Raw genomic sequence first — 70,345 nt, forward strand, 5'->3', positions numbered from 1 at the left:
TGGAAGGAGGCAGGGACAGGGCCTGTGGGCACTCACAGCAGGAGAGAGTCCTGGGCAGCAAAAGGGGAAGGAAAGCAGAGGGGCAAAAGGGGGGGCGCGGGATGTCAGCTTTTTAATCTGTATTAATTTGGTCACAATTTGTTTAAAAAAATATGGAAAATCAGTAAAAAGAATTAGGGGAAGAAAAATGCCAAAAGGCTGCAAAAATTGAACTTGAACGCCTGCTAAAGGAGGTAGGACAGGGATCTGAGGGGTTAAATAACCTCCCTGATCCCTGCAGAAATCTCTCGGGAGTTTTTCCTCCTCCCTCCCCCGCAGATCTCTTGGCGGTTCTTAAGACGCCCTTTTAATATCAATTAAACAGCTCTGAAGAAATTTGGCAGTGAAAACGATGGCGGCTGGCGGCTTGGGCAGGGGGGGGGGGAGAGAATAAAAGTAGCTGGGGTGAGCGCTCCTCCGGGACACTTTGCTCTCATTAACGTTATGGATCCGCTGGCGCCTTCGTCCTCACGATTCTGGGATGCGGACCCAGGTATCCTGGAGAGACCCCCAGGAATCCTGTGGGTGATCTCATAAGGGTGTCCATCTGGTGTTGGGCAGCGCCACCTAGTGGCAGGCAGCTGTCAATACAGTACAAGCCAGTGTTTGCATAAATGGTTTTTTTTGTTTTGTTTTGTGGGGCGTATTTCTCTTTTTGGGGTGGTATTTTATTACATCTCCAGCTTTTCCTCCAAGAGAGCTGGAGGGATTTATAATGGTTTCAAAATAGTTGAATAATTGTTGATCTGTTGTATATAGATACATTGCGTTTTGTTTGATTGTTCTCAGTGATGAAATAAAGTGTTTTCTTATGCAGCAGCATCAATATACAACGAGTCGTAGAGCTGAAAGGGGTCCCCCAAAGGTCCTCTAGTCCAATGCAGAAATAACAAACAAAAAAACCACAAGTCTTTAGTATCATCAGCCGGTGGAACTCCCTGTCACTAGAAATTCAGGAGCAAACGTCAGGGCCAACTTTTAAATGCCTGCTGAAAACTTTTCTATTCTGCCAGGCCTATGCAAGCGGTTAAGAATAAATACAGTAGTCCCTTGGTTCTCAAACTTCATCTGTTCCGGAAGTCCGTTCCACTGCCAAACAGCTCTTACTGTCAGGAAGTTCTTCCTAATGTTTAGGTGGAATCTTATTTCTTGAAGTTTGAATCCATTGCTCCGTGTCCGCTTCTCTGGAGCAGCAGAAAACAATCTTTCTCCCTCCTCCATATAACATCCTTTCATATATTTTAACATGGCTATCATATCACCCCTTAACCTTCTCTTCTCCAGACTAAACATACCCAGCTCCCTAAGCCGTTCCTCATGAGGCATCATTTCCAGGCCTTTGACCAATTTTTTTGCCCTCTTCTGGACACATTCCAGCTTGGTCAGTATCCTTCTTGAACTGTGGTGCCCAGAACAGAATGGTTTTTTGTACAATTGTTGTAAGCAACTGCGATTTCCTTTATTTATTCATAGCATTTGTATGCCACCTTTTTCTCCAAGGAGTTCAAGTGGGCATAAATAGTTCCCTCCTCCAATAATAATAAGAATAATTTTATTATATGTACCCTGCCCTTCCGACTGGTATGCCCCAGCCACAACAACCCTGTGATGTAGCTCAGGCTGGCCCAGGGTCACCCGGCGAGCTTCGTAGCGAGCTTCGAACCCTGGCCTCTCTCTTAACCCCTGCTCCCCTACTGCTACGTATTTATAGAGGGCAGTACATAAATGTCTTTTTTAAAAAAATCAATGAATATAATGAACCTCTCTCCCCTCCAGACTCACTTCACCGCCGAGTGCCGTTTCAAGGAGTGCGTCTTTGAGAACTATTACGTCATGTATTCCTCCACCCTCTACCGGCAGAGGGAGTCGGGGCGGTCGTGGTACCTGGGCATAAACAAGGATGGGCAAGTGATGAAGGGAAACCGAGTCAAGAAGACCAAAGCTGCGGCCCACTTCCTCCCAAAACTGCTGGAAGGTGAGCAGAGGCGGGGGGGGGGGCGTTTGGGAGAGAAAGCCTCGGGTCAGCGATCCTTGGGAATCGTTGCCGTGCGAGTGATCTCTGCTGCTTCCGGCGCGCATGATCTCTTGCACAGCTGTGAAGAAAAGCCCCGGTCTCAGGATCGAAACTAGAGGGGGCAAGGGGGGGCCAAGGCACGGGAGGGGAGGGGCCACAAAGTGGGAATGTGGGCGGGGCTACGGAGCCCAGGTGGAGCGCGCAGCCGTGGGCGAGAGCGGCGCTGCCGGCGGGGCTGGTGGGCAGAGGCAGAGGTGGAGTACAGCCCAGCGGAGCGCGAGTTCGGCGTTCCTGCCCACTGCGCCGCACCCTCCAGCTTCCCATCGCTCTCTGGTTCCCCGCCGCGCTTGGCCTTGCCGGAGCGTGCGGCGCGGTGGGCGGGAACACCGAACCCGCGCTCCGCCGGGCTGTGCTCCGCATCTGCCTCTGCCCACCAGCCCCACCGGCAACGCCGCTCTCGCCCACGGCTGCGCCAGCCCTGCTTCTGGGGGGGGGGCAGCTGTCCCCATAGCTGCCAAGTACCCCGTTTCCCCCGGGAAAACCCCCTTTTTACTTACCTTTTCCCGGTGGTCCCCCGTATCACTTCGTCTCCCGTTTTTCTCCGTTATTTTCTCCTGCCGGCGGCCATTTTTTCCCTTTCCGATTTGCCCTTCTATGGGCACCAAAAATGGCCGCCACCAGCTTCAAAAGTCGCATCTACGCATGTCTGGAAGTGCATAGACGCGACTTCCGGTGTTGCCAGCAGCCATTTTTGGTGCCCATAGATGGGCGGAGCGACACCGGAAGTTGCGTCGACGCACTTCCTGACATGCGTACAAGCGACTTTCGAAGCCGGTGGCGGCCATTTTTAGTGCCCATAGAAGGGCAAAGTGAAGGGCATAGAAGGGCATAGAAGGGCATAGAAGGGCACTTCCGGTGTCAAATGGCTGCCGGTCCCGGATTCTATGCCCATAGAAGGGCATAGAAGGGCACTTCCGGTGTCAAATGGCTGCCGGTCCCGGATTCTGCAGTCCGGAACTTGGAAGGTAAGCTGTCCCCCCCTGCCCTGCGCTGGGTACGCCCATGCCCGGTCTGCTCCCAACCTTCCTCTGAGCCAGCCTGTCCTTGCATCTTCCTCCTAGTTGCTTCAGATGCAAAGATAAAAGAGTATTTCAGGTGCCTAGCTGAGAGAGTCCTGAGCAACGGACTCTGAATCTTATTGGTCAGGAAGAGAAAATCGTCACTCAGGACACGGGCAGAGGGCCAGTGCCGGATTTACATATAAGCTAAACAAGCCATAGCTTAGGGCCCCACTCTCTTGGGGGCCCACAAGCAATTTAAACGGGGGGGGGGACTGGATGTACATTTCCAAAATATAAGATAAAAAATAACTAAAATAAAACCTACATGCAACAACAGGGTTTTGTGTTGTGTAGGCTCCTAGGATGTAAGTCATGGGCCCCGCCTGCCAGCCTGCTCCCTAAAATATCACGGGTTTGCTCCTTTCTATATATAGGGTGCCTACATTCTGCATGGACGGGTTGCAGGGCGACAGGTGCAAATGGCTTGAGATACCTTTGAGGTCCATAAATGACCATATATAGCATATATTCAACAGAAAAAAACAGCGACAATTTGTTGTTGACAAAGGGCGGCTGGACATATAAAGGGCCCCATGACCTCCAGTAGCTCAAGGCCTCATCCAACCTAAATCTGGCCCATTTCCTCCTTCCATCAGGGATCCAGACTTTCTCCAAAGCTGGCCAACCTCACTGCTTACTCGCGAGTAAACCAGAATTACTGTAGCGTGGCAAATTGGCCAGGATTAGTCATAGCTGCCAAGTCTCCCGTATTCCCTGGGAAACCCCCATTTTTCCACCCGTTTCCAGCTGGAAAAACGGAATTTATTCCCCCCCCCCCAGTTTACTTACCGGCCGGGGGAGGCTCCTTCTGCACATGTCTGGAGTCTCTGGACATGCGCAGAAGCGATTTCTGTCGCGGCGGCCATTTTGGAACTGGGCAGAGCAGCGTCGAAAGTCGCTTCTGAGCATGCTCTGCCCAGTTCCAAAATGGCGGCAGCGCTACTTCCGGTCTGCCGATCCCTTATTTTTCCAGCAGGAACTTGGTAGGTATGGGATTAAGTCCGGTTTTCGAGCCACAGGACTCTGTTTTATTGTGTGAAGGAGGGAACAGGCAAGTTGGAAGGATGATCAGGGTGACAAAAGAGGAACAGTTGGAAGTAGTTGGGGGTGTTTAGCCTGGAAAAGGCGAGATTAGAGACCCATCTTCAAATATTTAAAGGGTTCTCCTGTGGAACACGGAGCAAGCTCGGTTTCTGCACAAGAGCCCTCTCCCCTCCTGCGATTTCCGGCAAGTGGCACCCAGAAGCATCGCTGCCTTTGACCACGGAGGCAGAGCACAGCCGTTATGGCTGGCAGCCATCAATAGCCCTCTGCTCTCCCACCAATTTGCCAATTTTGGTGCCCGTCGCCCGCCTCCTGTGGCAGGGAGTTCCGCAGTTTAATTGCGCGCCGCACGGCTCTGCCCCCTTTGGCCAAAGAGGCATGCGACAGGCCGGTTAAGAGAACTGACGGGAGCCCGGACGAGGTCTCCCTTCACGTGGGGGCCGTTCTGGTTCCCCGCGGCTGGGGGCTGATGGGAATTGTAGTCCGACGCAGTTTTAATCCCTGCCCCCTTTCTTCCTCCGCAGTGGCCTTGTATCGCGAGCCTTCCTTACACAACGTGGTCGAGCCGGCCCTGGCGAAGAAGGCAGAGGAGGCCGGTGCCCCCTCCGTGCCCGTCAAAGAGATCTCCAAGGCGGAAGCCACGTAGCCCCAAGGAATGGGGGGGTGCCCCTTCTCCTCCGCCCCCCACTTCTCCCGTGCAAGCCACCTGCACACACGACCCCCCCCCACAGACACCTCTGAGACAGCCGCCCGCTGAGAAACACCTTCCCAAACACACCTTCACGGACCTTCCATTTTCTCTCAGGATGTGTCTCCCCTTCTCTCTCGCTGTCTTCTGCCTCTGTGGGACTTTGGACCCCAACAGGATCTGGCCGGGAAAGGAGGAGGTCCGTCATCATCGTCCGGCAACTTGGACGAGGGGAAAAAAATAACACAACGGAAGTCTTCCGTTTCGCGCTTACAGGTGCAATACGGCCTCCGGCCGCATGGGGACGACATTGCAACGCCGGGATTTTTCTTCTTCTTCCTCTTCTTCCAAACTGTGACAAATCCACTGTGTGTGGGGGGGGGTGTGCGCTTTCAGCCTCCCTATTGCAGAAGTGGTTGCGTCTCGTCAGGGATAAAAACGACGTTTTTAGAAACCCAATCAATCTACAGCAGTCTTCCAAAATGGCGCAACGAGGGTGTTTTCTCTTCGCCGGGGCCAACGGTACAACTTCAGGGAGAAGGAGAGTGTTTTTAAAAGAAGTGTGTTGACGTTCTTCTAGCAGCCAATGGAAAACAACAGAGATTCCTACTCCGGGGCGGGGGGGTTGGAGGGGGGTGAGTTTTTCGATTTCGTGACAACTGTGCTATACCCTTTTCAGCCACTGGGGGGTGACATTCTCCTATCTGGAATCGTTGTATATGGATTTCACTGCTGGTCTTTTAGGATTTGTGAATAACAGCGGCAGTTGGCTATATGGGATTCCTCCGGGCGGCGGGGGGAGGCGGTGAGTTGACTGTCCCTGAGACTGCCTTCTGTCCCTGGAAGGGCCCAGGATGTAAAAACTGGGGAGAAGCCTTCAAAGCGAAACCATCTAAACACTCTTTTATTGGAGCAATTTAACAAAAATAAGTGGAATCTTTTTCTTCGTTTGTGGGCACTTTTTTTAAAATGAAAAATGCAATGACTGTCGGCGTCCCCCCCTCCAAAAAAAAACTAATTGCAATTCCAGTTCCGGACACTCGTGATACAAAGGACTACCTTTTTGTTCGCTGGGCTCCCGTGTTCTGCAGCAAGAAGACTGTATTGCCGACTTCAGCCACCGGGGGCCGACATTGCCCTATCAGGAACCAATAACATTTTGCAGCCTGCGAAACTACACGTGTCATACCCCCCTCTGGCCACCGGATGGCAACATTGCATTCACGGAGCATGCCAAGGGGCGTTTTCCCAGCTTCCGCTGCAAAAGAAGAAAATGCAATAACCATATTTGGCCACTGAGTGGCGACACCGTCATACTGGCCTGCCGGGGGGATGGCAGTTTGGACACCCCCAAAATAATTTGCATCATTGCGACGATCTTCCTGGCGCATTGACCTTATTGGGGAACAAATAGCCAATAACTCGGGGGAGGGTGCATGCCATAAAACTCTGCGCCCGCCCCCCCCAAAAAAAACCACCACCATTTTGACACCCCAACCCTGTCTCCTCCTGCACCCCAGAGCCCAGATTCGCCATACTCCAATCCGATTTCGGGATTTCAACAGGCCATAAATGAACAAGACTGAGTGGGGGTTGGGGGGATGAGCCAATCCGAACCCGTGTTCTGCGAGGGGGTGGAGGTAGCATTTATTAATACTTGTGGGGTTCGGGGAAGGGGTTCGGAGGGGTCTCTAGGGTGGGGGTGGATGGATACGGAATAGTTTTTTTAAAATGTATCTCACATTGCCATGCGTTTGTCTTCCAGAAACCAAACCCGGGGACCATTGCAGGGGATTGGGCTGGATGACCTTTGGGGTGTCCCTTCCAATTCCTATTCCTGCTAGAGATGGGGGGGTCCCCTGTTCCCCAGCCCCCCTCCCCTCCTGCCCATCCATGGACGCATGTTCTAATTCCACACAGCCACTGAGCTAAGCTGCCCCCCACACCACAAAAAAGCCCTGGGGTCTCGGGTTCACAGCCCTGAAACGACTAGACCTTCTCCAACCTGGGGCTCCCCAGGTGCTGTTTGGACTACGAATAGTCCAAAAACATCTGGGGCACCAGGCTGCACTAGACCCTCTTCCAGAAAGGTGGGCCTGGGTTCCGCAATGCCTTCCCCCACACCCCTTGGCCCCGGGTTCCAAATTCGCCTCGCCCTGCTCCATCCTTACCGAGCCATGTTTGAAAGAGAGATCCGATCTCTGTCCAGCCAACAGAAGGGACCAACAAACGGGATATCCAGGGGATTCTTTGCACGCGGGACCTGCCCCGCAGCGGGTTGGGCTAGATGCCCTTCAGGGTGTCCCGACCCTACGATTCCACGATCAGGCCCGACGCTTTAATGAGCCATAGGCGGCAGTGACTACCTATCTCGTCTTCCTCCCAGCGGTGGCCTCGTGCAGCCAGAGCCATAGGTGTCCCAGGCACCAGACCGACACCCTCTCCTTATCCCCTCCTGTCCAATGGCTACAGGGTTCAAGAGAACTCAGGAATTTCTCTGCTGAGGATCCAGCAGGGGTGCAACGGTGTCTTTGCAAGGTGCGGCCACAAGGGGGCGACAGCTGCCCAGAAAAAGGGAAATGAAAACACCCCCAGGGAGCAATTCCCCACCTGGCCACCAGTGGGCAGTGTGTAGGGCCAGTGGGAAGTGCATGGATCGATCGACTGGTGTGATGTCTTGAGTGAGGTGCTTGTTTTTCACTTTCGGGGGGTTGTGCGCAAATGATCTCTTCCATGCGCGCACACACACAAACACGCAAACAAACAACACATCACTGCGTCTTTTTTTCTCCTCCTGCCCAAATGTAGTTGTATCAATTCAGACGTGCGGCAGCCATCTTCAGATATCTGAAAGGCTTTCATGTCGCGGGAGAGGGGGGCAAGCTTGCTTTCTGATATTCCAGAGAGGAGGACCCAAACCGAGGGATTCAAACGACAAGAAAGGAAATTCCAACGATGGTTGTTATTAAGACTACGTTTCTTTAGTTGCGATTCCGGCATTGCAGGGGGTTGAGCTAGTGGACCTCCGGGGTCCCCTTCGAACTCTATGTCTATGATTCACTCGAGGTTTTTAAGCAGGGGTTGGCTGGGTGATGAATTCCTCTGGAGCCTTCTTGCCCTCACCTTCCTGCAACACATTTCTTAAACACCTGTCTCTCTCTCTCTCTCTGTGTGTGTGTGTGTGTGTGTGTGTGTGTGTGTGTTTGCATGTACAGACGTCGCGATTGCACCAGAACCAAGCAAGTGGTTCAGAGCGATTGGCTGGCGTGAAAGGTTGCAGGTTCGAAATCTAACCTCTTCCCCCACCTTCCCCCCACCTTTTTTTTGTGCGTGCAAACTTTATATCTGAAGGCTGTACTGTGTATATAATTCTGTATAATCCTCCCAGCCACCTTAATGCCTCAGCCGAAGGACAGGGCCGTGGGAGAGCGAGGGTTGGGAGTCCGACTCTGCCTGGTCTCCTTTGGCATTAAACACCCCTCTCCTGCCTACCCGTGTGTGGGGTTCCGTGGATCTCCCCCCTCCCTTCTTTCCGCTCAGCCTCCTTTCTCCCTCCCCCCTTCCCCTCTGTTCTCCAACTTCTCCAGAGGTTGCCAGACACAAACATGGTTCCGTCTTGCAAGGGGTTGGGCTAGATGACCCTCGGGGGTCCCTTCCATGTTTTGGACTGTGAAGGTATTCCCGAATTAAAAATCATTCCAAACCCCACTCCCAATTTCTGAGCCGGATTTGAAATCTGCACCATGTGACTGTTCGCTTTCTGGAACATCCTAATTCCTCGGCCCAGTTCTAAAATCAAATTTGGGGAAGGGGTTAGAAACCTAAAAACAACCCAAAGAACCCCTCTAATTTCTAATCGGGCTAAGGAATCAGGATGTTCTGAAAAGCAGTGCTTTTATTGTTTATGGGTACTCTCATTTTGACTCAAGAAAACCACCGTTTTATAATTCAAATCGGGGGAAATAAATACTGTACATGGACAAAAGTACAAAGATTCACAAAATGTTTTGCAGGCATCCCCAAACTGCGGCCCTCCAAATGTTTTGGCCTACAACTCCCATGATTCCTAGCTAAGAGGACCAGTGGTCAGGGATGATGGGAATTGTAGTCCAAAACATCTGAAGGGCCGAAGTCTGGGGATGTCTGGTTTAGGGGCATGCAAACACTCCAATTCCCAGATTTCAAAATCCTTCTCATTTTGCTTCCAGATCTGAAGTGGAAAAGAGGGGTTTCAAATCTCTCTGCAGAACCAATCTTTTGGAAATAACGCCCTCCCCCCCCAAAAATGTCAGATCTCCCTGTTTGGGAGTTCAATCGGAAGTCAGTAAAAATGCATTTTGGTGTGTGTTGCATTTTGGGGTCGGGAATGGCCCCCCTTTTCTCTCCCAGATGTGTGCCACTGTTCTGCTACAAACCATGGAGCCTTGACAACCGCTGGAGGAGGCGGGGCTTGGCCTCCTTGGCTCCGCCCCCACTCCCACCTTCTCCTCCCCCTCCCCTTTAACCAGCACAGAAAAGCAATAATTGCAGGAATCCTCTCTGCCTTTGGCCCTAACTCCCTGCATGAGAAACCGGCTCCCTCTCAGCAATAACTTGCCCCCCTCCCCTCCATAAACCTGGTGCGATGGGCCAAGAGTCTCCTTGCCCCCCCCTTTTGTCCTGCACTCTGGAAATAAATAAAAAAAGAAAGTTTCTATTATTCTACCTGGCTTGTCTCTGTGCCTATCTGGAAAAGGGACACATGTTGATTCCTGTGTGGGAGGTGGGGGTTGGGCTGGATGGCCTTGGGGGTTCCCCCTCCAACTCTGTGACGTCTCTCCTCCACCGGAGGTTTTGAAGCAGAGGTTGCGTGGCCGCCTGTCAGGGATTCGTCAGTTGTCATTGCAGGATTGCAGGGGGTTGGACTGGATGACCCTTAGGTGCCCCTTCGAACTCGACCATTCCTCAATCCAGACATGCTGGGCATTTCCTCCCCAGCCACCTTTATAAGGTTTCCTCCTTTGCTCGGACTCATGGGTGTCCCTTGCAGCTGAATGCTGGAGGATTTGAGACTACTTTGCACAGTGCATCGTTAAACTGTGGAACTCCCTGCCACTTGAGGCAGCAATGGCTACCAAACTGGACGCAGGACTGGTCAAATCCAGTGAGGATAAAAGCTACAGGTGGCTACTAGCCATGATGGCTCTGCATCTGAAGGTCTGTTGTTAAGGAGCCACAGGAGGGGAGAGCTGCACTTGTGTTCGAATCCTGCTTGTCGGGTTTCACATAACGGTCACCAGCTTGGCCACTGCGAGGGCAGGATGCTGGAGTGAGACCAGCTCAGTTGGTAGAGCACGAGACTCTCGATCTCAGGGTTGTAGGTTCGAGCCCCACATTGGGCAAAAGATTCCTGCACTGCAGGGGGTTGGGCTGGATGACCTTTGGAGATCCCTTCCAACTCTACGATTCTGTGATTAGATGGGCTATTGGCCTGATCTAGCAGGGCTCTCCTGAGCTTCTTATATCTGCTCCTAGGGATTGAACGGGAGTCCTTTTCCAGTGCAAATATATATGAAAGTAAAGGTAAAGGAACCCTTGACCATTAGGTCCAGTCGTGACCGACTCTGGGGTTGCGCGCTCATCTCGCATTATTGGCCAAGGGAGCCGGCGTATAGCTTCCAGATCATGTGGCCAGCATGACTAAGCCGCTTCTGGCAAACCAGAGCAGCACATGGAAACGCCGTTTACCTTCCCCCTGTAGCGGTTCCTATTTATCTACTTGCATTTTGACGTGCTTTCGAACTGCTAGGTTGGCAGGAGCTGGGACCGAGCAACGGGAGCTCACCCCGTCGCAGGGATTCGAACCGCCGACCTTCTGATCAGCAAGCCCTACGCTCAGTGGTTTAACCCACAGCGCCACCTGGGTATATATAGCTTTGGCTCCAGTCCAGTGTGGCTCCATCTCCAGCCTTTCCTGAGAACTCCCCGTTCCAAACTCCCGGTTTCCTCAAGCCTGGCTGCTGCTTTCTTCTTCCGGCTCCAGTTTCCTCCTACGATCCACTTCCATGTTTTGAAACCGAGTGGAGAAAGGCTGCCTGCCAGAGCCTGGCAAAGTGGCTCGAAGGAAGGCAGGACTGGTGGGCTGGATATGGCCTGGGTTGCAATCCTGCAGCGAGAGAGGGTTTTTTTAAAAAAAAAATGAAATAAATCCTTTTCTGGAGGGCCTTTTTTTGGAACAGGTGGCCTGGCCGGAAATCCCACAACAGCTGTGAGATGCCAACCAGAGTAACACAATCCTGGCTCCCCGGACAAAGCCTGCTGTCCGTTTCAGTTTCCCGCTGACGGACAGGTGCCGAGGCCAATAAGATGCTGTTGCTTGGCTTTGGGGGAAGGGGCTGTGGGGTGAGGGGTGTCACTTCTTCTGGGACCTCGCAGATAAACAAGCAATATCATGGCGGGCCGAGCCATCCTTTGGGGTCTCCTGTGGTCTCTCTCTGCCCTGGGTGAGTTGTGGGCGCTGGTGCTTTTTTTTTTTCCTCCTGGGAAAGTTCAGCCTGCGGTGTGGGAGAGGGGCTTTGGGGAGTCGGTGTAGTGGTTAGGGTTGTCGGGCCCGGGTTCGAATCCCCCACTCGAGCACAAAAAGCCCATAATTGCCTCTCTGCGCCTGGCCTCCCTTGCAGGGTGGTTGTAAGGAGGAAATGGGGGAGCACGCACCACATCACTCACACTTCTCGGAGGAAAACATAAGTGTGAGAAGGGAGCAATAAAAACCTCTGTTTGGATCGTCGTGGAACCCCCCCCCCCCCGGACTCAATATATATATATATTTGCAGCCTGGAGAATTGGGCGCAGGCTCGTTTATTGATTCGGGATTTCTAGAGGCCCGGGAAGGATCTTGGCGCCCTCCTTAACATGTCATAAAAAGAATGTAAAGTTTAGAAATTCAGAAAATGAAATGAAAGGGATTCGTTGCAGTGCACAAGATCTGATTTCCCCCGCATGAAGGATGAGTAATAAAAGGAGAACAAAAAATGAGGGGGAAGCGTGGCATGGAGGATAATAAAGTCCTACAAAGTTTCTACAACTGCATTGATGCTTTTCTTGAATTACCAAATGTCAAATTATTATTATTTTATTTGAAAAATCTTGGTTGTTTTGTGCTTTGCTGGTGCTCTCTCTGGTTGTTGGGTAATTCAGCACCGATGAGTGTCATTTTAAATGGCGGTGTTTATTATAATGATTCTGCTTCTTCTTTCAAACAAACCTCCGAGTGGTTTACAGCATCCCTAAAGAGAGGCAGTGCGGTGCGGTGGTTAGAGTGCCGCACCATGACCCACAAGAGGCCTGGGTTCGAATCCCCACTCAGCTACAAAGCTCATTGGATCGTAGGCACCGTCCCTCAGCCTGGCCGAACTCACAGGGCTGCTGTGGGGATTCAATGAGGAGGGGGAGAGGTATTTGAGCTTCTCGGAGGAACAGATGGGGTATGAATTTAACAAGCAAAAAATAAATAAATCATGGATAGACACAAGTGCAAATAATATAATGCACATTCCACCTTTTAGGCCAGCAGTAAGGTAAGTTAGCCGTTTAAACACCAGGATAAATGTAAAATAACTACAGGCCTTGATAACTGTTAGCAGATCCAGGATGCAGAAATGGTGGCGAGACAAGACAACGCCATGGGCGCTAAATAGAAGTGATTTCTGCATTGCAGGGGGTTCAGCTAGATGATCCTTGGAGATCCCTTCTGTTTGAAAACACGGGCAGCGTTAAGATAAATTCAACAGTGTAAATACCTTTTGATGGATGTAATAATGGAATACTGAATGGTTCAGTTTATGTAAAATACGCAGGGATTTGTGTTGTGCAAAATGAACCACGGAAAGAGAGGAAGGGAAGCTGTTGATATTTTAAGGTTGTTTAAGTGAATATTCTAAAACAGAAATATAATAAAAAATAAGCTTGCTTTAAAATAAAATAGAAATCCCTTCCAATGCCACAATTCTGGGATTCATCAGAGACTTTTAAAGAGGGGCAAGGTGGCCGTCCGTTGGGGATTTTTCAGGTATTCGCTGCATTGCGGGGGGTTGGTCTAGATGGCCCTTGGGGGTCCCTTCCAACACCTCTGTTCCATTCAAAGGTTGGCCCTTCCCAATGGCCTGTGATCTGCCCGATTGCAGAAGACAAACTGAGAGGCAGGCAGGCAGGGGTAACCGTCTCCTGCTTCCATACTGTACAGGTGAAACTCGGAAAATTAAAATATCATCGAAAAGTGCATTTATTTCAGTAATGCAACTTAAAAGGTGAAACCAATATATGAGATAGATGCATGACATGCAAAGCAAGATATGTCAAGCCTTTATGTGTTGTCATTGTAATTATTTGTCGTTAGGCGGGTCAATTATAAATGGAACGTAATTAATGAAATGTAATAGTGATGTTTATTTTTTGTTTATTTTTGTATTACTGTAACTATTTGTTCTATGACTGTGGAATTTCCAAAAGAAAGCATTTGTAAAAATTAAAAGAAAAATTAAAAATAATAAGTTGCATAACTGAAATAAATGCACTTTTCGATGGTATTCTAATTTTCCTAGTTTCACCTGCATTCTCTCTCTTTCTCTCTCTCTCTCACTCTCTAGTTGTGAGCTGCTCAGAAGTCGAGGGCCGCCTGGTGGCGAAACTCTCCCAGAACTACTCCAAGACGGTCCTCCCCGTCCGCAGCGTCGACGACAGAGTCCCCGTCCGCATCGGGATGTCCCTCTCGCAGCTGATCAGTCTGGTGAGCGAATGGTCTTCTGGACCTGGCGGCTTGGAGGGTGCAGCACTTGGAGCCGCCAGCAGGGGGAGGCGTGGCGGCATGGCAGCCAATCAGAACCCTGCTGCTGCTGCTGCTACTGCCATGCGCGGCCTGCAGAGGGCAGCCTGGCTTCCTTTTCAAGATGTGGGGCTGATTCCTGCATTGCAGGCGGTTCATAGAATCTGAAATTGTAGAGTTCGAAGGGACCCCCAAAGGTCATCCAATCCAACCAGGAATCGCAGCTAAAGCATCCCTGGCAGGTGGCCATCGAATCGCTGCTTCAAAACCTCCAACAAAGGAGAGTCTGTCACCACCTTAGGTATACCCGCGAAGTTGCTGTCAGAGAAATAAGGGACCGGGCCGGAAATAGCAGACCGGAAGTAGTGCTGCCGCCATTTTGGAACTGGGCGGAGCATGCTCAGAAGTGACTTTTGATGCTGCTTTGCCCAGTTCCAAAATGGCCGCCGCGCCAGAAGTCGCACTGCAGCCATTTTGGAACTGGGCAGAGCAGCATCAAAACTCGCTTCTGAGCATGCTCCACCCAGTTCCAAAAAGGCCGCCGCGCCAGAATAAACCGGGGGGAAACAAAAAAAATTCCGTTTTTTCAGCTAGGAACAGCTGGGAAAACGGGGATTTCCCGGGGAAAACGGGAGACTTGGCAGCTATGCCTTAGGGAGTCCATTCCGCAGTCAAATGGCTCTTGCCATCAGAAAGTTCTTCCTAAATTATATGAAAATGATATATTGCTGGAATCTAACACTGAGGAAAGTAGCAAAAATCTAAATGAAACAAGTGTTTGGAATGTAAAGAGAAAGAAGATTCTTTTTATCATATGTGGCGGTCTTGTAGCAAGGTTAAAGGTTCCTGGGAAATGATGTACAATGAATTGAAAAGGACGTTCAAAATAACTTTTGTAAAAAAAAAAACCCCAAAAAACTAGAAGCTTTTCTTTTGGGAATCATAGGGACAGAACTACTTAATCGTATAGAAATCTATTTATGTCTGCTACTACAGCAGTATAAGAATGCTACTTGCCCAAAAGTGGCAAGAAGCAGAACTCCCAGCAAAGGAAGAATGGATACAAGTAATTACGGAATACGCAAAAATGGCGGAACTTACCAGAAGAATAAGAAATCAAGATAACAAACTTTTTTTATATAAAAGAACAAAAAAGGTTCATTGAATATTTACTGATAAATTGCAAAGAGATGAAAACATTGGCAGGATTATTGTAATAACCTGCAGGTTCATAAGAGTAGATATTTAAAGTAGAGAATTAAATGAGCAAACTAACTGAATTTGGACATGCAGAAGATATTAAAACGAGAAATTTAAGGAGCCGCAGAAAGAGGGGGAAGGAAGTCAAACTTTGAAATGTTAAATTGATTGGAAAACTAATGAAATGTATAAACTTGAAAAGTATGAAGAAAAACAAGAAATTTCTTCCTAATGTTTGGTCATGGAATCATGGGATTGTAGAGTTGGAAGGGACCCCAAGGGTCATCCAGTCCAAGCCCCTGCAATGCAGAAAACATTTGCCCAACATGGGGCTCGAACACAGGACCCTAAGGATTATGTCAGCCCTTCAGATTTTTGAAGATGGCCCTCATTTCCTCTCTTCTCCGGGCTAAACATCCCCAACTCCCCCAACCGCTCCTCCTAAGAGTCAGTTTCCAGACCCTTTATCCTCTCGGTCGCCCACTTCTGCGCACCTTCCAGCTTGTCAACACCCGTCTTAAACTGGGGCGCCCAGAACCGCACGCAGCAGGACTCCAGGCGGGGTCTGACTAGGGCGGTTGGGCTAGATGACCCTCTGGGTCCCCTCCAACTCTACAATCCGATGATTCAATGTCTCCTCTGGGCTTGGGCCAGGAAACAGTTAACGGGCAGCAGCTCAACAGCTGAAAAGCCTGGCTATTAATAGCCGAATCCTGGAGGCAGGCAGGCCTTCCTGTCGACCTCTCAGCTCATCCTCCCTTTCCTCTAGGAATGGTCCCAATTTCCTTCCTAAGCCCAATATCCTTCCTTAATTACAGCGAGATAGAATGAAAGCACGTCTCCAAGCCCAGTTTCTCCTACCCTTCCAGACTGTCGTTTCTAGTTGGGATAGAACCACACAGCAGCCAATTCAAATTATAATTTACCATATTTTTTCCGTGTATAAGACGCCCCCATGTATAAGATGCCCCCTATTTTTTTGCGGACTCCGAAATAAGAAAGCACCCCCTCACCACTACCCGTGTATTAGACAAGCCCCAATTTTAAACCTCATTTTTTGGTGAAAAACACAAAAACAAAGCCTAATCTTATACACGGAAAAATACGGCAATAGCCTTTGTTATAAGAAAAAAACAGCTGCTCCTTTTCCCTTATGGGTTATCCAAGAGCCCGTATAGAGTCCTTAAGTGGGTTCTCTATTGGTAGGAGAAAATAACAGAGGCCAACCAGAGAATATTGAGAAGCAAAGTGGCTAGTGAGCCTGATCTTTATTCGAGGAACTGTTGCAACAGGGTCCTCACTCACCACTTGCAGGAGGGAGGAGAACCCTGAAAAATGGTGCTCAAGCCCTTGTATAGACTCTTGAAATTGCCCACCCTGTAGCCCAAGAAAACATAATACGTACATCACAGAAGGAGGCATCCACAGCAGAAATCTTGCCTACCAGGATACCTGATAATGGTCACTGATTGCATTACCTGGGCAGCCTGGCCATTCTTTTGTGATGGTTAATACTTTAGTTCCTGAGTCCAGGTCACTGGCTCACCCTATTCCTACACAAATACGCCCTTAAGACAGGATTTGCAAGCGAAAAGGCAACGGGAAGGCTTTCCCCATTTGCCTCCTTTACTGCAGAGGAATATTTGAGGTCATTGGGAGAGTCAAAATGGCTTCAGGATTGCTCTCCTGTTCTATTTTATATACTTATGTATGTGTTTGCCTTGTACATTTGTGAACATTTACTTTATATATTTGAGACCATCAATTCTTACACCACCTTCAGTCTCCAGATGGGCAAGAATTACTTTATTTTGATGACGCGGCTTGTGAGCATCAGTCTAGCAGGAAATGGCTGCAAATTACTGCATAGATTCTCAGGGTGGGTGGGTGTCATTTATATGATTTCATTTATGTATATGATTTCATAAAGTTTATACACTGCACGATGGTGGGAGGGGAAATATGGTTTTTTCATTTATTGCCTTTATATCCTACCTTCCCTCCACACGCTCCAAGGAGTTCAAGGCAAGTGCATACATGGTTTAATCCCCATTCCTCATTTAGTTCCCACATCAACCCTGCGAGGCAGGTTGTGACTGTCCCGCCCCCCCCCCCCGCCACCGCTGCAAAGTGACACCCAGTAGGCTTCATGGCCAGGTGCAAATTTGGACCCTGGTCTCTCTCCTAGTCCGATACTCTAACCACCACAACACCCTCTCAAAGTGGTTTACGGGGAAAGACAAAAGTGTAAGATAAAGAGTACAGCGATGGTTTAAAAGAGGCATCCCCAAACTGCAGCCCTCCAGATGTTTTGGCCTACAACTCCCATGATCCCTAGCTAAGAGGACCAGTGGTCAGGATGATGGGAATTGTAGTCCAAAACATCTGGAGGGCTGAAGTTTGGGGATGCCTGGTTTAAAACATGGGTAGGCAAACTAAGGCCCGGGGGCCAGATCTGGCCCAATCGCCTTCTCAATCCGGCCCGCGTACGGTCTGGGAATCAGCGTGTTTTCACATGAGTAGAATGTGTGCTTTTATTTAAAATGCATCTCTGGGTTATTTGTGGGGCATAGGAATTTGTTCATTCCGCCCCCCATATATAGTCCAGTCCACCACAAGGTGGTGTGAGGGACAGTGGACCGGCCCCCTGCTGAAAAAGTTTGCTGACCCCTGCTCTAACCACTACGACACCCTCTCAAAGTGGTTTACAAATAGAGACAAAAGTGTAAGAAAAAGCGTACAGTGATGGTTAAAAGTATACGAAACGTGAACAGGTTAAAAACTTGTCTGAATGAGAATATTCTTAGCAGGTGCCAAAAAGAGTCAAGAGGCAGGGAGTTCCAAAGGTAGCTGATGCCATACCAAAACACTGGCTTCTTGCAAGCGTGGCCAACCGTTAGCGCTCTGAATTCAGACGATCCTTTCCTTTTCTTCTTTGTTTCTTCAGGCAGAGAAAGACGAGGAACTGACGACCAAAGTCTATTTGGATCTGGTAGGTGGAAATAAAAAATCTCTCTCTCTCTCTCTCTCTCTCTCTCTCTGCCTCCCTGACAAACAAACGCTTCTCCCCTTTTTTGGTAAGTGCCAGAAAGTGATCCAACTTCAGTTTTGTTCCAAGGTGTCTCCGCCGACTGCAATTCCAAAGGCACAGAATTCAGGGGTGTCCAAACGTTTTTTTCAAAGAGGGCCAGATTTAATGAAGTAAGCATGTGTGAGGGCCGGCCAAAGTTGTTGAGCTTTTTTCCAATTTTACACCAAAGTTTTAGGACTGAAGTTTACCCTACAGTTGTTGAGCTTTTTTTTTTAATTACAATTTTACCCTGAAGTTTTTGAGCTTTTTTAGGGTTTTAGCCCAGGACTTTGGACTTGCCTGCTTAAGGGGGTGTTTAGAAAGCATCATGCAGTGGTATGTCCACTGGAACTTTTCTGGGAGTGATAACCGCCCTCTGATCTGTCCTCCTATGTCTGTCTCATCTCCCTCTCAATATAAAACACATCTTTTTCTCTCACTGTGGCTACCAGACGTGGATCGACTACCGCCTCGTCTGGGACCCCGACGACTATGACGGCATCACGTCCATCAGGCTTTTCTCAGACGACGTCTGGCTGCCAAATATCGTCCTAATGAACAAGTGAGTGGCAATGAGGACTAGAAACCTTGGCACTGTCAAAAGGAAGCGATCTGCGGGGAAGGGATAGGCTGTTCCCAGCAGGGATCCCTCACCTTCCCATATAATGCGATAATACGGCCTTCCCATAATGGGCATCTGGGGAGACCCACAATTAATAAATTGTGATTAAATTCTTATTATGGGCCACTGGCCTGACTCTGCAGCCTCTAATTCACCACACTGGGGAGAAATGGTTTCTCCCCAGTGTGACTTCTTTGATGGGAAATGAGATTTTCCTTCTGACTGAAGCTCTTTCCACATTCCAAACACAGATAGGGTTTCTTCCCAATAGGATTTCTGGGCTCAAATCCCTACTTTGCCATGAAGCTCACTGAGTGGCCTTGCAGAGCCTAACCTACCTCACAGTAGGTTAGGACACAGTATGGACATAAATCTGACATCAGGAATCACCTTACCTTCCAAGTCCCAGACTGCAGAATCCGGGACCGGCAGCCGTGTGACACCGGAAGTTGCGTCGACGTAACTTCCGGTGTCGCTTTGCCCTTCTATGGGCACCAAAAATGGCCGCCGCCGGCTTCGAAAGTCGCTTGTACGCATGTCAGGAAGTGCGTCGACGTAACTTCCGGTGTCGCTTTGCCCTTCTATGGGCACCAAAAATGGCCAACACCGGAAGTCGCGTCTATGCACTTCCGGACATGCGTAGATGCAACTTTTGAAGCCGCCGACGGCCATTTTTGGTGCCCATAGAAGGGCAAAGAAAAAAATGGCTGCCGGCAGGAGAAAATAACGGAGAAAAATGGGAGACGAAGTGATACGGGGGACCACCGGGAAAAGTTAAGTAAAAACGGGGGTTTCCCAGGGAAAACGGGGTACTTGGCAGCTATGGGAATCACAAGACAGAGAAACAAGTAGGAGAACACTTCAATCTCCCAGGACATTCTATACAAGATCTCAAAATACGGTAGCTGTCTTATTACAAAAGAATTTCAGAAATAGACTGGAAAGAAAATTTGCTGAATTGTAACTCATTACCAAACTTAAAACCATGGAGAGACCTGGTCTGAATAGAGACATTGGATTCTTATCTCATTATCTATAATACTGGTATATAACTAGCTGGCTCGGCCACGCGTTGCTGTGGGTTTTTGTTAAGTGGACCTTTTTCTGTTAAATGGACCTTCAGAGTCCCCCTTTAGAGTTCCCTCATCTGCCCTGTCCCAACCCTGACTCCCCTACTGTAGGTTGCAAAAACAAGACTCCCCCCCCATACCTGCCAAGTTCCTGCCGGAAAAATAAGGGATATCCAGATCGGAAGTAGCGCTGCCGCCATTTTGGAACTGGGCGGAGCATGCTCAGAAGCGACTTTTGATGCTGCTCTGCCCAGTTCCAAAATGGCCACCGCGCCAGAAGTCGCACTACGGCCATTTTGGAACTGGACTGGGCAAAGCAGCATCAAAAGTCGCTTCTGAGCATGCTCCGCCCAGTTCCAAAATGGCCACCATTCCAGAAATCGTTTCTGCGCATGTCCAGAGACTCCAGACATGTGCAGAAGGAGCCCCCCCCGGCCGGTATGTAAACCAGGGAAAAACAAAATATTCCCGGGGAATACAGGAGACTTGGCAGCTATGCCACCCATGCGTGTTCCTGAAAATGTCCCCACCCCCCACTGCTTTGGCTGACTCAGGGTTCTTCCTCCCCCCCTTTGTTGTGCCTCATTCTTGTGACACCCCCCCCCCAATTGTGAAAGCCCCATATTCGGTTTGTTTTTCCCTGCTTGGCAATGCTGCAGCCTATTGAAAAAGCTGGGCCTTGTTGCTGCAAAAGGACGGTTTTCAGTTGGTTGTCGTGGAATTCTGTGATGTCATCTGGCGGCGCAGCTTTGGAGGCGATCTGCCTTTCTATTGGATGCTGCTGGAGTCTTCAGAGCTTTTGCTGGTGACGTCTAATTTGGGCGCCACTTTTTGTGTTTAATCATTATTTTAGGTGTGAAAGGTGTGGGTTTTTTTGGGGGGGGGTATGCAAGATCCCTCCCTGATGGGGATGGAACGTTGTGGCCAAATTTGTTACATTACGGTTCAGCAGTTACAGAGAAAGGCTGTTACATCTGCATGCGCAATGCCAACATTTTTATATACAGTACTAGCTGACCCGGCCACGCGTTGATGTGGTTTTTTCCTGTGATCCCCCCCCCCCCCTAATCCTGTCCCGATCCATGACGTATCCTGCCCCTCCTCCCTCCACCCCGGCTCATTCCTGTGTTTTGGTAGGATAGCCTTTCCTCTGTTGTCCCTGGGGAGTGTTGGCCCCTCCCCCCTGTATCTCCATACCTTGGCCCCCACCATTGGAGAAGGAACTGTTAGTTTATGGGTTGGGTTTGTTTAAAAAAAAATTAATGTGATTTGTGCAGTTGTATTTTAGATGAATGTAGTTTATCCTGGGGTTGTCCTGAATCTCTGGAAGGTGTAAGTGGATGTTGGAGTGGCCTGTAACCTACATAAAAGAAAACGTTAGTGGAAGCCTTGGTTTGCTGTGGGTCCCCCCCCCCGGCCTGTCAGGGGCCTACATAAAAGAAAAGCCTAGTGGTGGTTTCCCCGCCGCCGCCTGTAAGGGGCCTACATAAAAGAAAACCCTAGTGGAAGCCTTGGTTTGCTGTGGGTTCCCCCCCTCCCGGCCTGTCAGGGGCCTACATAAAAGAAAAGCCTAGTGGTGTGAAAATGGCCGCTTTGGAGGTTTGATTTGCTTGGTTGATGATGATGTCATTTGGTTTGTGGGTGTGGCTTATATTTCACAGGAAGGGAGGGGGTGGAGGAGGGTACTACGCCACTTGAGGGCGCTGTTTGACTTGGTGGAAAAGCAGGTCTGTACCTGGGCAGGTGTGCGATTTGAGGGATTTTTGCCCCCAACAACGCTCTAGGAGTGGCCTGGATCGTTGTGTCAAAATTTCAGGACGATCGGTCAAGCGGTTACGGAGAAAAGTGTCAAATGGAATTTCACGATTTTTACATTTTTATATATATATAGATATAGAAAATGTAAACTGGGTATGTTCCTTCGTCTCCAATGTTCAACAAAACCGCCTGACCAATTGAGGTGAAATTTTAACACAACATCAGATGCGAATGTCCAAAGCTGTAGGAAAGTTTGCTAAGAGAGATGGCACACCTGGGCCATGTAAAACCCCGAGCCATAAGGTGGCTAGATTGGCCTCTACTAGGGCCAGGACCTTTTCAGTATTGGCCCCAACTTGGTGGAACGCTCTTTCACAGGAGACCAGGGCCCTGCGGGATTTGTCCTCTTTCCGCAGGGCCTGGCAAGACAGAGCTGTTCCGCCTGGCCTTTGAATCATAGAATCATAGATTCGTAGAGTTGGAAGAGACCACAAGGGCCATCCAGTCCAACCCCCTGCCAAGCAGGAAACACCATCAAAGCATTCCTGACAGATGGCTGTCAAGCCTCTGCTTAAAGACCTCCAAAGAAGGAGACTCCACCACACTCCTTGGCAGCAAATTCCACTGCCGAACAGCTCTTACTGTCAGGAAGTTCTTCCTAATGTTTAGGTGGAATTTTCTTTCTTGTAGTTTGAATCCGTTGCTCCGTGTCCGCTTCTCTGGAGCAGCAGAAAACAACCTTTCTCCCTCCTCTATATGACATCCTTTTATATATTTGAACATGGTTATCATATCACCCCTTAACCTTCTCTTCTCCAGGCTAAACATACCCAGCTCCCTAAGCCGTTCCTCATAAGGCATCGTTTCCAGGCCTTTGACCATTTTGGTTGCCCTCTTCTGGACACGTTCCAGCTTATCAGTATCCTTCTTGAACTGTGGTGCCCAGAACTGGACACAGTACTCCAGGTGAGGTCTGACCAGAGCAGAATACAGTGGTACTATTACTTCCCTTGATCTAGATGCTATACTTCTATTGATGCAGCCCAGAATTGCATTGGCTTTTTTAGCTGCTGCATCACACTGCTGACTCATCTCAAGTTTGTGGTCTACCAAGACTCCTAGATCCTTTTCACATGTACTGCTCTCAAGCCAGGTGTCTCCCATCCTGTATTTGTGCCTTTCATTTTTTTTGCCCAAGTGTAGTACTTTACATTTCTCCTTGTTAAAATTCATCTTGTTTGCTTTGGCCCAGTTGTCTAATCTGTTAAGGTCATTCTGAAGTGTGATCCTGTCCTCTGGGGTGTTAGCCACCCCTCCCAATTTGGTGTCATCTGCAAACTTGCTCAGGATGCCCTCAAGCCCATCATCCAAGTCATTGATAAAGATGTTGAACAAGACTGGGCCCAAGACAGAACCCTGTGGCACCCCACTAGTCACTACTCTCCAGGATGAGGAGGAGCCATTGATGAGCACCCTTTGGGTTCGGCCAGTAAGCCAGTTACAAATCCACTGAATGGTAGCATTGTCTAGCCCACATTTTACCAGCTTCTTTACAAGAATATCATGGGGCACCTTGTCAAAGGCCTTGCTGAAATCAAGATAGGCTACATCCACAGCGTTCCCTTCATCTACCAGGCTTGTAATTCTGTCAAAAAATGAGATCAGATTAGTCTGACATGACTTATTTTTCAGGAACCCATGCTGACTTTTAGTGATCACAGAGTTTCTTTCTAGGTGCTCACAGACTGTTTGCTTAATGATCTGCTCTAGAATCTTTCCTGGTATTGATGTCAGGCTGACTGGGCGGTAATTGTTTGGGTCCTCTCTTTTCCCCTTTTTGAAAATAGGGACAACATTTGCCCTCCTCCAGTCTGCTGGAACTTCGCCTGTTCTCCAGGAATTTTCAAAGATTATTGCCAGTGGTTCTGAAATCACCTCTGCCAGTTCTTTTAATACTCTTGGATGTAGTTCATCTGGCCCTGGAGACTTGAATACATCTAAACTAACCAAGTATTCTTGTACTACCTCCTTACTTATTCTGGGCTGTGTTTCCCCTGCTGAATCATCTGCTCCATATTCTTCAGGTCGGGCGTTTTTTTCTTTCTTGGAGAAGACTGAGGCAAAGAAGGCATTGAGGAGTTCTGCCCTTTCTCTGTCCCCTGTTTGCATTTCACCATCTTCTCCTCTGAGTGACCCCACTGTTTCCTTGTTTTTCCTTTTGCTACGGACATACCCATAAAAGCCCTTTTTGTTGCTTTTAACCTCTCTGGCGAGCCTGAGTTCATTCTGTGCTTTAGCTTTTCTGACTTTGTCTCTACACGTGCTGGCTATAGGTTTGAATTCCTCTCTGGAGATTTCCCCCCTTTTCCATTTTTTGTACATATCCCTTTTAAATCTTAACTCAGTCAAAAGTTCTTTAGATAGCCAGCCTGGCTTCTTTAGGCACCTTCCATGTTTCCGTCTCATTGGTATTGCCTGAAGTTGTGCTTTTAATATCTCCCTTTTAACAAACTCCCAACCATCATGAACTCCCTTCCCTTTTAGTATTACTGTCCATGGGATTTCACCCAGCGTTTCCCTAAGTTTTCTGAAGTCGGCTTTCTTAAAGTCTAGAATTTGGACCTTAGTATGCTTGGTTGCTCCTTTCCGCTGGATAATAAACTCCAGAAGAGCATGGTCACTCCCACCTAATGATCCTGCCACTCCTACCCCACTAACCAAGTCATCACTATTGGTTAGGACCAGATCTAAAATGGCTGATCCTCTTGTTGCTTCTCCCACTTTCTGGACAATGAAGTTGTCTGCAAGGCCAGTGAGGAATCTGTTCGACCTTATGCTCTTGGCTGAGTTTGACATCCAACAAATATCAGGATAGTTGAAATCCCCCATTACTACTATCTCACTTCCTTTGGAATGCTTGGCCATCTGTTCCAGGAAGGCATCATCTGTGTCCTCAGTTTGGCTTGGGGATCTATAGTAAACTCCCACAATGAGATCACTGTTGTTTTTCTCTCCCTTAATTTTGACCCAGATACTCTCAATTTGGCTTTGAAGTTTTAAATCCTGGATCTCTTCACAGGTATACATATCCCTAACATATAAAGCTACTCCTCCTCCTTTCCTGTTTGGTCTATTTCTTTTAAATAGATTGTATCCCTCTATTACTACATTCCAGTCATGAGACTCATCCCACCAGGTTTCAGTGATGCCTATTATGTCATATTTAGTTTGCTGTACCAAGAGCTCAAGTTCATCTTGTTTATTTCCCATGCTCTGTGCATTAGTATACAGACATTGAAGACCGTTGATCATTCCCCCATGTCTCTTATTTAAGGATGGACTTATTTAAGGATGGACTTTGGGTTGGACTTAGCCTGACCCCTGTGTTTTTCCTCCCTCATGGCTTGAATTTGTCTACTCAAAATGAGGCTGCATTTTAAATTTTAATACTGTATTTTAATCTGTATTTTAATTAATTGCTTTTTATGTTTTATTGTAATTTTATTGGTGTGAGCCGCCCTGAGCCCGGTTCTGACTGGGGAGGGTGGGGTATAAATAAAAATTTATTATTTTTTATTATTATTATTATTAGTAACACCACAAGAACATAACAAGAAAGGAGATTCTGACCAAACACCAAGAAGATGCATTGCAGTTGGTTAGACTAGATGACCCTCAAGATCCCTCCCAAAGCTACTATTCTGTAACTCCAGGATTTCCCCCACTGCGAGTTCTTTCATGGGAAGTGAGATTTCCTTCCAGCTGAAGCTCTTTCCACATTCCAAGAGCTATTCGGTTTTCTCCGTCACACGAATTCTTTGGTGGAATTGAATCTCTTTCCACTCTCTTGGCACTGAAATGGTTTCTCCCCAGTGTGGACTCTCTTATGTCGATTTAAGTCGCTTCTTGTAGTAAAGAACTTCTCACATTCCAAGCACTGGTATGGCTTCTCCCCTGTATGATATCTTCGATGGGAAGTGAGATGGTCCTTCCTGGAGAAGCTCTTTCCGCACTCCAAGCACTGATATGGTTTCTCCCCTGTGTGAATTCTTAGATGGAAAGTGAGACTCATCTTCCGACTGAAGCTCTTCCCACATTCCAAGCACTGATACATTTCCCCCTCACCGTGAATTCTCTTATGTCGGTGGAAGTCTATTCTTGTAGGAAAGAACTTCTCACATTCCAAGCACTGATATTCCTCCCTGGTGTGAATTCTTTGATGGACTTTGAGATGTGAGTTGCGACTGAAGCTCTTTCCACACTCCAAGCACCGATACGGTTTCTCCCCACTGTGAATTCTCTTATGTCGATGTAAGTCTGTTCCTGTAGTAAAGAACTTCTCGCATTCCAAGCACTGGTATGGTTTCTCCCCTGTATGATATCTTTGGTGGCAAGTGAGGCGGTCCTTCCTGGAGAAGCTCTTTCCACACTCTGAGCATTGATACGATTTCTCCCCGGTATGAATTCCTTGGTGAACTTTGAGATGCGAGTTGCGACTGAAGCTCTTTCCACATTCCGAGCACTGGAACGGCTTCTCCCCGCTGTGAATCCTCTGATGCCGACGGAGGTTTCTGCTTATAGGGAAAAACTGCCCACATTCCAAGCACTGAAATGGTTTCTCCCCGCTGTGAATCCTCCGATGTCGATGGAGGTATAAGGTTGTAGCAAAGAATTTTCCACATTCCGAGCACTGAAACGGTTTCTCCCCGCTGTGAATCCTCTGATGCCGACGGAGGTTTTTGCTTATAGTAAAAGACTTTCCACATTCCAAGCACTGAAATGGTTTCTCCCGGCTGTGAATCCTCTGATGCCGACGGAAGTTTTTGCTTATAGTAAAAGACTTCCCACATTCCAAACACTGAAATGGTCTCCCCCCAGTATGAATTCTTTGATGGCCATTGAGTTGTGAGCTGTGACTGAAGCTCTTTCCACATTCCAAACACGGATAGAGTTTCTTCCCAATAGGATTTCTTTGTTGGGAATTGGCAAGGGAGTTCTGACTTAAATTCTCTCCACACTCCAAATCTTGATATGGCTTCTCCGCTGTGTGGATTTTATCATGTTGTCCCTCGTTTTTAATTTCTAATTCATCTCCACCTGCAACGAAGAGAGGAACAGATCAGAGCTAAGAAAGAAATGGAGTTCCCAGTTTTTGAATGATGCCAACGAACATTTGTGATAAAGGAAGATCTGAAGGGAGTTAGATAGGAAGTCTTACTGCAGAGTTCACTGCCTGACTGACATATTTATGGGAAATTCAGATTCAACCCCCCGTTCTTTTCAGGGATGAAATGTCTTTGGCTCAATCATCGAACAGACTCCATCTGCAAGGTCAGAAGTCTATTTGAATATGAATTGGATTATCTGTCTAACAATTACCTAGCGTCCAGGGGAGAATTAAATTGCTGGGTAATGACAGAATTCTAAATGGGTTTGGAAAACAGATCAAAAAGCTCAAAACTAACTACTGGCTATTTCAAAAGATTAAAATGAATACATAGTTCTCAAACTTTGCCGTTAACTTCTAAGATAAACTGTTCGTAAATCTCCCATCTCTGTTTTCCCTCTGCGGAACAGACTGAAAACCGATGGTAACTTTTTAAAAGTGCAGAGAAGCAGAGATGATCAAAGAAGGAGAACTAATAAACCATAATTAGTAAATCATCGCAAAGATAACAATGAAGACCTTTTGATTTTTGATATGTGTCAGGGAGTTGTTGCGGCTACTCCAGAGTAAACACGCTCCAGTCCGTTCTGTCTTTAAGGGTTTTTTGTGCATACTATTTACCAGCGCAGAGATAGCAGAAAACATGACCTCCGAGTCACTCTCAGAATCCGGCAATGGCACCCGTCGGCTTCGGGGCCAGCATAATAGCCTGGGGACCCCGAAACGCCGCCCCCTAGCCCTACGTTTGGGCGCACGCCTCAATTCGGGCACCAGAAGAAGCAGTGCCCCTTCTGCCCCCTGCTGGCTGGGGCAATGCCTGGGCTCCGACACCTCCCTGATCCGCCCCTCCTCCACTTGTTGGTCAGAGTGGTGCAGGGGCTCTGATACCTCGCTGAGCCCTTCCTCCTCCATCCCGCTTTCCCCTGACCTGCTGCTAGTGCTGTCGCTGGGTCAGGATGATGGGGGGAGGCTCCCTGTACGGAGGCCCCCTGACAATATGCAATAACCAACAGCTAAGAGATGCTTCTGGGGAGAAAAGCAATGCCAAACCTAGACAGCATCTTAAAAAGCAGAGACATCACCTTGCCGACAAAGGTCCGTATAGTTAAAGCTATGGTTTTCCCAGTAGTGATGTATGGAAGTGAGAGCTGGACCATAAAGAAGGCTGATCGCTGAAGAATTGATGCTTTTGAATTATGGTGCTGGAGGAGGCTCTTGAGAGTCCCATGGACTGCAAGAAGATCAAACCTATCCATTCTGAAGGAAATCAGCCCTGAGGGCTCACTGGAAGGACAGATCCTGAAGCTGAGGCTCCAATACTTTGGCCACTTCATGAGAAGAGAAGACTCCCTGGAAAAGACCCTGATGTTGGGAAAGATTGAGGGCACTAGGAGAAGGGGACGACAGAGGACAAGATGGTTGGAGCTACGAACATGAGTTTGACCAAACTGTGGGAGGCAGTGCAAGACAGGAGTGCCTGGCGTGCTCTGGTCCATGGGGTCACGAAGAGTCGGACACGACTAAACAACAACAACAAGAGATGAAATGTGCAGAATGACTGGAGAGGTTTGAGAGAGACTGCAGATGATAGAATGGACAGAATCTGTTGGGGGGGAAACCTGAGACAGCAGTAGATGAAGAAAAGTCGACAGCTTTACAGCTCTATGAAGGAAGGAAGGAAGGAAGGAAGGAAGGAAGGAAGGAAGGAAGGAAGGGAGGGAGGGAGGGAGAGAAAGCTGTTCCGAAGCCAGAAGAGATTTATGGACGATGTATGGTGGCAAAGAGTGAGGACTGAGTTGGAAATTAATACACAGGCAGAAAAAGCTTCTCATCTATTGGAAATTGGATTGGAGAGAGACGGGAAGGAATGGCGTCAAAGGAACTTGTTTCCTTTTTCTTTGAACTGCAGTGATCAACTGGAAATAGGACCATATTTTATTGCACGAAGTTTGATTTAACGAAGACACAACATGCAAAGAAGTAGGAACTATGATATTATTCAGACTTGTCAGAACCCTTGACGAGAATTCATCATAATGAACTGGAGAAAGGCCATACTGGAAATTTAATGAGAACATCCACTGAACTTACTGACTGGGTAAAGGTGAAGCTGAGAGGCTTGGAAGGGAAGATCGAGAAAGACCATCTTGCAGAAAGAGAAAAGACCTGATATCAATGAAGCTAGAAGTTGTTCTGAAACGCATGATTTGAATATTTTGAATAATTGTTATATACATAAATGGCAGACAGAGAAGCAGAAGACACCCCTTTCATTCATTGTTGTTGTTTAGTCGTGTCCGACTCTTCGTGACCCCATGGACCAGAGCACGCCAGGCACTCCTGTCTTCCACTGCCTCCCGCAGTTTGGTCAAACTCATGTTCGTAGCTTCAAGAACACTGTCCAACCATCTCGTCCTCTGCCGTCCCCTTCTCCTAGTGCCCTCATTCATATTTAATCTTGTTTCTTATCTTGTTTTCCCTATGACTTATAATTTTTGTTAGTTATTTGACAAAGTCATCTACAGTCGTACCTCGGGTTACGAACACCTCGGGTTACGAACCACTCGGGTTGCGAACTGCGCAAACCCGGAAGTATTTTTCGTCGCACGAACGTTCTGCGCATGTGCAAAATGGCGGATTCGGGTTACAAACTCTTCGGGTTACGAACTGCGACCCGGAACGGATCGCGTTCGTAACCCGAGGTACCTTTCTTGGATAAATGAGGATACAGGCAGGAAGGTGATGGAGAGAAGCTGAAGGGCTGAGGAAAGGGGACAAGGCTCCCAGGTGAGAGCTAGGAGGGTTCGCTCTTCTGTGTGTGGAATAAGGATATAAAGAGCCTGGGCTTATTATACTCTAATTTTTGTTTTTTCTCTCATCCTTTTTCTCTTTTCTGGAAACTTTCCTATCTTTCTTTTTAAGAATAGTTTGACTTTTATTGTATTTCAAGTAGAAAACATTCAATAAAAATCTTTTTTGAAAAACAAAATAAAAAGTCCCTTTGGTCCACCAAAAAAATCCACAAAAACAAGATCCTGGCAGAAGAGACTTCCATTTCCCTAGACACTCAGAAAGCCTATCCACATCCCGATCCTTGTACAAAAAGGCAGAAGCGGAGGAACAATATTCACAGACAAAACAGTCCCTAGCCCTCCATGCAAGGTGAGCTGTGGGGGTGTGAGAATCCCAGGTGCTCTAGGGGGCAACGTTGGGACCCATCAAAACATGGGAAGTTTTGTCACGGAGAAATATCGATTGAATTCCAAAACAGATTATGAGGACCCAACAGGGAACTTTACCAAGAGAGATCATGGTCCTACAAGTCTCCTCCATGACTTCCCGATGCAGAGCTCTCTGGGCAGGATCCAGCAACGCCCACTCCTCAGCCGTGAAACGGACAGCGACATCTTCAAAAGAAATGGAAGCCTGAAAGAAAAATATCCTTCTCTTAGGCAGCATAATGATTATTTCCTGCACGTTGCCCTTTTGCTTCCTGCCTGGGTTGTTTAAATTGGATTGGTCTGCCGCACCTTTTGATATTATAATGCTTTAATGGAGTTCTTTCGTAGTGTATTTTAATGATGGGTAGGAATCTTAGTGAAAATGGGTGGAACTCAACATGGCTTTATTCAGATCATTCTCTCTCTGCAAGCGTTCCAGTTTGCCAAATGGAAGAATCCCTCTCTCCTCTCCCTGTGTGTTGTTCTGGGATGGAAAGACTCTCCAGTTGTCCTAAAGCAGTGATGGCGAACCTATGACACGCGTGTCAGACGTGACACGCAGAGCCCTCACTGCTGGCACACGCCCCATCGGCCCATTCACACTGTTGTTGTCCCCCCCCCCATTTGTTCTCCCCTCCTCCTCACGCTACAGCTTGTCCCCGCTGTTAAAACCCGGATCCTTCTTTGTTGTTGCTGGTAGCCAGAGATTGTTTTTTTAACCCTTTCTGTGCTGTTTCTCTGGCGCTTTGGCAGAGGAAGGACAGATCGTGAAGCTGAGGCTCCAATACTTTGGCCACCTCATGAGAAGAGAAGAATCCTTGGAAAAGACCCTGATGTTGGGAAAGATTGAGGGCACTAGGAGAAGGGGACGACAGAGGACAAGATGGTTGGACAGTGTTCTCGAAGCTACGAACATGAGTTTGACCAAACTGCGGGAGGCAGTGCAAGACAGGAGTGCCTGGCGTGCTATGGGGTCCATGGGGTCACGAAGAGTCGGACACGACTAAACGACTAAACAACAAGTGCTGTTTCTCTGGCGCTTTGGCAGATGATGATTGGGTGTAACAGCGTTCGTTTTTTAACCCGTTCTGTGCTGGGGTTTTTGGCGCTTCGGCAGACTATGTCTGTGCTGCGTGTTAGTTCCAGCGAAGGTATTATTCTTCATTTATTTCTGTTCTCTTTCCCCCCCAAAAAGCGCAGCAGCTTTGGGGCACCCCCCCCAAAAAAAGCAAAGCAACTTTTGCACCCCCAAAAAAACCTCCAAAACGTTGGTCAGCAGCTCCCCCCAAAAAGCTCAACAACTCTGGGCACTTTGTGATAAATAAGGGGTTTTTGGTTTGGTTAGGTTAAATAATTAGTTTTGGTTTATTAAATACAGTTATATATTACAATTATACATTTTTGTTATTTAAACTATAAATATCTGGGCACTTTGTGATTAATAAGGGGTTTTTGGTTTGGTTAGGTTAAATAATTAGTTTTTGGTTTATTAAATACAGTTATATATTACAATTATACATTTTTGTTATTTAAACTACCGGTATAAATATCGCGAAACTATGGATTTTTCTCGAAGTGACACACCACCCGAGTTATGCTCGGTTTTTTGGCAAATTTTGACACACCCAGCTCAAAAGTTTGCCCAACACTGTCCTAAAGACTACTTATAATGAATAATACTAGTGGCATTCAGAGTTAAGGTGAAGGGGCTACTCATTATCCTCAGTGCATAAACCTTCATTAATGACATTTTGAGGCTTTTGCTAAGGGCAGCTTTGACAGAAGCAATGAGGAGGGGAGAGAAGTGCCCTGTCTCCCCCACCCCTCAGCCTCTCTCCCCCTACCTGATCCGGTTCCTCAGCCGCTGCTTCCCCTCCACCAGGATGAAGAGATGGATGAGCAGGTCTTGCCAGCATCCTTCTTTCACCTGTGAGAGACAAAGGGAAGCAGGGAGACAGAAATGCATGATGCTTCTCTCAGAGGTGCATTTGGGAGTTTGTCCTCATTTCATATTTTAGGTAAAGGTAAAGGGACCCCTGACCATTAGGTCCAGTCGTGACCGACTCTGGGGTTGCGCGCACATCTCGCATTATTGGCCGAGGGAGCCGGCGTATAGCTTCCAGGTCATGTGGCCAGCATGACAAAGCCACTTCTGGCGAACCAGAGCAGCACATGGAAACGCCGTTTACCTTCCCGCTGTAGCAGTTTCTATTTATCTACTTGCATTTTGACGTGCTTTCGAACTGCTAGGTTGGCAGGAGCTGAGACCAAGCAACAGGAGCTCACCCCGTCACAGGGATTCGAACCGCCGACCTTCTGATCAGCAAGCCCTAGGCTCAGTGGTTTAACCACAGCGCCACCTGGGTCCCCATTTCATATTTTACTTATGCTTAAATACATCTCCTCTCCTTTGGACTCTTCACCCCAATTTGTCTTCCCCAAAACACTGAAAGAACCCACAGATTAGTTTGAGAATGGCCAGAATGTGACCACACAGAGGGAAAACTCCTTCCTCCTTACCCAGCGGCCTCTCTCTGGTGTCCAGCGAAGTCATCTCTACCTCAGATGAATCGGGACCCGTTTCTGCAAAAAGATCCTTTTCCTGAAAGAGCAACAAGAATTTGTAAGAGAGAATGGGAGGAAGGGTTCGAAAAGGAAAAAGGATGAGCAATTCGGAGAGTTTTTTAGGGTCTTCTCCCTCCTGTTTGGAGCCCCTTGGGAGTATCCAGAGGAAAGTCTCTCTCACCTGCTTCCTCTCCTCTGCCTGACTCAGGAGGAAACCTTCGGCCAGGGCCACCGCCTGGGAACTGGTCTCTGCTCCACACTCCCTCACCCAGCTCTCCATCTCCGGGGGAAGGACAGCCAGGAACTGCTCCAAGATCATCAGGTCCAGCATCTCAGCTTTCGTGTGCCTTTCCGGCTTCAGCCACCGGTGGCAAAAGTGGTAGAGTCGGCTGCAAACCTCTCGGGGTCCTTTGGCCTCCTGGCAGCAGAACTGCCTCAACTGCCGGCTCTGCACCTCTAAGCAGAGGGTGTCCTCCTCGCCCAGGAACTTCTGCACAGAGCTCTCCCAGAATCCCCCACTGCTCCCAATTTCCATGGCATGGCCTCTTCCTGCTCCAGGGCCAGATGAGTCTTGCTCATCCATCTTTAGAAAGGAATCTATTTTTTTCTTTGACCAAGTTGTCTGTCTTGTCTGATTTAGAGGTGCTGGAAAATACTGCAAAGCAAACACATCGTTCTGTTATGAAACTGGCAGACGGTTAGCAGAAGAATTGACACCAAAGAATCGACACCAAATTGGGAGCGATGGCTAATACCCCAGAGGACAGGATCACACTTCAAAATGACCGTAACAGGTTAGACAACTGGGCCAAAGCAAACAAGATGAATTTTAACAAGGAGAAATGTGAAGTACTACACTTGGGCAAAAAAAATGAAAGGCACAAATACAGGATGGGTGACACCTGGCTTGAGAGCAGTACATGTGAAAAGGATCTAGGAGTCTTGGTAGACCACAAACTTGAGATGAGTCAGCAGTGTGATGCAGCAGCTAAAAAAGCCAATGCAATTCTGGGCTGCATCAATAGGAGTATAGCATCTAGATCAAGAGAAGTAATAGTACCACTGTATTCTGCTCTGGTCAGACCTCACCTGGAGTACTGTGTCCAGTTCTGGGCACCACAGTTCAAGAAGGATACTGACAAGCTGGAACGTGTCCAGAAGAGGGCAACCAAAATGGTCAAAGGCCTGGAAACAATGCCTTATGAGGAACGGCTTAGGGAGCTGGGTATGTTTAGCCTGGAGAAGAGAGGTTAAGGGGTGATATGATAGCCATGTTCAAATATATGAAAGGATGTCATATGGAGGAGGGAGAAAGGTTGTTTTCTGCTGCTCCAGAGAAGTGGACACGGAGCAATGGATTCAAACTTCAAGAAAGAAGATTCCACCTCAACATTAGGGAGAACTTCCTGGCAGTAAGAGCTGTTCGGCAGTGGAATTTGCTGCCAAGGAGTGTGGTGGAGTCTCTTTCTTTGGAGGTCTTTAAGCAGAGGCTTGACAGGCATATGTCAAGAATGCTTTGATGGTGTTTCCTGCTCGGCAGGGGGTTGGACTGGATGACCCTTGTGGTCTCTTCCAACTCTATGATTCTAAGAAGAAGGTCCCCTGAGCAAGTGGGGATGAGTCTTGCTAGGAACCAGTGCTAGACTGCACCACAGGCCAGACTCTGATCTTTCTTTAAGAAAAAATGGAAGGAAGAAGAAGAAATCCTCTCGCCCTCCTAGGGGGGAAGTGACCAGGCCAAAAGTGGAGGCAAATGAAGCGGTTTCTGTCAGACGAATCAGCCTGGTGGCTCCTGCCTTTCCGTGTTTTCAGCCCCGGAATAAAACCAGCACTTTGCATCTCCAACGTCCTCCAGACAGACTCCTGGGCTGGGATCCCCTTTTCTCTGTTTTGAGGGCCAGATCCTGATCTGGCCAAGCCCCTGAGGGCCAAGTGGGCGAGGCCAAAGTTCATGTGGGCCGGACCAAAGGACAGCACTAAGAAGCAAGTGCAACATTGTGTTTTAGTATTGAGTTTTAATGTTGTCGGCTGCTCTGGGAGCTTACGGGCGGGTAATGAATATTAATTTCAAATACTGTGATGTAGCTTAGCCCCCCCCCAGCCAGATATGCTTGGGGGTTCTCCTGGATCCAGCATACTCCCTGGGGGGGCTCAGGTGGCCTCAGTGACTAGCGGGATCCCTTTCCAGCTCTGACAGAGAGCACAAGGCCAGGGTCCTCCACGTTCTGGATCCCATGAGGCAATGGCAGTGTCCTCTAGGCGGACTCCTCCAAAATGCAGAGGGGCTGGGTTCCCTCTCTTTATTCGTGGCATTTCTCTCCCCTCCTTTTCTCCAAGGAGCTCCAGGGGGCATCCATGGGGCTCCCCTCCTCGCTGAATCCCCATAACCTTGAGAACACATCTAATTCCCCTCTTAGCTGCTTTGGTGGCCAGTTCATTTCCTGGCCCAGTTCTAGGGGCTCATACTTGGCACCCCAAATATCTGAACATCAGCAGGACTGGGGCGCAAGAGCCCCTCTCTTTCCCTGGGATTCAGCAGCATCGCTGGGGAGACAGGAGCTCAGCCCTGGCGCCTGAAGCCAAGCAGAGCCCCTCCTCCTCCTCCCTGCACTGGTCCCAGCCTTGCCTCCTGGGGCAGGGAGTTCCACAGGCTTGACTCTGCACCGCAGGAAGAAGCGCTTTCTCTTCCCTGCCCTCCATCTTCAACAGACTTTATTCACTTATTGTATAGGCCGGGTTTTCGTATGCTTTCTGTCCAAATATTTCCGTAGGGCTGCATTACCTCTGCTAATAAATGGGACTGATTCCTGAATCTGGATGGAGGGGGGGGGATTTTCTTCCCTCCCCAAAGACCCCTCCCTCCCCAAACGGCCAAGCGGTGCATGGATCCAAAGGAAGGCGAGAGTTGCAGAGCTTTGCAGAGAGGAGGGGGGCAGGAGCATCTGCCCCTAGATTTGGGGGTCCCCCCTGCACCCTCCCTGCATCCCAGGGACCCCCCTTCTCCCCAATGCACCCTTTGCAAGATGAGCAGAGACTCACCGGATTCCCGGAGGCGCCAGAGATGCAGCACGTGCAAAAGAGCGAGACAAAGGCCCCTCCTCCTTTTGTAGGCAGGCAAGGAGAGGGAGGGGCTTCGGATCGGGAGCTTCTCCTCCCCCCGCCCCCACCGCCTTTATTTCCTGACCTCTCTAGGAATCCCACTCAATCCCTTTTAACCCTTGCCAAGCCAGCGCCCCCCAGCTCCCCCTCTCCCTCTCCCTCTCCCTCTGGTGGATCCTGCGCTGGGGAGTTCCACAGTTGAACTCTGCCTTGCGTGAAGAAGAGCTTAATTTTATCTGTCCTGAATCTTCCAATAATAATAATAATAATAATAATAATTTATTATTTGTACCCCGCCCATTTGGCTGGCTTTCCCCAGCCACTCTGGGCGGCTTCCAACAAACATTTAAAAATACATTAAAATGCTCTTCTTAGGCTCTCAAACCATTGACAAACCTCCTCCTCGATGAATTGGTCCAATCGTTTTCTAAAGCCATTCTCGTGGGGGTGGCCATCTCTGCCTCTGGTGGCAGGCAGTTCCGCAGATTAAAAGTGAAAAAGTCCTGTCCTGAATCTCCCATCTTCTTTGAGCGTCCACAAGTTTGAGTGTTATGGGAGAAAAACATGTCTCCGCCTTCTTTCTCCATGCCAGGCACTTGTGTATAGACTACTACTATTACTACGGTATTACTATTTATTTATTTATTTATTTATACCCCGCCATCTGGCTGGGTTTCCCCAGCCACTCTGGGCAGCTTCCGACAAAATATTAAAAACACGATAAAACATCAAACATTAAAAGCTTCCCTAAACAGGGCTGCCTTCAGATGTCTTCTAAAAGTCTGAGAGTTGTTTATTTCCTTGACATCCGGTGGGAGGGCGTTCCACAGGGCAGGTGCCACTACCGAGAAGGCCCTCTGCCTGGTTCCCTGTAACTTGGCTTCTTGCAGGGAGGGAACCGCCAGAAGGCCCTCGGTGCTGGACCTCAGTGTCCGGGCAGAACGATGGGGGTGGAGACGCTCCTTCAGGTATACTGGACCGAGGCCATTTAGGGCTTTAAAGGTCAGCACCAACACTTTGAATTGTGCTCAGAAACGTACCTGTTCCTCCCCTTTTCTCGAAACCAAAAAGTTCTCTAAACCACAAGAGGGGAGAGAGCTCTCGCACTCGGGTCCTGCTTGCGGATTTCCCATAGAGTGGTTCCTTGGTTCTCAAACGCCTTGGTACTCAAAACAACTTGGAACCCAAACACTACAGACCCAGAAGTAAGTGTTCTGGTTTGTGAACTTCCATTTTGAATGTTACACTGATGTCTGTTTGTTTTTGCTATTTATTTTGCGTTTTTGAGTTTTTTAATTTAGTTTTTGTGACTGTGAGGAACCCAGTTCAGCTACTGATGGATTGATTGTGTGACTGCAGTACATTGTTTATTGCTTTCATTTTATGGATCAATGGTCTCGTCAGATAGTAAAATCCATGTTAAACTGCTGTCTTAGGGGTTGTTTTTTAAAGTCTGGGACGGATTAATCCGTTTTGTTAACTTTCTATGGGAGAGCACGCCTTGGAACGCTTTGGTTTTGGGATGGACTTCCGGAACGGATTAAGTTTGAGAACCAAGGGACCACTGTACAAGCATGTGGCTGACCTCTGCGGGGAAAGGATGCTATTATTGGCCTGATCCAGAAGCGTAAGAAGGTCAAGTGGTACCCGGTGCGAAAAAATTCTTGTCGCCCCCTGCATTGATTTTTATTTTTTTATTTTTTGTCTGCAAAAATGGTTGTATGTTATTTCATATTTTCTTACAAAGGAATGTGGATTCTGAGCCTCTGATAACGACGGCTATGGGCAGATACTTAAATCTACAGGATGGATTGTGTTTTGGCTTGTGTTATTTTATTTATATTTATTTATTTATTTTTAATAAAATTTATTTTAAAAAAACCTGCAAAGTGATTTACCAAAACAAAAAACAAAACAAAAACACCACAGAAGTAAAATCAATAAAAATTAACAATCCTCCTTTAAAACATACAAAAGCTAAAATATTAAGATTAAAATTACTTCAACTTCCTAGTTACAGGTAGTTACAGGTAGGTAGCCGTGTTGGTCTGAGTCGAAGCAAAATAAAAAAAATCCTTCAGTAGCACCTTAAAGACCAACTAAGTTTTTATTTTGGTATGAGCTTTCGTGTGCATGCACACTTCGTCAGATACACTGAAACAGAAGCAGCCAGACCCTTATATATATTCAGAGGGTGGGGTGGGGTGATGGGCTGTAAGAGTGGTAAACCTGTTGATGGCTGTTAACGACTGCTGATTATTGCAATAGGTCCTGCATGGAAAAAACAAGGGCTGAAGCTAAAGAAAGCTTGATCATGCATAATGAGATAAGAATCCTATATCTTTATTCATCCCTGGTGGCTCCATGGTTTTAAGCTTGGTTGTTGTTTAGTCGTTTAGTCGTGTCCGACTCTTCGTGACCCCATGGACCATAGCACGCCAGGCACTCCTGTCTTGCACTGCCTCCCGCAGTTTGGTCAAACTCATGTTCGTAGCTTCGAGAACACTGTCCAACCATCTCGTCCTCTGTCGTCCCCTTCTCCTAGTGCCCTCAATCTTTCCCAACATCAGGGTCTTTTCCAAGGATTCTTCTCTTCTCATGAGGTGGCCAAAGTATTGGAGCCTCAGCTTCACGATCTGTCCTTCCAGGGAGCACTCAGGGCTGATTTCCTTAAGAATAGATAGGTTTGATCTTCTAGCAGTCCATGGGACTCTCAAGAGTCTCCTCCAGCACCATAATTCAAAAGCATCAATTCTTCGACGATCAGCCTTCTTTATGGTCCAGCTCTCACTTCCATACATCACTACTGGGAAAACCATAGCTTTAACTATACGGACCTTTGTCGGCAAAGTGATGTCTCTGCTTTTTAAGATGCTGTCTAGGTTTGTCATTGCTTTTCTCCCAAGAAGCAGGCGTCTTTTAATTTCGTGACTGCTGTCACCATCTGCAGTGATCAAGGAGCCCAAGAAAGTAAAATCTCTCACTGCCTCCATTTCTTCCCCTTCTATTTGCCAGGAGGTGATGGGACCAGTGGCCATGATCTTGGTTTTTTTGATGTTGAGCTTCAGACCATATTTTGCGCTCTCCTCTTTCACCCTCATTAAAAGGTTCTTTAATTCCTCCTCGCTTTCTGCCATCAAGGTTGTGTCATCTGCATATCTGAGGTTGTTGATATTTCTTCCGGCAATCTTAATTCCGGCTTGGGATTCATCTAGTCCAGCCTTTCGCATGATGAATTCTGCATATAAGTTAAATAAGCAGGGAGACAATATACAACCTTGTCGTACTCCTTTCCCAATTTTGAACCAATCAGTTGTTCCATATCCAGTTCTAACTGTAGCTTCTTGTCCCACATAGAGATTTCTCAGGAGACAGATGAGGTGATCAGGCACTCCCATTTCTTTAAGAACTTGCCATAGTTTGCTGTGGTCGACACAGTCAAAGGCTTTTGCATAGTCAATGAAGCAGAAGTAGACGTTTTTCTGGAACTCTCTAGCTTTCTCCATAATCCAGCGTATGTTTGCTATTTGGTCTCTGGTTCCTCTGCCCTTTCGAAATCCAGCTTGCACTTCTGGGAGTTCTCGGTCCACATACTGCCTAAGCCTGCCTTGTAGAATTTTAAGCATAACCTTGCTAGCGTGTGAAATGAGCGCAATTGTGCGGTAGTTGGAGCATTCTTTGGCACTGCCCTTCTTTGGAATTGGGATGTAGACTGATCTTCTCCAATCCTCTGGCCATTGCTGAGTTTTCCAAACTTGCTGGCATATTGGGTGTAGCACCTTAACAGCATCATCTTTTAAAATTTTAAATAGTTCAGCTGGAATATCATCACTTCCACTGGCCTTGTTATTAGCAATGCTTTCTAAGGCCCATTTGACTTCACTCTCCAAGATGTCTGGCTCAAGGTCAGCAACCACACTACCTGGGGTGTATGAGACCTCCATATCTTTCTGGTATAATTCCTCTGTGTATTCTTGCCACCTCTTCTTGATGTCTTCTGCTTCTGTTAGGTCCTTACCACTTTTGTCCTTGATTATGGTAGTCTTTGTACGAAATGTTCCTTTCATATCTCCAATTTTCTTGAACAGATCTCTGGTTTTCCCCATTCTATTGTTTTCCTCTATTTCTTTGCATTGCTCATTTAAGAAGACCCTCTTGTCTCTCCTTGCTGTTTTTTGGAAATCTGCATTCAGTTTCCTGTATCTTTCCCTATCTCCCTTGCATTTTGCTTGCCTCCTCTCCTCCGCTATTTGTAAGGCCTCGTTGGATAGCCATTTTGCTTTCTTGCATTTCCTTTTCCTTGGGATGGTTTTCGTTGCTGCCTCCTGTATAATGTTACGAGCCTCCATCCATAGTTCTTCAGGCACTCTGTCCACCAAATCTAAATCCTTAAACCTGTTCCTCACTTCCACTGTGTATTCATAAGGGATTTGATTCAGATTGTATCTTACTGGCCCAGTGCTTTTTCCTACTTTCTTCAGTTTAAGCTGGAATTTTGCTATAAGAAGCTGATGATCTGAGTTACAGTCAGCTCCAGGTCTTGTTTTTGCTGACTGTATAGAGCTTCTCCATCTTTGGCTGCAGAGAATATAATCAATCTGATTTCGATGCTGCCCATTTGGTGATATCCATGTGTAGAGTCGTCTCTTGTGTTGTTGGAAGAGAGTGTTTGTGATGACCAGCTTGTTCTCTTGACAGAACTCTATTAGCCTTTGCCCTGCTTCATTTTGAACTCCAAGGCCAAACTTGCCAGTTGTTCCTTTTATCTCTTGATTCCCTACTTTAGCATTCCAATCCCCTGTAATGAGAAGAACATCCTTCTTTGGTGTCATTTCTAGAAGTTGTTGTAGGTCTTCATAGAATTGGTCAATTTCACTTTCTTCAGCACTGGTAGTTGGTGCATAAACTTGGATTACTGTGATGTTAAAAGGTCTGCCTTGGATTCGTATCGAGATCATTCTGTCATTTTTGAGATTGCATCCCATTACAGCTTTTTCCACTCTTTTGTTGACTATGAGGGCCACTCCATTTCTGCTACAGGATTCTTGCCCACAGTAGTAGATATGATAGTCACCCGAACTGAATTCGCCCATTCCCTTCCATTTTAGTTCACTGATGCCCAGGATGTCGATATTTATTCTTGTCATCTCATTTTTGACCACATCCAGCTTACCTCCACTCATGGTTCTTACATTCCAGGTTCCTATGCAATATTTTTCTTTACAGCATCGGACTTTCCTTTCGCTTCCAGGCATATCCGCAACTGAGCGTCCTTTCGGCTTTGGCCCAGCCGCTTCATCAGCTCTGAATCTACTTGTACTTGTCCTCCGCTCTTCCTCAGTAGCATGTTGGACGCCTTCCGACCTGAGGGGCTCATCTTCCAGCGTCATAACTTTTATATGCCTGTTGTCTTTGTCCATGGAGTTTTCTTGGCAGGGATACTGGAGTGGCTTGCCAGTTCCTTCTCCAGGTGGATCACGTTTAGTCAAAACTCTCCACTATGACCTGTCCATCTTGGGTGGCCCTGCATGGCATAGCTCATAGCTTCTCTGAGTTATTCAAGCCCCTTCGCCACGACAAGGCATTGATCCATGAAGGGGTTAAGCTTGGTAATGAGTTCCATTACATTGGAACTCACTTAAGCTTGGTAATGAGTTCCAATTCAGCAACTTCTCTTTCCAGTCTGTTTCTGAAATTTTTCTGTAATAAAACAGCTGCTTTGAGATCTTGTATAGAATGTCCTGGGAGATTGAAGTGTTCTCCTACTGGTTTTTCTGTCTTGTGGTTCCTGATGTCAGATTTATGTCCATTTATCCTTTGGCGTAGGGTTTGGCCTGTTTGTCCAATATAGAGAGCTGAAGGGCACTGTTGGCATTTGATGGCATACACAATGTTAGAAGATGAGCAATTAAATAGTCCTGAGATGGTATGTTGGATGTTGTTGGGGCCAGTAATGATGTTGTCCGGGTGTATGTGGCAGCAAAGTTGGCATCTGGGTTTATTGCAGGCTCTGGTACCAGTGTCCATGTTAAGTCTGGTGGTTGTATTATTGTGGGTGAGGAGTTGTTTAAGATTGGGTGGCTGTCTGTAGGCAATGAAAGGTCTTCCTCCCAAGTTCCACCCGCCCCACCCACCCCCCTTTCCTATGCCCCTGGCCTGATGCACCACCTTAACCCTATTTTTGCCCATTATTCACCCCATCCAGCAACGACGGCAACTTTGACATTGCGCTGTCAATCAACGTCCAGGTGAACTCCAATGGGGTTGTCCGGTGGCAGCCGCCAGCCATTTACAAGAGCAGTTGCAGTATCCAGGTGAGTGAGGATTTTCTTTATAAACAATTGAATGAGATGTGGTTATAAGTAGACCATTTGGTTGACCCAGTGTTGGGGCCGGTTTTAGGCTGGATGAGGCCCTGAGCTATTGAAGGTAATGGGGCCCTTTATATGCCCAGCTGTCCTTTGTCAACAACAAATTGTCCCCGTTTTTTTGGGTTGAATACATGCTATATGGTCATTTATGGACCTGAGAGGTATCTCAAGCCATTTGCCCATGTTGCCCTGCAACCAGTCCATGCAGAATGTAGGCATCCTATATATAGAAAGGAGCAAACCCGTGATATTTTAGGGAGCAGGCTAGCAGGCGGGGCCCATGACTTACATCCTAGGAGCCGACACAACACAAAACAAAACACTGTTGCTGTATGTAGGTTTTATTTTATTTGTTTTTTATCTTATATTGTGGAAACGTGCATCCAGTTTTTTTCCCCTTAAAATTATTTGGGGCCCCTCAAGAGAGTGGGGCCCTAAGCTAGAGCTTGTTATACAGTGGTACCTTGACTTACGAAGACGATCCGTTCCGCGGCCGTCTTCGTAAGTCGAGGTCTTTGGATGTTGAAGCTCCCATTCTGAATATATAAGGTTTTATGGACATGCATGAGCAAGCACAGAATGATGGAACCAAGAGGGGGAGTGAAGTCAAGCAAAAAATTGTGGTTTGAAAATTTGTTTATTTGTTATTATAAAATCAATAAATTGCTTTTAAAAAGGAAAAAAAGAAAGGAAAATACAGATATACAGTGGTACCTCGACTTACGAAGGCGATCCGTTCCGCGGCGCTCTTCGGAAGTCGAAAACTTCGGAAGTCAAAGCATCCATTGTGTGCATGTGCAAAGTGCGATTTTGCGCTTTGCGCATGCGCAGAACGCACACACAGTGAAAATACTTCCGGGTTAGCGGACTTCGGAAGACGAGGCATTCGGAAGTCGCGGTACCACTGTACAGAGCATGTCAGTAAATTTAAAAAAATAAATAACAGCCTGGACTTTTTTTCCCCCTCTCTTTTTTGGGGCGTGTATGTGGGGGGCAGGTGACCTACTTCCCCTTCGACTGGCAGAACTGCACCATGGTTTTCCGCTCGAACACTTACGACACCTCGGAAATCACCCTCCTTCACCCACTCGGTGAGGACGGGCTGGAGGTGAAGGAGATTATCATCTACGAGAACACGTTTATTGGTGAGGAATGGTGGGTTCTGGGGAAATGCATGTGGCGGGGGGCTGGCTAGATGAGGAAGGGTAAAACCAGCCTTAGGACACTCCCCCCCCCAAGGGATGACACAGAAGACAACTTAGACACACACACACACACACCCCGATTGGAGCTGTGGGTCACTGTAGAACAGTCTGGAAAAGGGATGAGCTGGGAGGTGCTAGAACAGGGATAGGCAACCTAAGGCCCGGGGGCCGGATCAGGCCCAATCGTCTTCTCAATCCGGCCCACGGACGGTCCAGGAATCAGCATGTTTTTACATGAGTAGAATGTGCGCTTTTATTTAAAACTAGCTGGCCCGGCCACGCGTTGCTGTGGCTAATCCCTGTGACTGCCCCCACCCTGCCCCGATCCATGATCTACGTATTCTGTTTGTGGAGGAGGTGGAGGAGGAGGAGGAGCTTTGGGAATTATGCCACTGGAGGGCGCTGTTTTTGTTTGTGTAAAAACAGGTTTTTACCTGTGCAGGTATGAGATGTGAGCAATCCGAGGTTATACAAACACTCAGGTAGTGGCATGGTCCGTTGTGTCCAAATTCTAGGACAATCGAGCGGTTTTGGAGAAAAGTGGAGCCCACAATTCGGCCGTTTTTACATTTTTATATATATAGATGCATCTCTAGGTTATTTGTGGGGCATAGGAATTCGTTCATTTTTTTCCTCCAAAATGTAGTCTGGTCCCCCCACATGGTCTGAGGGACCGGTCCCCTGCTAAAAAAGTTTGCTGACCCCTGTGCTAGAAGCCCTTTTGGCATGCAAGCTGTATAGAAATTCAATAATACAGTGGGATTTTGGTTCTCAGACTTAATCCGTTCTGGAAGTCCGTTCCAGAACTAAAGCGTTCCAAAACCAAGGCACCGTTTTGCATTACTTTCCCATAGAAAGTAATGCAAAACGGATTAATACGTTCCAGGCTTTGAAAAACAACCCCTAAAACAGCAATTGAACATGAATTTTACTATCTAACAAGACCATGGATCCACAAAACAAAAGCAATAATCAATATACTGTACTATAAAATAAATAAGACAGTCGTGTAGATGATACAAAATAAAATTATTTTTATTTTCTTATCTGCACTGATGATAGTCATTGTTTGGAGGGGGGGGGGCTTTTATCCATTTCCGCAGTCACACAATCGATCCATCAGTAGCTAAACTGGCACAAAAACAAATGAACCGAGAAAGCTTCAAAAACGAAAATGCAAAATAAATAGCAAAAACAAAAGCACAAAAACTTAATCCGTTTCAGAAGTCCGTTTGACTTCCGAAATGTTCGAAAACCAAGGCACAGCTTCTGATTGGTGCAGGCGCCCCGGAAACAATAGCCGACAGCCACATTGGATGTTCAGCTTCCGAAAAACGTTCAAAAGCCAGAACACTTCCGGGTTTTGGGGGTTGGAGAACCAAGGTACCACTGTAATAATATTTACAAAATTGGACTATCATGTCTGTGCCCGAGGGCATTCCCACCACAAAAGGAGGTATGTTCCTCTATCCATTGTATGCGGAGAGCTCAGTCAGTAAGGCATAGGGCCCTTCATCTCAGGGTCGTGGGTTCGAGTCCCACATTGGGCAAAAGATTCCTACATTGCTGGGCGTTGGGCTACATGACCCTCAGGGTCCCTTCCAAGAGTTCTAGGACTCTTATGATTTCCACATCCTCTCTAATAATAATAATAATAATTTATTAAAATCTGGAGCTGTTTTTCTCTTTGACATCTGATGGGAGGGCGTTCCACAGGGCTGGTGCCACTACCGAGAAAGCCCTCTCTGCCTGGTTCCCAGCAACTTGGCTTCTCGCAACGAGGGAACCGCCAGAAGGCCCTCGGTACTGGACCTCAGTGTCCCGGCAGAACGATGGGGGTGGAGACGCTCCTTCAGGTATACTGGGCCAAGGCCCTATAGGGCTTTCAAGGTCAGCACCAACACTTTGAATCCAGGCCGTTCATTCAATTAGTGATTGAAATTTATTATGGTCCCAGACCAGATTTGCATGCCAAACTAAGCGAAAATTAAACACAATAGAATTAAGTCTGAATTAACAATTGAATATTTCCAACAACTGGAAGATTGATTGGAGGTGATATGGGGCAGTTGAGCGGGTGTGTAATGCCAGGATTCGTTTACCTCCTTGCTACAAGGTTTGTTGTGTGAGGGGGGAAATATGAGTAGTAGGAATAATAATAATAATAATAATAATAATAATAATAATACTTATACCCCGCCCATCTGGCCGGGCCTCCCCATCCACTCTGGGCTGCTTCCAACAGGCTATTGAAAACACAATAAAAGATCAAACATTAAAAACTTCCTTAAACAGAGTCCCTGTGACCGATGTGTGCAGAGTAAATTAACAAAAGAATCGCCTGGATTCAAAATTCTGGGCTAAACTCGCCCTCCAACAGCAGAGAATGCCCAGTAGCAGAGTTTGGATTCACAAAAGTCAAGCAGTAGTATAGTGTCAGGAATAAATGTTGTTAGATCCTTTTATCCCGTTTAGTTGCATACTGCACTCCCCTCTTTCTAGTCCTCTTGCAACGAAGAGACAACAGTTAAGTAAGTTTAAAATGCTTTACTTACAAAACGTTCCAAAGGTCAGATTCGTGCATTTACCCAAGCAGCAGCAAGGAGAACACAGGCAGAATCCTCTCAGAATTGCAGAGAATACAGAAAGCTTGCTTAGGCTTACTTCATTATTTGCATGGTAAGGAGAGAGTGAGAGAGGAACAGGAAGAGAAGGCTTCACTTCCTCCCTCACCAGGGGGAAGAGGGGGTGTGACCTAACTGAGTCTAGGAACACAGCTCTGTTGTCTTAACCCCTTCATGCACTAACTAGGAATCATGCATAGTTGCGTTTGACCGCAATTTCCTCCAAGTTAACTTCCTTTCTGCCTTTTCCTTTGGCAGACAACGGGCAGTGGGAGATCCGGCACAAACCGTCCCGCAAGAACACCCTCCCGGGAGACCCCCTGTACGAGGACATCACCTTCTACCTCATCATTCGGCGGAAGCCCCTCTTCTACCTCATCAACGTCATCATCCCTTGCATCTTGATTACCATCCTGGCCATCTTTGTCTTCTATCTCCCGCCAGATGCTGGTGAGAAGCCAGGAAAAAGAGACACCCCAGCCTCTGGGGGCTGCCCTCTCCGACTCTTGAGCGACACCTTCAGGCTGTTAGGTGTTATTACACCCTGTGGGATGGGTGTCAGGCTCAGCTAAGACGCCCATCCCACAGGGTGTAATAACACCTAACAGCCTGAAGGTGTCGCTCAAGAGTCGGAGGCGTCTTAGCTGAGCCTGACACCCTTCTCAATAGGGGAAAGCGTTTGGAAAAAGGCGAGAAACACTGAGTGATTCCCTTAGGGCAGTGGTCGCGAACCTATGGCATGCGTGCCAGAGGCGGCACTCAGAGCCCTTTCTGTGGCCACATGAGCTGTGTTATATGCCAATCCCAGCTCCAGAGCTATCTTGAGCCCTGAACGAGGCTCGGTAACAGAAGCGCCGCCCTTTTCCTCTTATGGGACGGCGGACGTCTTTACCTCACGGCTAAGGAGCTGCTCAGAACGGGAAGGGAACAGCCTGGGTGCTGCAAGATTTAATCTCTGCAACAAAAACAACAAAAACTCTGCACTTGCACTATATAAAACCCTACTCAACAGAAAGAAATATGATTTAGAAGACGATAGACAAAAATGGAATCAAGAATTAGGGGTACAGATAACAATTGATATATGGGAGTCAAGTATAAAATCAACAGAAATAGCCTCTATGGATCTAAGACTGAGACTTATTCAACAGAAAATAATGTTCTGATGCAACAGGGATAACAACAACAACAACAACAACAACTTGTTATTTATACCCCACCCATCTGGCTGGGTTTCCCCAGCCACTCTGGGCAGCTTCCAGCAAAAAATTAAAATACAATAATTTATTAAACATTAAAAGCTTCCCTTCAGATGTCCTCTAAAAGTCTGGTAGTTGTTTTTCTCTTTGACATCTTGTGGGAGGGCGTTCCACAGGGCGGGTGCCACTACCGAGAAGGCCCTCTGCCTGGTTCCCTGGACCTCAGTGTCCGGGCAGAACTATGGAGGTGGAGATGCTCCTTCAGGCTGGACCGAGGCCGTTTAGGGCTTTAAAGGTCAGCACCAACACTTTGAATTGGTGAATATTAAAATAAAATAATTCATCGAATATTAAAAGCTTCCCTAAACAGGGCTGCCTTCAAATGTCTTCTAAAAGTCAGATTGTTTATTTCATTGACATCTGATGGGAGGGCATTCCACAGGGCAGGCGCCACCACCGAGAAGGCCCTCTGCCTGGTTCCCTGTAACCTCACTCCTCGCAGGGAGGGAACCGTCAGAAGGCCCTCAGAGCTGGACCTCAGGGTTAGGGCTGAACGATGGGGGTGGAGACACTCCTTCAGGTATACTGGGCCAAGGCCCTATAGGGCTTTCAAGGTCAGCACCAACACTTTGAATCCAGGACCGATGTTATATGGTCTCGGCGGCCACTCCCCAGTCCCTCAGTGTCCGGGCAGAACAATGGAGGTGGAGACACATATACTGAACCGAGGTCATTTAGGGCTTTAAAGGTCAGCACCAACACTTTGAATTGTGCTCGGAAACGTACTGGGAGCCAATGTAGATCTTTCAAGACTGGTGTTATGTGGTCTTGGCGGCCGCTCCCAGTCACCAGTCTAGCTGCCGCATTCTGGATTAGTTGCAGTTTCCGGGTCACCTTCAAAGGTAGCCCCACGTAGAGCGCATTGCAGTAGTCCAAGTGGGAGATAACCAGAGCATGTACCACTCTGGCGAGACAGTGTGAGCAGGGAGGGTCTCATCCTGTGTACCAGATGGAGCTGGTAGACAGCTGCCCTGGACACAGAATTGACCTGCGCCTCCATGGACAGCTGTGAGTCCAAAATGACTCCCAGGCTGCGCAGCTGGTCCTTCAGGGGCACAGTTACCCCATTCAGAACCAGGGAGTCCCCCACACCTGTCCGCCCCCTGTCCCCCACAAATAATACTGCTTATGTTCTCCCCCGCCTCCCTTCTGCAGGTGAGAAGATGACCCTCTCCATCTTTGCCCTCCTCACCCTCACCGTCTTCCTGTTGCTGCTGGCCGACAAGGTCCCGGAGACATCCTTGGCGGTGCCCATCATCGTGAAATACCTCATGTTCACCATGATTCTCGTGACGTTCTCTGTCATCCTCAGTGTGGTCGTCCTCAACCTTCACCATCGCTCACCGAACACCCATGAGATGCCCTTTTGGGTGCGACAGGTATGGGGGGGGAGATGGACTGGGGATTCGACACTAAAATTTCTTCTTTCGCGATTCCTTGTAGCCGAGTAAGATCCACGAACATGGTTTTAACAACGAGTCTGTAAGTGACTGTGGAGGCCAATTCTGGATCCACACGTCCTTCCACAGTGGGGACATAGGTTTCCGGGTGGGAGTTGATCACGGTGTGGATTTGCCAAACATGCCTTCCTCTTAGCATGTTTCTCCCTTGCGTCCTGAGTTCCAGCATCTTCAAAGCCCATGACTCCTTTGGTAAAGGCTGTTAATAGAATCATAGAGTTGGAAGAGACCACAAGGGCCATCCAGTCCAACCCCCTGCCAAGCAGGAAACACCATCAAAGCATTCTTGACATATGCCTGTCAAGCCTCCGCTTAAAGACCTCCAAAGAAGGAGACTCCACCACACTCCTTGGCAGCAAATTCCAGTGTCGAACAGCTCTTACTATCAGGAAGTTCTTCCTAATGTTTAGGTGGAATCTTCTTTCTTGTAGTTTGAATCCATTGCTCCGTGTCCGCTTCTCTGGAGCAGCAGAAAACAACCTTTCTCCCTCCTCTATATGACATCCTTTGATATATTTGAACATGGCTATCATATCACCCCTAACCTTCTCTTCTCCAGGCTAAACATACCCAGCTCCCTAAGCCGTTCCTCATAAGGCATTGTTCTCCAACTGGAGCGCTCGCAGGCCAGTGTTTCCCAGCTGTCAGCGTTTATACCGTACTACATTTTTTTAGATTTGCCTTGAGAGTCTTTGAACCTCTTTTGTTGGCCACCAGCATTACGCTTTCCATGTTTAAGTTCGGAATAGAGGAGTTGCTTTGGAAGACTTGCCTGGAAATGTACTTTCTCTTCCTCCCTCCCTTCTTCTCTAGATCTTCATCCACAGGCTCCCCCGGTATTTGGGCTTGCGGCGCCCCAAGGCAGAGACGCTCCTCAAACCTGCACCCCCCCACCCCAAACAAGAGATTGTGGTGAAAAGCAACCGCCGGACGGACGAGTATTTTATCCGCACCCCTGCCTACGATTTCCTGTTCCCCAAACCCAACAGGTGAAAGAGGCCCTGACCTAGTGTCAGGCAATTTGACGCTGGAAACAGGGAGGCTGGGAGGAATGAGAGAGGTTGTTGCCAGGTAGTTCTGAAATGGTGGCGGTGGGAATTGGAGGGGGGGGAGATTCCCCTTATGGGTTCAATTATGGAGACTCGCCCCAGACTCCCAATCGGTCAGACTTCATTCAGGACCGCGTTGCCGGGTAGAGTCCAAAGAGCATTCCTGATTACCTCACAAATTGCAAATCTGATTTGGTCACATTGACAGTACAGTGGTACCTCGGTTTATGAACACAATTGGTTCCGGAAGTCTGTTCATAAACTGAAGCGAACTTTCCCATTGAAAGTAATGGAAAGTGGATTAATCCGTTCCAGACAGGTCCGCGGAGTACTTAAACTGAAGCGTTCATAAACTGAAACATGGGTGTAATTGGTTCCGGAATTCTGTTCATAAACTGAAGCGAACTTTCCCATTGAAAGTAATGGAAAGTGAATTAATCCGTTCCAGATGGGTCCGCGGTGTTTGTAAACCGAAAATTCATAAACCGAGGTGTTCATAAACAGAGGTTCCACTGTAAAGCCAATCCAGAGGGTTTCAAAGCCCATGGAGAGCGAGGTCCACCATTTCTGTATATAATGACTGTAAAGTAAGTTTACAGTAAAGTAAGTACGTTTCCGAGCACAATTCAAAGTGTTGGTGCTGACCTTTAAAGCCCTAAACGGCCTCGGTCCTGTATACCTGAAGGAGCGTCTCCACCCCCATCGTTCTGCCCGGACACTGAGGTCCAGCACCGAGGGCCTTCTGGCGGTTCCCTCGTTGCGAGAAGCTGTTGTGACGTGGGGTTTGTGATTTCAGCTCTCTTGACAAAACATGCTGGAGACAGTTCTCTAGTAACAGCTCTTTATTAAAGTGAACAAGACTGAAGACTGAGGAGAGGAAAGCTACATTTATAGGGACAGGGGACTAGCTAGGAAGGGATACATTTTGGAGGGAACAATATCACGCAATCACAGTGCTGCCTTTTGGAGGAAACCAATAAGACAGAGGATCCAAATACAGCAGCTTAAATGAACCAATAGTAGCTGTACCCTCTGGGACCAAAAGGCAGTTACTTTATCCTAATGCAAATACAGACAATAATAATACAGATATAAAATCCTTTGACTCAATACACAACACCCCTCCCCCCCTAGTGAGCACAGCAGACGTAATCCCTCAGGTACTGTGGGGTCCTACAACTTCTACCTGATCTCCTGACAACAGGTGTTGCAGGTTCTGGATTGGGTGTTACCTGTGGTGGAGGGGCTGCTATAGGGGTTTCATCAGGAACAGAGGGAGTCCCAGACATCTCAGGGTCCCCGACCTGTACCTCGTCATCCTGAGGACTAGCAGACCCTGGTTCATTTGCTGAAGCCCCTGGTGACTGCACCTCTGGACCATTTTCACTCTGGTCTCGCAGCTGTGCGTCATTAGCCAGGGATGAATTATCTGACTCCTCCCTGCTGAGCGCCCGGCGCCTCAGCTGATCTATATGTCTCTTCCAAACTTGCCCATTTTCCAAGGTCACATAATAGGACACAGGTCCACTAGCCCGGGTGATCACACCAGCCACCCACCGCGGACCTCGTGAATAGTTCCTCACCCAGACCAGATCTTCAGGGGCGAGATACCTTGTTGTGTCAGTCTCAGCCTGGGGGGTTGCTCTTGAATTACGGTTTGGCATTTTATCTGGGTGGACATAATCCAGCACCGTTACCAGTCTTCTACCTAAGAGCAGCTCGGCTGGCGACTTGCCCGTCGCAGTACACGGCGTCGCATGCTGCAAAAATAACATTCGCGCAATGCGAGCCGACCAGTTACCCTCCATTAAGCGCGCAATGGATTCTTTGGCTGTTCTTACCATGCGCTCAGCCTGCCCATTGGAGGATGGGTGAAAGGGCGCGGATGTGACCCCTCTTATGAAGTTATCAGCCAAGAATGCCCTGAATTCTTGGGATACAAAAGCTGCCCCATTATCTGATACAATGGTCTCAGGTAACCCGTGGGTAGCAAACAGCTGCCTCAACACCTTGATTACGGCAGCTGATGCCATGCTAGGGACCATCGCCACTTCTAACCATTTGGAATATGCATCAACGATAACCAAAAAGACCTTCCCTTGGAATGGCCCCGCAAAATCTATGTGCAGCCGGCTCCAGGGAGTCCTGGACTGCTCCCACCAGTGGACTGGTGCTCTGGCCACTTCTGGCCGCACCTCTTGGCATGCCTTGCATGTTCGTACCCATTGTTCTATGTTCTGGTCCATTCCAGGCCACCACACATAACATCGGGCTAGCGACTTCATCCTGACCATTCCCGGGTGTCCCATGTGAAGCGTCTCAAGAACCCTGTTTCTCAGTGGTGCTGGGATGATCACCCTATCTCCCCATAGGAGACAACCCTTATGCATGGACAATTCGTGCTGCCTTGTCGCATAAGGCCTGAATTTTTCTTCATGCGGACCACCTGGCCACCCCCTCCCCACCCAAGTGAGCACACGGGAGAGAACAGCATCTTTCCTCGTTTTCTCAGCTATATCCGTAGCTGTTACAGGAGCCCCCGGAAGTGTTTCTAGCATCATAATGTGCTCCGCCGGAGCAGGATCCTCATTGCTCCCGCCAGGAAGGGGCAAGCGACTCAGCGCATCAGCATGGCACAATTGTTTCCCCGGCACATGGGTCAAGGTGTACTGGAACCCATTCAGGAATATTGACCAACGCAACATTCTGGGGGAGAGAATTTGTGGCGTTTGTTTGTTTGGGTTGAACAACCCTAACAGTGGTTTGTGGTCCGTTTCAATGGAGAATTGGCGACCGTACAAATAATCATAGAACCTTTTGATTCCGGACACAATAGCCAGTGCCTCTTTATCAATTTGAGCATAGTTGCGCTCCGTGGGCGACAACGTACGGGAATAGAAAGAGATGGGCTTTTCCGACCCATCCGGTTCCCTATGACTCAGCACAGCCCCCAGACCGTATTGAGAGGCATCACATGCCAGGACCAGCGGCTTTGACTCATCATAATGAGCAAGGACGCTCCTGCTACTCAGCATTCCTCGCAAGGAGTCAAAAGCCTTCTGCTGCTCCCGCCCCCATCGCCACACATTCTTTTTCTGCAATAGTCTATGTAATGGTTCAGCTACCGAAGCTTTCTGGGGTAAGAACGAATGATAAAAGTTAATAAGTCCCAGGAATGACTGCAACTCCGTCTTGTTCTGTGGTCGTGGTGCCTCGATGATGGCCTTAATCTTAGCATCTGTGGGGTGGATGCCTGATGCATCAATTTTAAACCCCAAGAAATCCACCGTTGGCACCCCAAAACTGCATTTTTCCTTTTTCAGTTGCAACCCCACCTCCTTGAACTTGAGCAACACTGCACGGACACGCGCAACCAGTTCCTGTGGGTCTTTTCCAGCAATCAAAACGTCATCAAAAAATGGCAAGACCCCCGGCAGACCTCTTAACAGGCGTTCCATGAGCCCTTGAAAAATCCCTGGGGCCACACAAACTCCGAACTGTAATCTGTTAACTCTGAACGCCCCTTTATGTGTGACAATAGTCTGTGCTTCCGCTGATTGTGGGGTTACTGGCAGCTGTTGGTAAGCTTGTGCCAGGTCAATTTTGGCGAACACCTTGCCCCCAGCCAGTTTAGCCAACAGATGTGATACAACTGGAATGGGGTATGAGTTTCCCCTGAGTGCCTTATTGATAGTACATTTGTAATCTGCACATATCCTGACTTCCCCATTTGCTTTAAGGGGCGTGACGATTGGAGTCTCCCACTTAGCAGAGTCCACGGGTGAGAGAACTCCCTGCTTGACCAATTTATCCAGCTCTGCCTCGATCTTGGGTTGCAGTGCAAATGGCACTCGCCTTGGTTTGAGTCGGATTGGAGCCACCCCGGGGTCCAACTCGAAGTCAACTGGGGGCCCTTTATAACAACCCAGTTTTCCATTAAAGAGACCAGCAAATTCCTTGCATAATACCTCGCTCATCTCAGGGCAGGTTTGGATTGAATTAAGCCCTGAGATACTCAGTCCCAGGGCAGGGAACCAGTCAGTGCCCAGGAGACTGGGGCGACTGCCCTTCGCAATCACCAGTTTGAGTACAGCCTGTTTGTCCCGGAACTGTACTCTCACGGCACACATTCCCATAACATGGATGCGGCCTGCTGAGTACGACTGCAAGGTTGCCGGGAAGGGCTCCAGAGGGGGCAACTTACCCCTGAGGAAGAATGTCTTCGCGGTCTGGTCCGACACGATGGTGAATGCAGATCCGGAGTCCACCTCCATGTCGCACTGCTGACCCTCAATCTTCACCTTGACGTGTGCCTTGCCTTGCGCTGGAAACTGCACGGCCCTCCCATTGATCTCCGTTACGTAGTGGCAGTCCTTTAGAAAACGAGTTGCTGTGGGCGGTCTGCGATGCTCCAGTCTAGGTGCTCCTGTCGCTCCCGACGCCGCCGATCTACAGACCCTGGCGATGTGACCCGTCTTTCCGCACGTCCGGCAGATAGCATCCCTGAAACGACAACTCTTCCTTCCATGGTTTCCGCCACAACCTGGGCAACTGCCTCGGCGATCTCTGTGCACTGTGCAGGCCTGACGCACCGACTCAACCCCACGGACTGGGCTCTGGCTTGGAGTAGCCTCTAGCTCGTCCATGGCATGCGCAACTTCTATCTGTGGCTTAGTGGCCTTGCGACTGGCATCAAGCTCCTCTCTTTCATAATTCTCCGTGGCGGTGGCCTCCTTCAAGGCTGAAGCAAGGGTAACCTCTTCTTTAGCCACGATGCGTCTTCTGGCTTTCTTGCTGCTCAGACCACCAATAAACCGATCCAGGAGAGTCTCTTCCAGATTTTGGAAGCCGCAGTGCTGAGCGAGCTTCCGGAGTTCAGCCAGAAATGCGGATACAGACTCCCCAGCATGCTGCTGCCTCTTATGGAACTCCATCCGCCGGGCCATCTTGGTCTCAGTAGGCGCCAAGTGGCTTGTTAGGCAGGCAAGAATATCTTGGAGAGATGTCTCACTCAGCTTCGCTGGAGCAAGTAATGCCTTGGCTAGCTTGAAGGTCTCGGGCCCACAGTAGCTCAGGAATGTGGCCCTTCTTTTGCTGGCATCGGTGATCCCTTGAGCCACTGCGAAGAACTCGAAGCGTTCGACGTAGTCTTCCCAGGTGTGGGGCTCTGATGGCTGGAAGGGCTCCAATACCCTTGGACTCTCCATTGTCCTAGCGGGCAGGGTCGTCTTCTCAGCTGGCCAGTGAGTCTTGTTCTCAGCTGCAATCCGGACTCTGAGGCAGGGTTGTGTTTAACCGCTCCTCAGCATTCCGGATCCCACCTTCGTCGCCAGTTGTTGTGACGTGGGGTTTGTGATTTCAGCTCTCTTGACAAAACATGCTGGAGACAGTTCTCTAGTAACAGCTCTTTATTAAAGTGAACAAGACTGAAGACTGAGGAGAGGAAAGCTACATTTATAGGGACAGGGGACTAGCTAGGAAGGGATACATTTTGGAGGGAACAATATCACGCAATCACAGTGCTGCCTTTTGGAGGAAACCAATAAGACAGAGGATCCAAATACAGCAGCTTAAATGAACCAATAGTAGCTGTACCCTCTGGGACCAAAAGGCAGTTACTTTATCCTAATGCAAATACAGACAATAATAATACAGATATAAAATCCTTTGACTCAATACACAACAGAAGCCAAGTTACAGGGAACCAGCCAGAGGGCCTTCTCGGTGGTGGCGCCTGCCCTGTGGAACGCCCTCCCACAAGATGTCAAAGAGAAAAACAACTACCAGACTTTTAGAGAACATCTGAAGGCAGCCCTGTTTAGGGAAGCTTTTAATGTTTAATAGATGATTGTATTTTATTATTCTGTTGGAAGCTGCCCAGAGTGGCTGGGGAAACCCAGCCAGATGGGTGGGGTATAAATAAATAAATAAATAAATAATAATAATAATAATAATAATAATAATAATAATAATAATAATAAGGAGTTTACTTACTTAAAGTCTTGCACTCATTTTCAGCACCCAACATCAGCAAACACAATGCAGGTAAAAAAATACTTCTGGGTTACAAAATGCATACAGTAGTTAAATAGTAAAATTCTGTCTATGCTCAGGGAGAGACATCCCTCCCAATCAAATATATGGTGCAAAACGACAGAGAGGGGGGGGTAAGGGTTTATATCTCTCGTTTCTTCCAACCACTGCAAATGACATCACACTGAGTTCTCTCTCTCTCTCCATCAATCACATTCCTATGGACTGAGTCTGCCTATCTAGGAATTCCCATCTCTGTGGTTGTTAGCCCCTAGACCAGGGGTCAGCAAACTTTTTCAGCAGGGGGCCGGTCCACTGTCCCTCAGACCTTGTGGGGGGCCGGACTATATTTTGAAGGGGGGAAATGAACGAATTCCTATGCCCCACAAATAACCCAGAGATGCATTTTAAACAAAAGGACATATTCTACTCATGTAAAAAACACGCTGATTCCCGGACCGTCCACGGGCCGGATTGAGAAGGCGATTGGGCCGGATCTGGCCCCTGGGCCTAAGTTTGCCTACCCATGGTCTAGACCAGGCATCCCCAAACTGCGGCCCTCCAGATGTTTTGGCCTACAACTCCCATGATCCCTAGCTAACAGGACCAGGGGCCGGGGAAGATGGGAATTGTAGTCCAAAACATCTGGAGGGCCGAAGTTTGGGGATGCCTGGCCTAAACTTACTAATTAACAAGAATATGCCTTGTTAGGTTTGACTGCAAATCTCCCACAGGTTCCAGCCAGAGGCATTCCCCACGGATATGAAGAAGTACATTGAGGGCCCCAGTCAGTGCCTCGCGCTCCCGCCGGACTTGAAGGCTGCCATGGAAGCCATCACCTACATTGCAGAGCAGCTCCAAGAGCAGGATGACTACGACGCGGTGAGTTCTTGCGGAAGAAACCAAGCGTTCTGGGGAAGGGGGGAAGGATCTGGGCGTGTTTTGCCTGGATAAAGGGAGACGGGGACATACCTGCCCAGTTGCTGTCAGAGAAATAAGGGACCGGTCCGGAAATAGCAGACCGGAAGTAGCGCTGCAGCCATTTTGGAACTGGGCAGAGCAGCATCAAAAGTCACTTCTGAGCATGCTCCGCCCAGTTCCAAAATGGTCGCCGCGCCAGAATAAACCGGGGGAAAACAAAAAAATCCGTTTTTTCAGCTAGGAACAGCTGGAAAAACGGGGATTTCCCGGGGAAAACGGGAGACTTGGCAGCTAAGGACGGGGATGAGAGACAATAGCCACCTTCAGATATCGGATGGGCTGCCACACGGAAGAGGGAACAAAGGGGTTTCCGGAGGGCAGGACCCCCAAACCCCACATATTCAAGTTACAAGGGAGGGGATTCCAGCTAAACACTAGGAAGAACCTTCTGAGGGTCCGAGCTGTTTGGCTGCGGAACAGACTCCCTCTGAAGGTGATGGGCTTCATGGGAAGTTTTTATGCCAAGGTTGGATGGACACCTGTCAGGCCGCTCCGATTCCTGCCTTGCAGGGGGTTGGGCTGGATGGCCCTTGGGGGTCCCTCCCCATTCTACTGTTCTGTGATCCGCTTCCTCCTTCCCTTGCAGCTGAAGAAGGACTGGGAATACGTCGCCATCGTGGTGGACCGCCTCTTCTTCTGGACCTTCATCATCTTCACCACGCTGGGCACCTTCAGCATCTTCCTGGATGCCAGCTTCCACCTGCCCCCCGAACAGCCCTTCCCCTGAGCCCACGGCCTCCTTTGCCAAACCGGAATAATGTGTCGGGTGCTCCTTCCACGGGGAAGGCCTGTGAACCGTTGACTCCCACTGGCAGCACACAGCAACGGGATGTGAAGAACATGCTCATGTCCACATCCCTTTGGAGTGGGTCTGGGGAGCCTCAGGCCTGTGGGTCAAATAAAGCCCTCTAAGCCTCTCTATCCAGACCCTAGGGACTCTCCATCCTCAAGCCACGCCCTTGCTGGGATTCCACAAGGCCACACCCTCCCCTCAAGACACACCTACTGGGATTCCACAAGGCCACACCCTCCCCTCAAGCCACACCCACAGGGACTCCACAAGACCACACCCTTTCCTCAAGCCACACCTACTGGGATTCCACAAGGCCACACCCTTTCCTCAAGCCACACCCACTGGGACTCCACAAGGCCTACCCTCCTTAAGCCACACCCCACAGGAACTGTACAAGGCCACACCCTCTCCTCAAGCCACACCTACTGGGATTCCACAAGGCCACACCCTCTTCTCAAGCCACACCCCACAGGGACTCTACAAGGCCGCACCCTCCTTAAGCCACACCCACAGGAACTGTATAAGGCCACACCCCTTCCTCAAGCCACACCTACTGGGATTCCACAAGGCCACACCCTCCCCTCAAGCCACACCCCACAGGGACTCCACAAGACCACACCCTTTCCTCAAGCCACACCCACAGGGAGTCCACAAGGCCACACCCTTTCCTCAAGCCACACCCTTGCTGGGATTCCACAATAACACACCCTTTCCTCAAGCCACACCTACTGGGATTCCACAAGGCCACACCCTTTCCTCAAGCCACACCCCACAGGGACTCCACAAGGCCACACCCTTTCCTCAAGCCACACCCCACAGGGACTCTACAAGGCCACACCCTCCTTAAGCCACACCCCACAGGAACTGTACAAGGCCACACCCTCTCCTCAAGCCACACCCCACAGGGACTCCACAAGGCCACACCCTTTCCTCAAGCCACACCCACAGGGACTCTACAAGGCCACACCCTCCTTAAGCCACACCCCACAGGGACTGTATAAGGCCACACCCTTTCCTCAAGCCACACCCCCACTGGGACTCTCACTGGGTGACGTTTGGCCAGCCACTGCCTTTCTCAGCCTAGCCTACCTCACAGGGTTGTTGTGGGGATTAAATGAGGAGGGGAGGGAGGACCTTGAGCTCCTTGGAGGAAACGGTGGGATATAAATGCAACAAATAAAGAAATGAATAATCAAACTCTGTCCTGAGACTCGATATGAATTTAAGAGACTGGGGGGGGGGGGCTGCCCATGACCTCCCTGCCCGCCTCCCGGCTTGAAGAACACCTGGGCTCGGCCTCCCTTGCAGGGGGTCACTTTGGGTGGGCATCGCAAGGAGAAATCTCAGCGTGGAGTTTAGATGCCAAAGGGACGGATCCAGGTTAAAGATTAGTGTGTGGGGGTTCAGGGTTGCCATCATCACCATCTAGTTAAAGACTAAACTGCATTGGAAGCTGCTGAGAGCAGCTTTTCCCTTCAAGGGAGGACCTGAGGAAGAGTTAATTAACTGAGCACTTAATCATTTCCTTTCCACCGGACGATCCTGGTTACTCAGTGGAAGGGACCCCCCCCCCCCGCCCCACAAGGGTCATCTAGCCCAACCCCCCACAATGCAGGAACCACAGCTAAGGATGGCTGGCCACCTGACCTCTGAGGAGGAGAAAAGCACTCTGCACATGCTCAGCTCTCCTTTTGCCTTTGCCCCCAACCCCAGACTCAAACAGCCTACACAGGGATGAAATTCTGGCCAGAGTTGCAACACTTATTTTGCGCCACCACCACCCCTCCCCTTGGCTGAAATCCTGGGACACCCCGGGATGGAATCAGAAGTCGAGGCGGCTTCTGTTATTCTGGGATGTCCCGGTAGAAACAGGACACTTGGAGCGCACGCCTCCAGGGTGGTGTCACAGGACCGGTCCTGGAGATGGAGGTTAATTGGGAGAAGAGAGCAGAAAAAGGGAAGATCTCCCAGTCTGTCTCTAGTATGCTATAATTTGCAGGCAGCTCTGGCTGAAGAAGCCTTTGGGGTGTGTGTGTGTGTTGCAAGGGGGAAAGACTGAAAATTTATATTTATATTATTTATTTTATATACCCTTGGGGAGGCCATTTGAACCCTACATTCGATGATTAAAGGTCCTCTCTGCTGAGACCAAGCTTGGAAACTTGGTGCAGCAAATTATGCATTGGAAGCAAACACACACCTGTGAATTTAGCCTGCGCGATGTACACGGCTCTGAACCAGTTAAGCAAATATACTTGGCACGAGATCGGAGCAATCCCAGAGTAGAATTTGAATTCGGGAGTCGCGCCCAGTCTATTAACTTTTCATCTGACGGCCTTCTCCCACCCACCCCCTCCCGCCCCCAACGTCTCTCTCTTCCTCTCCGGCGGCAAGTAACACAATTCTTAGAGATTTGGGGGGAACTGGTGGCCCATCTAGTTCAGCTACTCACAAGTGGCCAAGCAGGTGCCTGTTATGGGGGAAACCTGCAAGCAGGATTCGAACTCGAGAGCCATTCTCCACTCCTGTGGTTTCCAGCAACTGATATTCAGAAGCGTTGTGGCTTCCGACACTGGCGGCCACCACAAGCCCTCTCCTCCATGAATACCCAACTTCCTTCCTGACCTGAGAAGAGCCTGCAGGATCCGGCCATTGGCCCATCTGGCAGCCGCCGATAGCCCTCTCTTTGTTAATTCTCTGTTAAAGCCACCAAGGTCGGTGGCCATCGCTGCTTCCAGTGGAAGGGAGTTCCATAGTTTAACGGTTAAACTTTAACCCAACACTGCCTGAAGAAGGACTTTCTTTTCTCCGTGCCATGACATATTTTTATTGACGTCTGCCATGTTCTTAAGCCTTAACATCAGAGCAGCTGGGTACGACTGATTAAAAACACATTTGAAGCACGCAACCCAAGGATCCTGGGAAATGTAGTTTGCTCAAAGTCCGGAGAACCGTAAGCGACAAACTGCAGTTCCCTAGATTTTCCGTGGGGGGGGCTATGCACCCCCCTACAACCACAAAACATGCCCCCCCAGGAGTGAAGGGTGGGATTCGAACCCCGGCCACTAGAATCTGCTCTCAGCTGCCAGCCTCTTCAGCGCCTCGTTGGGGAAACACAGGAGGTGCAAGCCATCCTTCTCGGTCAGGTTTTCACCTCCCCGCTTCTTGATGAAGCTCAGGTTATCCGCCTTCTGTGAGGAAATGTGCATTTGGAGTTGGCTGAGCCCTTGGCGCCAAGCAGCCTGGGGTGCGGGGGAGGAGAGGGGGGGAAAGAGTCACTCACAGAAATTGCAGAGGGCTGGGCTGGATGCCCTTTGGGGGTCCCTCCCAACTCTGCCATTCTGCAAAATTCAGAGTTGCCACCAACCAAGGAACATCAACAAACTGTCCACGGCTGCCAGGGATATCAAGCATTGCAGAGGCTTGGACTAGATGAGCCTTGGGGGTCCCTTCCAACTCCACAGCCCTGTGAGTCTATAGCCATTATACAAATGCGACACTAGATGGCGCTGGCGAACTAATGGCAAATTCCACATATATTTTTCAAACTTTTTTTTAAAAAAAAGCATTTTCACAGCGTTCTTTAAAAATATATACCGTATATTTAGAAGGTGGAAATTAAATGACTCATGACTATATGATGAAAAAGTAATAGAAGGTGCAAATAAAACAAAAGAGTTTTTCTAATTGAATAACAATAAAGAAACAGATAATAGAATAAGGTGGGATACAAGCAAGGCGGTTATAAGGGGCTATTTTATCAAACAAAATGCCATATTAAAGAAAGACAAAGAGAAGGAAAAAAGAAAATTATAGAAGAATGAGGAAAAAATGAAAAAGAATTTTAAAATCCTCAAGATGAGAAGTTAAGAAAAGAGATTAATATGTTAAAAGCGGAATATAAAAATAAAATAGAACAAGAAATGGAGTGGAGGATTAAAATATAGAGGCAGAATAATTTTGAATTTGCAAATAAACCTAGTAAATACTTAGCTTGGCAATTAAAAAAAAAGTGAAAAAAAATGATAAATAGAATGAGAGAAGATGGGAAAGTAATAGACAAGCCAAAGGTGATAATGAAAAAATTTGTTAAATATTATGAGGAATTATATAAGGTTGTATATTGTCTCCCTGCTTATTTAACTTATATGCAGAATTCATCATGCAAAAGGCTGGACTAGATGAATCCCAAACCGGAATTAAGATTGCCGGAAGAAATATCAACAACCTCAGGTATGCAGATGACACAACCTTGATGGCAGAAAGTGAGGAGGAATTAAAGAACCTTTTAATGAGGGTGAAAGAGGAGAGCGCGAAATATGGTCTGAAGCTCAACATCAAAAAAACCAAAATAATGGCCACTGGTCCCATCACCTCCTGGCAAATAGAAGGGGAAGAAATGGAGGCAGTGAGAGATTTCACTTTCTTGGGCTCCTTGATCACTGCAGATGGTGACAGCAGTCACGAAATTAAAAGACGCCTGCTTCTTGGGAGAAAAGCAATGACAAACCTAGACAGCATCTTAAAAAGCAGAGACATCACCTTGCCGACAAAGGTCCGTATAGTTGTTGTTGTTGTTTAGTCGTTTAGTCGTGTCCGACTCTTCGTGACCCCATGGACCATAGCACGCCAGGCACTCCTGTCTTGCACTGCCTCCCACAGTTTGGTCAAACTCATGTTCGTAGCTTCGAGAACACTGTCCAACCTTCTCGTCCTCTGTCGTCCCCTTCTCCTAGTGCCCTCAATCTTTCCCAACATCAGGGTCTTTTCCAAGGATTCTTCTCTTCTCATGAGGTGGCCAAAGTATTGGAGCCTCAGCTTCACGACCTGTCCTTCCAGGGAGCACTCAGGGCTGATTTCCTTAAGAATGGATAGGTTTGATCTTCTTGCAGTCCATGGGACTCTCAAGAGTCCGTATAGTTGAAGCTATGGTTTTCCCAGTAGTGATGTATGGAAGTGAGAGCTGGACCATAAAGAAGGCTGATCGCCGAAGAATTGATGCTTTTGAATTATGATGCTGGAGGAGACTCTTGAGAGTCCCATGGACTGCAAGAAGATCAAACCTATCCATTCTGAAGGAAATCAGCCCTGAGTGCTCACAGGAAGGACAGATCGTGAAGCTGAGGCTCCAATACTTTGGCCACCTCATGAGAAGAGAAGACTCCCTGGAAAAGACCCTGATGTTGGGAAAGATGGAGGGCACTAGGACAAGGGGACGACAGAGGACGAGATGGTTGGACAGTGTTCTCGAAGCTACCAACATGAGTCTGACCAAACTGCGGGAGGCAGTGGAAGACAGGAGTGTCTGGCGTGCTCTGGTCCATGGGGTCACGAAGAGTCGGACACGACTAAACGACAGAAGAAGAAGAAGAAGAAGAAGAAGAAGAAGAAGAAGAAGAAGAAGAAGAAGAAGAAGAAGAAGAAGAAGAAGAAGAAGAGATGGGAAAGTAATAGACAAGCTCCAGGTGATAATGAAAAAATTCGTTAAATATTATGAGGAATTATATAAGAAAAAGGAGGAAAATAAAGATGAAATAAGGCAATATTTAGAAAAGCACCATCTGGAAATTAATATAGAAGAAAAGGTAAAAGAAATAGAAACACCAATAACGATCCAGGAGATTAAAAATGTAATGAGAAAAAGTAAGCCAGGAAAATCTCCAGGTCCGGACTCCCAACAGAATATTACAAAAAATTAGAAAATATACTTAATCCACTAAAAGATATAATGAACCAGATACTAGAAAAAGGGGTTATCCCAGACTCATGGAAAGAAGCATATGTCACCCTTCTACCAAAAGTGGACGCAGATCCAGAATTAATATCAAAGCATAGACCGATATCCCTACTAAATAGCGATTACAAACTTTTTGCTGAGGTAATAGCTCAAAGATTGAAAGAGGTACTAAAGGAGGTAATTCACCCAAATCAAGTAGGGTTCTTACCTGGGAGGCAGATATCAAGTAATACTGGGAACATAGTGGATATACAGGAATTCCTAGAATTTAAAACAGACAAGAAAGCGGCACTACTGCTGCTCGATGCGGAAAAGGTGTTTGATAATGGGAAGGTGGCAGGTTTGAAAGTTTATTATCGAAAAATGATGTTATTAACCAAGAATATGGATGCAAAGGAGAGGGAAGAGTTACAGCAACTGACAGGCCTGGAAATTAAGAAGAAGGTAAAGTACGTAGGTATCTGGATAAGACCAAAAAGTATAAATTTGTATTAAGATAACTACAAAAGGGTATGGTAGGAAATCAAGAAGGCTATGGAACTGTGGAATAAATTACAACTCTCATTATGGGGCAGAGTATCAGTTGTCAAAAGGAACATACTTCCTAAGATGATGTTTCTGTTCCAAACCATACCGGTTCTGCGGGGTATGAAATGTTTCAATGAATGGAAAAAAAGAGATAACAAAGTTTATCTGGAATGGCAAGAGACCAAGGATAAAGTACCAACTGCTGACAGACAGGAAAGAGCGGGGGGGGGGCTTTGCCCTTCCAGATTTGGAGTTGTATCACGCGGCAGCAGGCCTAGTCTGGTTAAAAGAATGGATAACCTTAAAAGACCCAGAGACATTAGACTTAGAAGGGGTGGATAACCGATATGGTTGGCATTCATACTTACTATATGATAATGTTTCTTGAACCATCTGGTACGCAAATCACTGTACTTGATTTGGTCTAAGTATAAGGGAATTTTGGCGCTTAAGATCCCTTTGTGAGCATCACCAAAATAGGTTGTAACAGTGGAAAAAACTTAACATGGAAGGAAAGAATACCACATACCAGGAATTATTAGAAAAGAGACAAAATGAGCTATTATTGAGAAAAGACGAAAAGATAAAAGAACGTCTTTCGGATTGGCTGCAATATTTTCAAATTAATCAAAGGTTTAACCAAGATAAAAAAAATTGCAAAAGAAAAATTGAGGTTTGAAATAGAACTGATACAGAGTAAAGGAAAATATATTTCACGCTTATATGATTTATTGTTAAGAGTGGGAACTTAAAGAAGTTATAATTTAAGAGAAAATATATTAAATATGATGTATTAGTGGTATCAAACGCCTGAGAAACTTGCCAAGATGTGTAAGAACGGATTGGCAAACCTTAATTTTGGCGTACCTACAGTTGGCAAAAACAATGGGAAGAATAAGAGGACAAATGAAACAAAAAAACACATAAGGAATGGAGGGTGTTCAAAGAGGACTAAATGAGTAACGGCATATCTGAAATCCTTATGGCAGATCTAGGCTGAACCTGGTATAAATTTAAAGAAATAAAGAACGTGAAAGAAAAAGAAGGAATGAAATAGCTAGTGGATAGTTACTACTGTGCGATAAAATAAAGGAAATATATAAACTACAGAGAGAATAATTGGAAGTTTTGTTTTTTATTATTGTATTCTTTATTTTCTTTTTCTTATTGCTCATATTTTTCTTTTTTTATCTTTTTTGTGTACATATATTTTGTGAAAGGTGTAAATATTGTGTAAAGTGTGTATGCTGTATTATAAAATATGAAAACAATAAAGAATTTATTATTTAAATATGTGTGTGTGTGTAGATTCACTCCTGATGTCAGTCATTGCTGGGTGAATTAACTCATTTACACCCCACCATTTTTCTCTAAGGAACTCAAGGTGATATACATTTAATCCTCACAATAACCCTGTGAGGTAGGGTAGGCTGAGAGAAAGCGACTGGCGGCCCAAGGTCACAGCCAGGGAGCTTCATGGCCGCTGAGTGGGGATTTGAACCCAGGTCCTCGTCCGATGCGCCAGGGAAGGCTCTCAATGACATCGCAAGGCATGGCTAACTCAGTTTCAGTTGGCAAAAGCTGAATTCAGCCCTCGGATTTCCTCCAGCGTCACCAGGTCCTGAGGCCAGGAATTGCCAGCTCGTGTATTGGGCGAAAGGGATATCTGGCCTTCTCCAAATGGCATTATAAGGAAACGGGTCCCATAATCCTCCACGGCTGAGGGCTTATTCAGGGTGCAGAAACTCGTTTGAGAGCCAGTGTGTCGGAGAGATCAGGGTTTGAATCCTCACTCACCCACGAAGCTCACTGGATGGCTTTGGGTCATTGCCCGGCCTACCTCAAAGGGGTATTGTGCGGATTACTTCGGGGGGGAGGACAACCGCATACGCTACCTTGAGCTCCATGGCGAAAGACAATGTGAGGTATTAAGGAAATAAGAGTAATCATACACCCTTTGATGCCCTAGCTTCTTCCCAGGTAATGTGTGAACAAGGGAACCCACATGGGGCAAAACCAGGGGGCTTCCGTTCCCCAAAAGAAAGAGAGGGGGTGTTTTAGGCCCCCCATCCGCATCCCGTCACGTCTCAGGGGGACACGCGAGCAGAGGAGCTCTTGTGACCAGGGTTTGACCAGGGTTTGCTACAGGCAGGACAGCCGTTTGTCTGAACAGGGCCAAAGAAGCACCCCGGGGTCTCAGGGGTACAAGAACTCACCTCAGCCACCTGCTCCAACAGCGCCTTCCCGATCTGCCTCCCTGTGAGGAAGGGCAACCAGAGGAAGCATGTGAGGAGATGATGCTCTGGCTGTGATTCCTACACAGCAAAAGAGGGTTGGGCTGGATGACCTTTGGGGGTCCCAACTCTACAATTCCAAAACTCTGCGACCTTGGAAGGTGGCAGATTTCTCCCTTGCTGGAGGTTTCTGAACGGAGAGCCATCCACCAGGGATACTTAGGCTATAATTCCGACATGGCAAAGAGGGTTGGGCTGGATGACCTCTGGAGTTCCCTTCCAGTTATATCCACCGCTTTTCTCCGAAGATAGAACCCAAGGTGGCAACATTTTGGTGGTTCTGGCAGGGGTCCCAAGCTGATCTCTCACCTGAGCTCTGGCCAAACCTGCTCGGCTCGGGCAATTTTGCAGCCTCTTAAACCCTGGCCCACCATGAAGCACAAACAGGGCTTCTTCATCCGGAATAAAAGGGTGCAGCGTCAGTGTGCATTGAATTTCCCAAAGAGGTTGGCCACCGTGAGAACAGGATTCGACCACCAGCTAGCCCAGGCAGGGGACCCCCCCACATCCGTACCTCTAAATTCCGGCATGACGTACAGATTGTCCAAATAGATGTTCTTCCCTCTCCAGGTGTTATAGGTGTACGAGAAGAGGGTGTACCCAATAAGGGTGTGGCCTGAGCATGGAGGGGGGGGGGAAACGTTACCCAGGAGCTCAGCCTTGCTGGCATTTCCAGCCTCATTTGCAGCAGCAGCTTCTCCCTGGGAGCTGGATCATGTCCCTCGGAAGATGGGAGCCTATTCCCCTCATTACCTTCCTTGCTTTTCTCCTCGAAGGGGACTTCAGCCACAAAGCACTTGTACCGGGCCTGTTCCCCAAAACCAGCCTTCTTCAGCTCTGGGGAGGAAGCGGGAAAGGGAGGTTGCAGTAAAGCCTTTCAAAAATAAAGTGTGCATGCACACGAAAGCTCATACCAAAATAAAAACTTAGTTGGTCTTTAAGGTGCTACTGAAGGAATTTTTTTATTTTACTTCGATCCAGACCAACACGGCTACCTACCTGTAACCAAAAATAAAACTGCCTCTTAGCGCCCCCTGTAGGTAATCCCACGACCCCCCCGGGGGGCACCACCACACCTGTAAAAGGTAAAAGGTAAAGGACCCCTGGACTGAAGATCAAACCTCTCCATTCTGAAGGAAATCAGCCCTGAGTGCTCACTGGAAGGACAGATCCTGAAGCTGAAGCTCCAATACTTTGGCCACCTCATGAGAAGAGAAGACTCCCTGGAAAAGACCCTGATGTTGGGAAAGATGGAGGGCACTAGGACAAGGGGACGACAGAGGACGAGATGGTTGGACAGTGTTCTTGAAGCTACGAACATGAGTCTGACCAAACTGCGGGAGGCAGTGGAAGACAGGAGGGCCTGGCGTGCTCTGGTCCATGGGGTCACGAAGAGTCGGACACGATTAAACGACTAGACGACAACAACATGGTAGCCCTGGACGGTTAAGTCCAGTGAAAGGCGACTCTGGGGTTGCGGCGCTCATCTCGCTTTCAGGCCAAGGGAGCCAGCGTTTGTCCACAGACAGCTTTCCGCGTCATGTGGCCAGCAGGACTAAACCGCTTCTCGTGCAACGGGACACCGTGACGGAAACCAGAGCGCACAGAAATGCCGTTTACCTTCCTATTCGTCTACTTGCACTGGCGTGCTTTCGAACTGCTAGGTTGGCAGAAGCTGGGACGGAGCCATGGGAGCTCGCCCCGTCGCGGGGATTCGAACCGCCGACCTTCTGATCGGCAAGCCCAAGAGGCTCGGTGGTTTAGAACACAGCGCCACCCGCATCCCAAACCACCCCTGTAGGGAGCCACTAATATATATGCCCACCGGAGCCCCTTCTTTACCTTCGACGTTGGTCCTGAGCGAGCCCAAAGTGGCGTCGTAAAAGCCCACAATCTCCTGCACAGAGGGAGAGAGAGAGAATTGGGAGCAAAGGTGCTGGTTTGCAGCCGCCTCGAGACTCATTTGTTTCCCTTTCACCCAGGGACCCCTGTGATGAATCGTGCACACAAGAATAGTCAGGATCAGGCCCAGGGCCGGATTTAGGTTTGATGAGGCCCTAAGCTACTGAAGGTAACGGGGCCCTTTATATGTCCAGCTGTCCTTTGTCAACAACAAATTGTCACTGTTTTTTTGGGTTGAATATTTGCACATAACAGAATATGTATTATTTTATCAAATTGATGAACTGAAATACAGTTAAGAAGTATATTAATAGTGAAATACAATTAAGAAATATATTAATAGTGAAATAATTATTAAGCTCTAACTTAAAAAGATTTTTTTTATTCATAACAAACTTCATAATGCAAACACATTGCCATTTGGCAATAACAAAAGTTCCTTTAGAAACACAATTTACAAAGACTCATTATTTAGCCCATCTAGTTCAGCATCCGGAACAGAAATTTTGGCACCCGAGGACAACCACAAAATGGTATCTCCTTCCCCTCTAGGGAAGAAGATATGAATGAAGATTAAACATCAGGAGCCAAGCAAAGGGGAAAGAAAGATCGGTCACAGAATCATTGAGTGTCATGTATTCCATCCCTAGGAAGATGGCAGAGCAGAAGTTGGCTAGTCTGGGATTCTTTAGCTGCAATTGATTGAGTCATTGCACGGGGTTGGGCCAGATGACCCTCAGAGGACCCTTCCAGCCCTGACCGTTCTGCGCTTCTCATGGTGTGCCTCACCTTCACGAGCCGCATGATGTCCTTCAGGTCCTTGGGGGCGCAGGGGCGGATGGCGAAACTCATGGCTCCAGATTCTCCCGGGCTCCTTACTCTGTAGAAAGGATTGCTGTGTGCATCTGGGCTGCGTTTGAAAGCTGGGAGGGTGGGTGGGTGGGAATCTGCTTGATTCCTGAGTGACGACTCGACACAGGGGGTGGGGGCTTCTGGGCGCTTTGCAGGGGGAAGGTCCCAAGGTCAATCCGTCAGTCAGGCCTCCTAGATCTCAGCGAGGAGGAGATGGGAACATGAACTCACTCCAGGGTCCAGCTGTCGGCCAGAGTTTTCGAGAAGGCAGGGCTGGGTGAGCCTCACTCTGGATCAGGGGTCCCCAGACTACAGCCCAGGGACCGGATACGGCCCAAAGGCCTCATTTATCCAGCCCGCTGCCACCGCCCGCTCTTACCGGCCCGGCTGCCCACTTCTGGGTTGCAGGAGCACCAGAAATAGCTTGTATGCATGCGCAAGCGTCATTTCTGGTTCACTTCCGGTTCGGAGGAGGCCCGTGCGCATGTGCACAAGCTACTTCCGGTGTTTCTGTGACCCAGAAGTACGCCATATGGGCGCGCGCTCCCCCGTGCTCCGGCCCACCGCCAGTCAGCGCTGCGCAAACCTGCCAAGTTGCTGTTGGAGAAATAAGGGACGGGGCCGGAAGTAGCAGGCCGGAAGTAGCGCTGCCGCCGTTTTGGAACTGGGAGGAGCATGCTCAGAAGTGACTTTTGATGCTGCTTTGCCCAGTTCCAAAATGGCCGCCGCGCCAGAAGTCGCACTGCAGCCATTTTGGAACTGGGCAGAGCAGCATCAAAAGTCGCTTCTGAGCATCCAAAATGGCCGCCGCACCAGAATAAACCGAGGAAAAACAAAAAAATCCGTTTTTTCAGCTAGGAACAGCTGGAAAAATGGGGATTTCCCGGGGAATACGGGAGACTTGGCAGCTATGGCGCTGCGGGCACTGGCCCGAAGCGCGGTAAGTTTGGGGACCCCTGCTATGGATGAACTGAGCAAAGAAGAAAATCTGCCCCGCCGGAAATTCCAGAGAAAAGGCTGTCCCAAGACATGTAGTCAATATATATATATATAAACCTAGCTGTACCCAGCCATGTGTCAGGGCCCTATCAGGACAGATGCACGATGCAATGACACCCCTCCCTCTGTTTCCCCGGGGGGTGACGTCATATTCCCCCCACGTGACGTCACCGTCCACCCCGAACCCCCTCTCTCTCCCCCTAGCATACTGTCTGGGCATGTTGGGGAGGCTCTGCCCGGTTCCCCCGGCTGATTCTGGCAGGCGAGGGGGCAGGCGGCCCAGCTTCAGGTCTCTACCAAAGGCGGACATGTCCAGGGTGGCGTGGAGAGCCGAGGCTCCAGCCGCAGAGGGAGAGGATCCCGCTCCCGCTTTCCCAGAAGGAGCCATCGGCCACCTGCTCCCAGGACCCTCTGCGCGGTCGCGTCGAAGGACGCCACCGCGTTCCCCGCGGCATAGCGTCTGTTGCTTTGACGTCCAACAGAGGGCGCTATTTTTACACAAAATCATGTTTTTACCTGTCACAGGTGTGACATCTATATAATCTAAGTTTATATAAACACTCCCATATCAGCATGCAACGTTGTGTGAAAAATTGAAGGCAATCGGTCAAGTACTTTGGGAGATTTTTGTACATGTACAAATGGACATTTACATTTTTATTAATATAGATTAAAAAAATAAAATATTGTCCAGTTTTTTATCTATTTCGACTGCATCAGACCAACTCGGCTACCTACCAGAATCTAGAACCCCATACCTGCCAAGTTGCTGTCAGAGAA

The 70,345-nt window shown here is 48.1% G+C and overlaps 4 protein-coding genes across 4 annotated transcripts in view; 2 read left to right on the forward strand and 2 right to left on the reverse strand.

The window, feature by feature from the left end:
* The window catches only part of FGF11 (fibroblast growth factor 11), a 41,666-nt gene extending 36,802 nt beyond the window's left edge, over positions 1-4,864 (forward strand). The window contains exons 4-5 of the mRNA XM_035135703.2: positions 1,816-2,014; positions 4,743-4,864. Of these exons, the coding sequence (XP_034991594.1) occupies positions 1,816-2,014; positions 4,743-4,864 (321 nt within the window). The remainder of the gene's footprint in view (positions 1-1,815; positions 2,015-4,742) is intronic.
* Positions 4,865-11,305: 6,441 nt separating this feature from the next.
* CHRNB1 (cholinergic receptor nicotinic beta 1 subunit) lies at positions 11,306-57,441 on the forward strand. The gene is made up of 11 exons (XM_060281933.1): positions 11,306-11,388; positions 13,531-13,670; positions 17,854-17,898; positions 18,429-18,538; positions 41,684-41,792; positions 42,847-42,994; positions 45,937-46,128; positions 48,093-48,316; positions 49,211-49,386; positions 56,214-56,361; positions 57,047-57,441. The coding sequence occupies exons 1-11, from the start codon at positions 11,337-11,339 to the stop codon at positions 57,185-57,187; spliced, it is 1,485 nt and encodes a 494-aa protein (XP_060137916.1). The 5' UTR covers positions 11,306-11,336; the 3' UTR covers positions 57,188-57,441.
* Positions 25,232-32,368, reverse strand: LOC118094535 (zinc finger protein 420-like). The gene is made up of 3 exons (XM_060282057.1): positions 32,335-32,368; positions 25,617-26,523; positions 25,232-25,559 (listed from the first exon to the last, which is right to left on the reverse strand). Exons 1-3 carry the CDS (start codon positions 32,366-32,368, stop codon positions 25,232-25,234), a joined length of 1,269 nt encoding a protein of 422 aa, XP_060138040.1.
* A 2,877-nt stretch (positions 57,442-60,318) lies between the features above and the next one.
* Positions 60,319-68,566, reverse strand: LOC118094407 (diamine acetyltransferase 1-like). The gene is made up of 6 exons (XM_035134767.2): positions 68,504-68,566; positions 67,655-67,709; positions 66,566-66,649; positions 66,327-66,428; positions 65,735-65,775; positions 60,319-60,495 (listed from the first exon to the last, which is right to left on the reverse strand). The coding sequence occupies exons 1-6, from the start codon at positions 68,564-68,566 to the stop codon at positions 60,319-60,321; spliced, it is 522 nt and encodes a 173-aa protein (XP_034990658.2).
* Positions 68,567-70,345: the final 1,779 nt, after the last annotated feature.

Source organism: Zootoca vivipara, chromosome 13 (genome assembly GCF_963506605.1).
Source record: "Zootoca vivipara chromosome 13, rZooViv1.1, whole genome shotgun sequence".
NCBI classification, from domain to species: domain Eukaryota; kingdom Metazoa; phylum Chordata; class Lepidosauria; order Squamata; family Lacertidae; genus Zootoca; species Zootoca vivipara.

Bases quoted from the DNA above. Each gene is read 5' to 3' on its own strand.
- LOC118094407 (XM_035134767.2), bottom strand. From the start codon at position 68,566: ATGAGTTTCGCCATCCGCCCCTGCGCCCCCAAGGACCTGAAGGACATC. The intron at 67,710-68,503 runs GTGAGGCACACC...CCCTCTGTGCAG, and splicing joins ACATCATGCGGCTCGTGAAG to GAGATTGTGGGCTTTTACGA. The intron at 65,776-66,326 runs GTACGGATGTGG...CCTTCCTCACAG, and splicing joins CGTCATGCCGGAATTTAGAG to GGAGGCAGATCGGGAAGGCG.
- CHRNB1 (XM_060281933.1), top strand. From the start codon at position 11,337: ATGGCGGGCCGAGCCATCCTTTGGGGTCTCCTGTGGTCTCTCTCTGCC. The intron at 42,995-45,936 runs GTGAGGAATGGT...TTCCTTTGGCAG, and splicing joins CTACGAGAACACGTTTATTG to ACAACGGGCAGTGGGAGATC. The intron at 48,317-49,210 runs GTATGGGGGGGG...CTTCTTCTCTAG, and splicing joins TGCCCTTTTGGGTGCGACAG to ATCTTCATCCACAGGCTCCC.
- LOC118094535 (XM_060282057.1), bottom strand. From the start codon at position 32,368: ATGACTTCGCTGGACACCAGAGAGAGGCCGCTGG. The intron at 26,524-32,334 runs GTAAGGAGGAAG...TCTTCGTTGCAG, and splicing joins CACCAGAGAGAGGCCGCTGG to GTGGAGATGAATTAGAAATT. The intron at 25,560-25,616 runs GTGCTTGGAATG...CCGACATAAGAG, and splicing joins CACACCAGGGAGGAATATCA to AATTCACGGTGAGGGGGAAA.